Genomic DNA, 72089 nt, shown 5'->3' with positions numbered 1-72089 from the left:
ATCTTCCAATCCTACTCCATACATCCTACACCCTACCTTAGCTAGCCTACATCCTACTATATATCATACACCATAGTACCCCATACACCATAGCATCCTATACACTTAGTTATTATATACCTTACCCAATCCCATACATCCTAGTTTCTATACACCATACCTCAACCCAACCGACCTAAGGTAGACACCTAGACCCTTGAACCCAAACCTTGACCCAAGGCTTAAGCCTCTCTCTCTCTCTCTCTCTCTCATGTGCATGCAAAGGGATTGATAAAGGTGAACCTAGGCTGAAGCCCATTTTAAGTCCACTCTCTCTCCTCTATTTTATTTTTTCTTTCTCTATCTTCTTTTCTCCCTCTTCTTCTTCTTTTCTTTTCTCTCTCTTATTTCTCTCTCTTCCTTTTCCCTCTTCTTTCTCTTTCTCTCTATCTCTCTCTCTTCTTTCTCAGATCCAGGGTGGGTTCGAGCCCTCCCCCTTCTCTCTCTCTCTCTTTCTCTTTTTTTTTCTCTCTCTCTTGTCCAAGACCCAGACCCGCACCTAAGGCGGGCCCGGCCACTTCTCCTCTCCTACTCTCTTCGCCCCTCTCTCTACCCTATTCGCCCCTCCCTCTTTACATGCCCTATCCGCCGGTTTCTCTCTTTTCCCTCTCTCGCCCTCTCATATCTCCACCCTATCCGCCCCTCTCTCTCTACACACCCTATCCGACCCTCTTATCTCTCTACCCTATCCGGCCCTCTCTCTCTACATATCTTATCCCTCCCTCTCTCTCTACATGTCCTATCCACCCCTCTCTCGACACCCTATTTGCCCCTCTCTCTCGCTCACACCTTATCCTCCCCTCTCTCTCTCACACCCTATCTGCCCCTCTCTCTCTCACACATGCCTTATCCGCCCCTCTCTTTATCACACCCTATCCGCCCCTCTCATCACTCTACCTATCCGTCGTTCTCTCTAATGCATGCCCTATCTGCTCCTCTCTCTCTCTCTCTCACCCTATCCGCCCCTCTCTCTCACACTCTCCATATCTGCCCCTTTGTCATTATCTGTTGTGAGCCCGGACTCGCACCTTAAGCGGGTCCATGCCATTCACTCTCCACTCTCTCACCCTCTCCCACTCTCTCATCTCCCCCTAGAGTTCGGACCCGGTGGGTCCATCATCCCTTGACCCCATTCACCCATTTTCCCTCATTTTTAAACACTTTCTTCTCTCCCTAAGTCATGTATTGATCGTTTTGTTTATTTCATTTTATTCCTATTCTTATCATTTCGTTATTCTCTCTTCTACTCATTGGTTCTTTCACTCTCGAGCACTCAATTCGAGGTATTCCTGAGATAGTGCCTTAGGGTTCTAACTCTTGGATTGCTACTCTAACTATCAGCTCGTACAGTATAGCTGAATCATAAGAGACTCTGATTCTCTTACACTTGGTCACTCGGGTCGGGGTCATCTTGAGTCAGCTTTCTTTAGAGTCTAACCATTTCACTACTCTAACCATCGAGTCACACAGTGTTCGGGTTATTAGGGGCTTTCTCTCTCATTTTCTTCTCTCTTTTGATCGCTTTTAGGGGCCTCTTTGGGTTAGTGACATAGTTATAGGCTCAGTCCTATAACTCCACTCTCCAATTCCTCTTAGTACTAAGCCTTCAAGCTTGGTGTTTTTCCTTCTCTTAGGCAATACCTCTTAGGAGAGGTTACGTTGAGAGGCTGCCCAATTTTCTTTGGGTCATCCCTTCACTTTTTTTACTCTATCTTCTTCTTCCTCTCACTTTTAAACCAAGTTCTCATCAACTCATTCTTATTCTCTTCTTGCTTCTCTTTCTTACCTATTGCTCATACCACTCTACCCCCAAAACTAGAACCATTAACCCATAAAGCACATTTAACATTAAGTGGATTCCATTAGCATCTTTTCAGTGGGAGTTCAGGTTAGGTGTTGAGTTTAGAGAGGGGGTCAAATTCAAACTGTGTTGCTGGACAGCCGGAGGGCTTTTCATTCATTGATCTAAGAGGGTAGCAGCCCAGCTTATCCCACAAACTCAATCACAGTGAGGTAGGTGTTTGAGTCCACCTCTTCATCATTTTAAAGTCCTCTCATAATTGGACATACCTATATGCACATGACACAAGTTGCACACGCACTCGTGAGGTCACACAGTTGTTCAAGAGGGGGTCAATCGAACCCGGGTTCCCGAGGGAGCCCAAGCGAGGTAGATCCAGGCCCGAAGGATCTATCATTCAGAGCAGTGGAACTTACATGATCTTGTCATTATGCGTTGACAAGGTCTATTGGCAAATGATGACAAGGAGATAACTGATACCACTAAGGAGAGGTTGTCCTCTAATTTTGATGTGTAGGACAAGAGCAAGGTACATCATATGCTCAATGTTGAGATCTGTTGTATTTTTGAAGCACTTCTTTCCCCATGCGAATAGAAGAGGAGGCGGTCACAAACATAACCCATGGATGCCATATATACCTAGGGACTATGAAAGACCGCGCAAAATAAGCCCAATTTTGAAGAGCCATTGTAAGAGTATCTTCTTGGCCCAAGAAGGTGTATGAGAGTTGCCTTTGACTCCCAAAGTCCTTTCCAAAATTTCGCCTCAAGCGGGCAAAGTCGCTAAGAGACATGAAGAAGATACTATTTGGAGTACTATGCTCTATATGTGTACAACCTACACCATAGCCAAAACTCATTGAAGGTCAAATGGTCTCTAGATCATCGCAGATGGCTTCAGAAGGCCGCAAAACCCTCAATTGGCCAATTTCATGCCAAACATGCCTTTATAGGTCCCACTTTCCTAAAATGGGTAGGCCGCAAGCAAAACTAATTACCTAAAATAGTAAAACCATGATACACCTTCCTAAAATTGGGACAACCTTGCAACACTTATATCACATCACCCATAAAGCGGATTGTGCCCAAATTTTGATATGTTGTGCTCCTCAACGAGAGAAAACTTTTGACATACACGATGGATGAAGAGGACAACCAAGTTGAGAGAAATGTTAGAGAGAAAGTCGCACAACATGCATTATGCAAAAAATTTGTGTGCATGATGTACCCTCACTCCGACGATTGTAACTCGAAGCCCCAAGGTTGGATCGACCAAAAACCAGAGGCATTTCGATTGTAACACAAAGAGCTTAGATATGAGGTAAAATACACTATGAATGAGGTTCGAGAAGATACCCATCCAAGGCTCGCAAATAAGCACACTTTTTTGGTTGCCGAAAATTGAGTTTCCGATGACTCTCCAAAAACACAAAATGGTCATTCGGATGCCAAATCACATGATTATTGATGCAAAATGAAAATAAAGACTTCCCCTTTGATTTGCCAACAAAAAGAAGACCATAAAAGTGACAGTTTAGACAATATCGAGCAACAAAAGAAACACAATTTTGCATGTTGACCAAAAAAGTAAAGGTTTACAAGAGCACGATCAAAACTCCACAACACCGGGAAAACCTTATATCATAATGATCCTCTTAGTGAGATCTATGTTTTCAAAGCAATAGATCACTCGAAATGTCTCCAGAATGTCAGAAAAGAAGGCCCCATGTCATGTGGATGGGAAGATGCTCGTTTTTGGAGGCCTAAATATCATTTGCATGTTTTTTTTGGTGTTTTTTAGTCCTTTTTTTATTAGTTTGGGATTACTTTTTATTTATTTTTATTTTATTTTCCTTCAATTTTTTAGTGTACACCTATGTTTCAAGGGTTACCTCTATATAAAGCCCCCACTTGGTAAAGTTTGAGGGGCTTTTGAAAATATTGAAACTGTGCTTAACCTAAAAGAGAGAGTATAGTTTTCTTTGAGCTTTCTTAAAAATCTACTACCTTGAGTGAGGAGAGAAAACATTGTGCCTAAGGGACAATACCCCCTCCCACAATACTCCCTGGTTGGGCTACACTTACAACCTTACCAACCCATACACTATACCAACCCATACGCCACCAACCCATACAACACATTAGCCCATACACCAAACCAACCCGTACTCCACCCTAGCCGCCAACTTATCTTTCTCTCTCAACCCTCTAGCTGCCATCTCTCATTCTCTCTCCACCCTCTAACCATCATCCTCTATTTCTCTCTCCACCTTCTGGCCACCAGCCTCTCTATCACTCTCGTCCCTGTCCCTCTTCTCTCTCTCTCTCATACCCCCTTAATTAGACTACTCTCTAGGAGTACTCTAAAGCATCCTTTGGTCGGGTTCAACCCGTCAGTGTCGCTCTCTCTACCATACCCCTTTACTTAGACTACTCTTTAGGATTACTCTAAAGCATCCTTTGGTTGGGTTCGACCCGTCAGTGTCGCGACTTTAAGAGTCTTCCAAGGTACTTAGGCTTCGTGCATATTACCTCTTCTGCAATTGACCCGATATTGCATCGTAGGTGATTTGACGCCGAAGTACTTTCAGATTATTTAGGGGTCCTCTAACCCCTTAGTCTAGCCTAGACTACCCAGCCTAACCTAGCCTAGCACACCCTAACTCCTTTAACCCTTTAGTCCAGTCTAGCCTATCAAACCTAGTTTATCTCACCCCAACCCACTTTACCTAGCCCCAACCTAGCATGCCCCAACCTAAAACCACCTAGCCAACCAACCCAGCTCAATCCAACCCACTTAACCCACCTCGCCTAACACACCCCAACCTAGCCTAGCACACCCCAACCTTCACGCACCTAGTCAACCCACCTCATCCAAGTCATCAAGCCTCGGACGACCCGTACCATACTAGTGCTCATAGCTCCCAAGGAAGCACCAAGCCAAGTAGTGTGAAGAGGTCGATTCAAAACTGTGCCGAACAAAGGCTGGGGCACTTTTCGCGGGCACTTTAAGGTTCCAGAATCTAAGAGGGGCACTTGCCCGGGTGCATCCGACCCCATCCTTGCGAGGTAAGCCTTTTGTCACGCATTTCTTTTGTTGGTTCGAACTGCTTCACCACACTGCTCACCCTTATCTTAACGGGCACCAGGGTTACCCATGTGCGCACACGTGCATGCACCTTAGGGGCGCGACACACACCTCTCTATTTTTCTAAAAATGAAAAAAATATCTCACAGTTTTCAAAAGGGATTTTCGAGAAAATCCATCGCTGACCAACTGGCAACTCTACTGGGGATGTGCAACCCCAAAGGTGGTTCATCTTGTTAACAAAAGCACTTCGTTAATCGAGCGCACATTATGGTCATGGAATCTTCGCACTCCTATTCTTGGATAAGGGATTTTACGATTCTCGCATCTGCATCCTAGGGCTTGTCTTTAGGGAGCTGGGTCTCAAGCTAACCCGTTTCTCCTGCCTTCCTTTTATGTGGTGGTTCAATCACCCGCACCTAGGCTCATGCCCCATTTGGACCGAGAAGGGACCCTAAGGCCCCGTACTCCCCACTTGTTGATCATACTGGTGCCCTAGCCACTACTGCCATTTGCATAGGTGGCTCAAAGGCCACCACCATATTCATGTACCCTACCACTGGTGGCATAGCCACCAATCACTGCTAAAAGGGTTGCTACAAGGGTGGCTACAAGGCCACCCCTCACCTCCCTCTTCATGCCATTGGCGATATAGCCGCCAGGGCGTTTGTGGGTGGCCACAAGGCCACCCCCCATCTCTCACACACTCACACTAGCGGCCTAGCTACCAGTGTCTCCACAACAATGCATACTGACAGCCTAGCTACTAGCCCCTCACTTTGGAGTGGTCATAGGGCCACTCTCACTCACTCTCACCCTCACACTGGCGGCCTAGCTACCAATGTCTCATCACACACTTACACTAGAGGCTAGGTGTACGTAGAGGGGTTTCGGTGGGGTAAATGGTTTAAATTATTGGGACAGTTTGCCTGAGACATTTCAACCTATCAATGATTGCTCCCATCGAGATCGGGGTGTCTACACCTAGCTTTATTATAGTCATCATAATCAAGCTTTCCATCATCCAATTCACAGTGGATTATAGTTGCACCTGAGGAGACATAAAAGTGCTCACATACATGGCTCATCTTGAGGTACATGTGCACTAGCTCTTCTTAGTAGGATCATACATTAGAAGTATGGTTTCTCATGCGAATGTTAGTACATATGCTATAGGAGAGTCTCATATCAAGGTACAGACTCATGTCCTGTGAGTCATGACTATTCTATACAAGGTTATTACTCTAAAGTTACTTGGGCTCTATATTATATTTTTAGTTGTTCTAGCCCTGGCCAAACACACCAACCATGATGCACACTCATAAATATAGCCCTGACTCAGAGGTGACTCTCACACCTTTGTAAGACCTCTCTCTTCTCCACTGAAGACACTCATTGCATCGTGTACTTAAGGTATATGATTTTGGGCCCCAGTGCACTAATCAACTAAAATTATCTTCTCTCACTTACTCCCATTGAGTGAGAGAATATTAGCTTTAAGGCCTTGAGAGGCCATAAATCCAACAATAATGGAAAGTTGAGGCCTGATGTCCCTATTTTAGCATGCCATCCCCATGGTCATGTATGATCAGTTGTCTGGAAGTAGAGCTAGGAAAGTAGTTAGGTTACAGCTAAATCGTACAACCAGATGAAGACCATTGGCATCAAAACATGACTAGTGCTTTGATAACTACTGGACAACATGAAACTTATCAGCTGTGTAATAAAATTAAAGTGGACAACATGAAACCCATTAGTTGTGCAATAAAATTAATCTCTTTGAATCTTCTTTTGCATTTTTTTTTTTTTGAGAAACTATAATATAGTGTATTATTGTAAATGAATTTCTTAAGTTCCTTGAGAACAATGTTTTAATAGATGAGTAGAGGATGTGTTCGCAAAGGGTTGAGTAGTCTCTTGAGCATAGATAGCTTGTGAGGGATTAGCTAGGATGCTCAATCCGGTGTAGCCAATTGTGTCTGGGGTAAGATGGAGCATTTTGAATAAAAGAGATGAGATGTTCCATTTTAGTTTGATAGAGACTTAATGTGATTATCTATGCAAAGATGCATTGCTCCTTAAGGTTTCACGGTGTATTTTTTGATAGAACATGGCAAAGTTCATGTACATGATGTATCACTAGATGATAATGATGGGGACTAGTATCTTTTTATGCACTCACTGTAGGACGAGTGGCAGATGAGTTAGGATTAAAATAACCCTTAGTCAAGAATAGGGACTTAACCAAGGTTGGTTATGGTTGTCTTAAGGTAACTAGGGAATAAATAATCTAGGGTTAGGTTTAGGGTAAGGGCAAGAACTCTTTTGCACAAAATTTTTCTCTCTCCTTTCCAAGGTGATCGAATTTCATTAATTTTAAAGCAAAAAGAACTCCGTTTTAGTTACATGACTGATGGAGTTTGTATAGAGCTCCCCCTTCAACAATGGTGGATGCTCAATTCAAAATTCAAGTAAATGAAAAATTAACAAAAAGGAACATGAACAATGAACCAAATTGACGATTACGTTCCTCAAAGGGGGCATCTTCTTAACCACGTGGTATGGGGCCTTCTTTTTGGCTTCTTGAACATTGGGATGGGGTTATTATCACCGAAAAACTGTAAATCACTCCGCCATGATCGTTCTAATATATATTTTGCATGAAACCATGAATATTTGATGGAGTTTTGGTTGTTTTAGGTTTTATGATTTTCATACAAATCTTCTTCCACACTCTTCGATCGATTGCTTTGGGAATACTGAGTTTATTGGGATTTTTCAGTGGAATATCAAAGGGGATCTCGTCATGATCAATTTGCACCAAAGAATGCGACGAAATACGTCCAATCGGCTAAGTTATGGTTCCGACAACTTTCTGGAAACCCAAAATTTTGCTACACATAAGCTTGTGTCTACTTGCGAGCCTAGGATGTCCATTGATCCGGACCCGATTGTGATTTTTCTTATGACATTTAGAATTTATTCAAGCCACGATCAAATTGCACTAACTTTGATATTGGGATAACGGTCAGAGGTTAAGTTATGATCGAAAAATTGCGAGGTCACACAAATTGGTCTTTGTATGAGCTTCAAAACTTGCATACTTCTCTTGAAGATTTCTTCCAATCCGAGCATGATCACGTGCGAGACCTATACCAAAAGAATGTGCCCATTGAGGAGTATGACATATCCAAATTTTAGCTCGATTCAACTTGCGGATCATGAGATTCCAGAGCATGAAGTTGCCCAATTTTGAGGAATTTTAATACTTTTTTATAAATGGTATAAGATTTATATCCTGAATAGTATAAAAACATCAATTTTTTATAAAGTAGGGCCTAGGGAGGTTTGTTTGGCGCAAAACTCTAGGGTTACAGATTTCCTGGCCTTCTGAATTCATCAATGACAGTCCCGAGAGCATATGATGTCAAATTTTAGGTATTCTACTGTGTTATTTCTCTTATCCACCCATACATTTGTGTTGTATGATACTCATTTATCTCATATTCCTTGTTTCCCCTTGTTGCAATGCCCGATTAGGCTAAATTTAGGGATTATCTTTAAGGTAATAATGCCCTCCTTTGTGCTCTTTTTTTTCGGCCAAAATGAGGTCATACAACGACACTTTAAGATGCATGCTTTATTACATGCTCCATGGCGGCCTGTGGTCAGAGAGGCTCTGGGGCACCATGGTTTTTTTTTGGCGAGTACCCGGCCATTAAACATGGAGGCCTTGTGGTTGGGCCTAGGTCGGATTGGATCAGACCCCCTCTCAAACAACCTCGTGACCACGACGCAGGTCGCTTGCACTGCTTGGGCGTCACTTTGCAGATAGGTATGTCCAACTGTGAGAAGATTTTAAAAGCGATGAAGAGTAGGTTGTGAGCACGAATGAGTAAAAGGCTGACAAGACGCGAGCAGGAGGTTGTGGACGTGAGTGAGTGAAGGGTAGACAAGAGGGTGGAGGAAGAAGGAGGCCGTGAGAATTAGGGAAGGGAAGCCCGTCTGTGACTTCGGACAAGAGAGAGTGAGGGAAGAAAAGGAGAAGAAAGAGGGAAAGAAGCGAGGGGCTTGGGCCTGCCCTGAGCTCATGCAAGGAAGAGAGAGAATGGGAGAAGAGAAAGAAGAGTGAGAATGAAGAAAGGAGAGAAAAAGAAGAGAAGTAGAGGAGAGAGAGTAGACCTAGGGTGAGCTTGAGCCTAGGTGCACATCTATTGGTCTCATTGTATGCACATTAGAGAGAGAGGCTTAGGTTTGATGGGTCAAGGTTAGATTCTAAATGGGTTAGGCTAGTTGGGTTTAGGTGTGGTGTATAGAACTTTAAGGTGTATGGAATAGGGTAAGATGTAGGGAATAGACTATGGTTTATAGTGGTCTAGGGGTATTTTCTCTCTACGAAATGTTTCTCTCTCCTCTCTTTTTGATTTTGAATTTGAAAGCAAAGCACAAATACAAGCAAGAACTTGATAACAAATGACTTAACTTTTAAGAATCATCTAAACTTATTACAAGTGACTTGAGTTTCTTTATATAGAGCATCCACTAAACAAGGGAGGAATGCTAAAAAACACCCAAAATTGTCCAAAAATACACATTTAATGAATTAAAATAATCATCCCGTATTTGGACCAAATGACCAAAATGCCTCTAAGCACTTTTTAATAAATGACAAAACCATCCCTCCATGAGGGGCCTCTTGCCATTGCTAGTCTTCGGGAGCTTTTTCGGATATCTATGATGGTAATTCAGGCGATCAATCATCGTAGAATCGATACTTGAACTTTTGTGAATGTTTTGATACCATTTGATCGTCTTGAAACATATTTTTTAGAAAGAACAAAAAATCCGGCCAAGTCCATAAACTTTACAATTCTTCAACCATTAATGTGGTATGATTTATGACGTTCCAATCCTTCATTTTTATCGCAAATCAAAGAGGACACTGTCACAGTCATTTTACAGTAAATTTCGTCCGTTTTGATATCCATTTAAGCATATTCTAAATTTGGAAAGTCACCAGAAAATGAGATTCCGAAGATTGGAAAAGTGTGTCATTTTTTACCTCGAAACTAATGTCATCCGGCCTTTGATCACACGTAAAATCCATACCAAACTGTAGCTCTTCGAAGAACAGTCACAACGGACACGTACTTGTGTCGATCCGACAACGGGATCTTGAGTTATGATCTCTCCAAGAATCAGATGTTCTCTAGTATATTATCTGAATTTTCATATTTTTGAACCCATATTCCCTACAGGAATTCTCTCGTTTCGGGCCACACCATGATGCGTGCTTTATATCAAAATGATCGGGTCGTCAAGATCTAGCTCGTATCCAAATTTAAGCCTAATTGGACTCAAAACTAGCAATTTATGATCTTTTAAAAATCATCCCGAAATGAGAGAATACAGTTTCCATAACTGGAAACTGGTTCATTGAGGCTGCATCGCAACAGTGTAAAACCCACCTTTTTACGATAAGTTAGACCCAGAATAGTCATGGAAGGTTCGATTGAGCCCAATTTTTGCTCCTGATGATTTTTCAATGTTTCGGATCTAATGGAGGTAATCTGGTACTATTTTGATACCCAAAAAATATGGTTGTAGTTGTAGGGTCTATTTTTAGCATGATAGTAACTAGATTTGAAAACTAAGTTTTGTCTTGATCATATCAAAACTTATCAAAATGCAACGAAACTTTATTGGTCTCCCTAGGGTATGCCAAACTACCCTCTCAAGCAATTTGAGGCCAATCTAACACTTTTTTAGAGGTCGCCCAATTTTAGGCTTATTGCTGCAGTGTTCGTATGGTCTGTGGTGTCTTGGGTACAGACAGGATCAAGTTACTATTGGCTCTCTCCTTATTCGTCTTGAGGATACAAGTACATCAAAAATGGTATATAACATCCTGGTGTTTTGGGAGCCCGAATGGGCTTTAAAGGGGGCTAGTATGTTGTGGAAAATATGTACAAACAAGTACCTCAAGATTGGATTTGTGGGTATTGAAAAAGTAAGGAGTTTCTACTCTATATCAACATAGTGAGAGATATATGCAAATGAGTGCTACCTAGTGTGCGATCAACTAATGAAAGGATGAGTGAGTTTTTAGTAACAATAACTCTACATCAGTGGTCAGCATTGAGCCCACACTTCTTTGTCTTAGTTATGAATGACTTAACTAAGCACCAACATAATGAGGTATCGTGATGTATGTTGTTCATGGATGAAATAATTCTGATCAATGAGACCCGAAATGACGTCAACACAAAGTTAAAACTTTAGAGGGATGCTCTGAAATCTAAATGTTTTAAAATTAGTCGGACTAAGACAAAGTATATGTAATGAAAGCTTATTAATAATAGGAGTAGAGACGAGAAAATAGTTAAGATTGCCGTCCAAAAAATGCCAAAAAGAGCGCACTTTCAATATCTTGGATCGATAGTCTAGAAAAATTGAGAGATTGAGGAAGATATCTCACATAGAATTAGAGTTGGGTGGGCAAAGTGGAGATGTGCAACTGGAGTGTTATGCAATGAAGCTGAAGAAAAAGTTCTACATAATAATTGTGAGACTAGCTTTACTGTGTGACAGAATGTTGGGCAGTTAAGAAATAACATACTCATAAAATGAGTGTAGTTGAGATAATGATATTGAGATGAGTGAGTAGCAAGACAAGAAATGATAGAATTCAAAATGAATACATTCTGGAGAATTTACGTGTGGCACTAATAGACGATAAGATGAGAAAGTAGATTTAAGGGGCTGGGCATGTACAGTGCAAACTCATTATAGCACATGTTAGGATGTGCGAATTAGTTCAAGTAGAAGGCTCGAAATGACAAGGGATAGATCCAAAAGGATAGTTGGAAGTAGTGAGAAAATATATGGGAACTTATGGTCTCACTGATATGACCCTTGATAGAAAAGAATAGTGGACCAGAATTCTGGAAGTCTATCCCAATTAATTAGAAAAAAGATCTGATGATGATGATAATGACAACTTATTTGAGTGATTCACTTTGCTTAGTTTTAGGCTTGAAGCCAAAGACTCTGGCCTTTTCAATTGAAAAGAAGAGAAGAGAATCTGGTAACCTTTATCTGAACATGGAAAAATGATACTATACATTCTCACACAAGATACAGCTTTGCCAGCGTCCTATAATATTCGTGGATAGGAACATTATCCACCAATTAGCGAAATCATACATTGATGTGTCCGTGTGATAAATCAATGTGTGACCTAAATATTCATTATTAGCCCATTGGAAAGCTAGTTTGTTTGTCAATTAGGTGGTGTGTGGTTTTGGCATTCGGTGGTTCAGTCAAGCAGTATTGCTTGACCATAGACTTCTGCTTTTCCTTCTTTTGAAATGATTGGTTTATTAACTTTGGACATCCCAAAAACAGGAATCATGCACTCATGGTCTTGTATTAATTCATTGACATTTTAACCATAGGCCACACATAAAGCTTAATTGTATTAGTGGCGGGCAAATCTCTTTTATTTCTGACTTTCGAATTTCTTTCCAGTAGAAAATTATGATAGTGCTATTGATCCATGCAGAAAATTTCAACCTGAAATCATCCAAGATTATTATTTTTTCATAAGAAACTTTTAATGGTTTGTTTCCTTGATATTTTGACCAGAGGAGCAAATAATGCCCAAAGTAATGATTATTCAAGGACATTAATCCAGTTTGGGTCCTTTTATCCCTTTAAACCGTATTTGTACACAGGAATAATATTGTTTTTCCTTTTTATTTTTGGCATGATTGTATGATATTGTATTGGATAATATGTTCATCTAAACATATTAAATTTTAATACATCGATCTTCATTATATTCAGTTTCTAATACAAAATCCCTACTTATTAAACAAACAAGAGAAAGTTTGTTCCAAGTCATGATATTATCAATTACTCGTAAGAGCAACACGAAAGACAATATCACTGTTAAGTAATTCGGCAAACATGGCAGAATATAGGGGTGTAAACAGGTTGGGTGTAAACAGGTTGGGTTGAAGTCGATCTCAACCTGGACCTTAGTTGGCTCCAAGTCATCGGATCCAGACCCAACACGGTTTGGGTCTAAATTAAAAATATATAAATTTCGTATGATATATCTTTTGTAATACATAAAAACCAGTAGTATCATGCGTGCGCTTGTGGGCACACACATTGGGTCGCGTCAACAACAAACTAGACCCAAACCGACCGAAAAGATCTTGGTTGGTTCCGGATTTTGATTCCAGATCCAATTTTTGGGTCTAGACCTCGACACGGCTCTATGTGTCCCGTCTACGACTCGATTGCCACCCCTAGTGGAGTAACTACAATAATGGCAACTTAACTAGTCCAAGCATCCTGTGTGACTCATCAATAGCTCATGTGATGTTGAACATTTGCTTGATGACCATTGGTCAAGTAGTGTGCATATTCAACCTCTGATATCCTATATGAAAGATAATTTGTGATAAGTTGCAGTACTTCCTTTCACTTTGGAAGCAATGACTTTCTCGTTCTAATTAATAATTATTGAAGCCATTACAGCTCACTTTAATAAGAAAAATGACCCTCTTTTTCTGCTTTCCTTGCTTCAAAGCACTTATCATTGTTACAAGAAAAGAGATTCCCAAAAAAAAAGAAAAAGAAGGAGATTTCAATCTCAAAGCTTGTAAAGATTCAACCGGCAAGGGAAAAGTATTTTGATGCATTAGGGGAAGAGAGTTCTTGGACTATGTCCTCTCTGTAGTCCATATGTAATAAAAAGGCGCAATTTTTTTTTAAATATATTATTTTTAAACTCCAGATTTTATTTATCTTTTTCAAATGCTTAACAACTATGGTCTAGATTACCAAGCCCAAAAATTTCATATCCAAAAACCATTTCTAAAATTTATTGTGGAGTGTGGATGCATATACAAGAGGCATGGGCTACTGAAGTATCAAAGTCAGACCTTTCAATAGAAATAACTCTAAAGGACCCGGTTTTTATGAGTCCCCGACTCATACTATTTTCATGTGGGCTACGTTGAATATCCAATATTTGTATCGTTCTTCGATCCAAATTTGTAGTGATCCATGTATCTACACTATGATGATCATGAACGCTGAAATAAAATGCAATAAAATAAAATTATAAAACATTTTTATTAGAATATTTTTCTATCCATTGGATAGGGATCTTTAGTTGTGGATGTTCATCTTAAAGATGGGCGTTTGTGTTGTGTGGGCTAGTCAATCCGCTAACTCACAAAACACTTTTTCAAAACTAAAAGATTCTCTCTCTTTCTTTTCTTCCCCTTTCATTTACAACATTAATCATTGTTATAAATGCAAAGAGACTTCAATATCAAATCCTGAAAACCATTCAAATGCATAATAATGGCGTTTCAAGAGAAAGGGCACCTCATGATGAGATTTCTGCACTCAATTTCAACAATCAACACCCCACAATTTATATGATGTTACATCATATGACAGAATAGACATGCGCCAACTTTTGATTATTTGCCGATCCACCTTTTATGCGTCCCTTATGCCTTCTAGAACTTTTTTTTCTTAAACAGAGCAACATAAAATATTTGATTAACATTAACTTGTGCTACTAAATCCACCAAATTCAATATTTGGACCGATATTTTGTTCGGTATATGTGGCCATTAAATGCTGCTAGTAATTGAATTTTTGATATAATGGAATATGAATTCAATGGAGGTGTGATCACACGTGGACCATTCTAAGAAAACAAAGTTTGCTGATACTGGACTGAGCTTTATGAGCTAGGCCAGTTGGTTGGAAAAAACTCATGTTACCTGGGCATAGAGATTAAACTGATAAGGGTTATAATGTGTCATCTCTTGATGAAGTCAGAGTATGTCCGGATGTGTGGGCCGAGATACTGTATAGCCTTTGTACGTGAATGAGGCTTTCAGAGATAGGGCTAAAACCTCATCCACGTATCATCACATGGCATGCACATATGATAGTCATTTCGGGAAAGCGAAAAAACTTTCAGGATGAAGCTTGTATATGTGCGAGAGATTAGCCTTATGCACTATAGAGCTTTAGTTGCATCAGGTCTAGGTGACCTTGAGCATTTTACGAGCATTTGCTCATTGGCTAGATTTGGTTACTCACTAATGAGGCCCTACATAGATTGTGGGTCATGGGCAATACTGTGTTGGTTTGATAAAGCAAGTGTGGATTGTAGACCACAATAGAAGGTGGAATGCATTAATTTTTATTTATTTATTCCTAGACCATATGGATCTTTTTCCTATTAAAAGTATTTAATTATGTTTATTTTAACGTTATATTATTTTTATAATTCTTATTTGAATTTTGTTTTAATCTCTTAATATTTTATTTTTGAAATTTAGATTTATAAAATTAGAGATATTGATTTAATTATTCAAATTGGATTTTATGAATATCTAAAAATCATACATTATTTTAAATAATTTTAATATTGTATGGGATGCCCAAATATGTATATAGGCCCACCATGGCAATTTGGTGGGACCATGAAGTGCCACCTAGGTGGCACACCCCACCTTATAGAACATTTCCTTTGTTGTATCAAGCTCATGGCTTGAGGGTGAAGAAAGCTTGTGTTTTAGAAGCTTTGTCTTTAAATGAAGCTTTGAAATTGAATAAAGAAATTATGAGAAGGCTTGTGCATGAAAATGAGAAAGCATAATATTATTATGGATAATTTCTTATTTAAGTTAATTAATGAGAAAATGATTTAGGAAATGGGGGATAAAGGTTCTAGCCCATTCCATATGATCCTAATGACCTATCTATGGAATAGAGGGCTCATATCTCTCACCTAACAAATCACCCAAGATCAATGATGCATATTCAATCTCGTTAGAAGAGGCAAGCCATGAAAAACCCTATGAAATCCTAAACCCCTTAAAGCACTATAAAAAGGGGTGTCCTCTCCCATATCTCTACACATCTCTCTCTCTTCTCTCTAATATATATATCTCTCTAAGCCCATAGAGGGGCATGCCCCAACTAATAGAGTCTCTCTCTCTCTCTCTCTCTCTCTAGATCATAAGCGGGGCCTACCCCACCTCTTGAATCTCTCTCTCTCATAGTTAAGGTAAGGGGATCACTCCACATGTAGAAACATCTCTCTCTCTCTCTCATATTGCTATCTTATGGCCTAAAAGATTAAGGCTTAGTAAAGAGATACTATACCTCTCAACTATGTTATGAAGGGGTAAGCTTTAGTTTGAGATCTTGATTCTTTTATTATGAGTTTTTGTTCCATTGGAGGGTTTGACCTAATTGTTTTCCCAATGTTGAGATTAAAGGTTGACCATTGATCTCACACCATTGGAAGAAGGTGACTCGGTGTGAAATGTAATAAGCTCGGTTGACTCTCTTTTTTGTTTCTTGCCATATTTATTTCATGTATCTTTTGTTATTCTCAAGCATAACATTGTGATTTTCTTTGGTTATTAAAAAAATATTTTAAGTAGCATCAAGTTTTAGATCCTATATTTGTTTTCTTTATTTCCTTTCAAGTCAATTATATTGTAATGGACTACTTGTGAGTAATATAAGCTTGAAAAAAGAAAGAGAAGAAAATAATAATAATGATAATAATAACAAACAACAACAACAACAACAACAACAACAACAACGACAATAACAATAATAATAATAATAATAATAATAATAATAATAATAATAATAATAATAATAATAATAATAATAATAATAATAATATACACAGGCTAGATTACATAAGTCCAGCTTTCATATTCCTCATTAGATGCAATCTTTATGGGACGTGTTTCATAATCTTATTTGGTATTTTGCCCTATCTTATAATGGATTGTATGTTAAACGATATTTACCTTTAGTGCTTGTTTGATAACTAGAAGGCAAATGTCCCTTCAAAATTGGAAGTTCATATTTTATGGGAAGAAAAAAATTATTCATGGAAGTTTTGAGCGTATATGTTAGATAATTTGCTGGAATGTTAAAGAAGTTCTAGGTACTTGTGCTTGACAACCCGATGAACTATAAACATATTTAAATATCATTCATTAAATACTATTTTTATATTAGACATAAAACAATATATAATATATATTGAATTGTAAATATCTATTACATACATAAAATATATTATACAACAAAATATATTATATTTTATATTGTGTAAAATATTTTATTACATTAAATAAATATATATATTATATAATTGTATAAAACAAATATATGATAATAATTTAAATAGAAATATATGATGTTTTTAACATACTATAATATTATTAATAGAGTGTTATATATATATATATATATATATAAAATATAATATAATATAATATAATATACTATAATACAAATATGAGTTATATTATGAAGCTCTGACAAATAGTCATTGAGCAACGATTAATGTATGAAATGAGTGTATCTGAAAACTAATTAGGTTTTATACCAGGAAGGTCAACAGCTGAGGCCATTTTCCTACGTAGGCAATTGATTGAGAAGTTTAGGGTGAAAGGAAAAGACTTCGATATGGTCTTTATTGATTTAGAGAAAGCTTATGATAGATTACCACAAGATTGATTTGGTGGGTGTTAGAAAGAAAGATGTCTCTAGACACTACATCGACTTGGTGAGAGATATGTACGATGGAGCAGTTACTAGTGTACGATAGAGTAGTTACTAGTGGAGAGATGAGTGAGTTTCAGTGACAATAGGTCTATATTAATGGTCAGCATTGAGCCCGTACCTCTTTGTCTTAGTTATGGACAGCTTAACTAAGTACTTACAGGATGAGGTACCATGGTACATGTTGTTCACAGATGACATAGTTTTGATTGATGAGACCCAAAACGACGTCAACACAAAGTTAGAATTTTGGAGGGATGCTCTAGAATTCAAATATTTTAAAATTAGTGGGACTAAGATAGATTATATGGAGTGCAAATTTAGTAATAATAGGAGTAGAGAAGAGGAAGTCGTTAAGATTGACAGTCAACAAGTACAAAAAAGACCATACTTTCGATATCTTGGGTCGCTAATCCATGAAAATGAAGAGATCGAGGAAGACGTCACACACAAAATTAGAATTAGGTGGGCGAAGTAGAGATGTGCAGCTAGAATTTTATGTGATCGTCGCATACTAATAAGGCTGAAGGGCAAGTTCTATAAGGCAACAGTGAGACCAACTTTGCTATGCCCATAAAATGAGTGTAGCGCAGATGAGGATGTTGGGATAGCGATAAAAAAACAAGGGATAGAATTCACAATGAATCTATTCAAGAGAATTTAGGCGTGGCACCAATAGGCCATAAAATGAGAGAGTGTGGACTTAGATGGGCTGGCCGTGTGTGGCGCAGACCAAGTACAACACCTGTTAGGAAGTGCAAATTAGTTCAAGTGGAAGGACTGAAAATGACAAGGGGTAGGCTCAAAAGGACATGGTTGGAAGTAGTCCGAAAAGATACGGGGACTTATGACCTCACGGAAGATATGACATTTAATAGAGCAGAATGGAGAACCATGATTTATGTAGCTCCCCCAATTAATTGAGAAAAAGCTAAAATGATAATGATGAAATACAAATATAAAATATATAACATATTATATTGTATTATATATATGAAAAATGATGAGATTAGCCCACTAGCTCATATAAACATATGAACTCAATGGCCCAAATTGAATCTAGGCCGATCTGATGATCATAACCTCATTTCATGCTTAAATTTTAATATTTCTTTTACAAATTCAAATAACTAGAAATTTTAGATGTTCATTTTTCTCATCAAGGTGCACCTAATAAAAATATTTAAAAAATAATTCACAAAAAATAAATTGATCAAAATACCCCCGAAACACTTCAGAGGTATTTTTGTCAATTTATTTATTGTAAATTATTTTTTTGACATTTTTATTAGATTTTCTATCTTCGAAGAACACACGCCTAGAATTTCAAGTTATTTAGATTTGTATAAAAAAATTAAAATTCAAACATGAAATAAAGTGGTGATCGTCAGATCGGCCCAGATTCCATCTAGGTCGTTGGGCTCATATGTTCATATGAGCTAGTGGCTAATCTCAGTATTTTCCTATATATATTGTATGTTATATTTATTATATTAATATATATTTTTATTATATATAATATTATAAATATCTATTTTATATATAAAATAAAATATATTATTATACAGTAAAATGTAAAATATATATTATATTGAACTTTTTTTTCTTAAGCACAAAGGAATAAGGAAGTTCTAGGTAGAACTTCTTTACTGTATAAGTTTCGTGCAACAAACACCGAACTTGTACAGTAATGGGGAAGTTCCTTCTTCCTCTCCTAACTTCCTATTATCAAACATGTCGTTTCGGGTGTTTTGGAAAGTTAAAATTTTATATAAACTTTAAGTCTGGTCAATAACAACATTATTCATAGCTTCTTGATCTCAAAATCTTAGTGGTCAAGAATGTTTGTGACCTTATAATTTTGTTGTAGACTTTTTTATTTTACCAATAATCTATTTCTTTTTCTTTTAATAAAAATTTCTAAAAATATTCACTTTCTTTTACACTAAAGAATATAAAAGGGAAACTGCTTTTTAAAATTTGAGAATATAAAAATAATTATATATCTACTTTTGAGAATATAAATAGGGAGACCTCCCCCCAGCCCAAAGCCATATTCTCCTCCGTGCTGAAATGGTGTAGGATATGCAAACCGCACCTTTCACTCAAAAGCCAAAAGCCCCTACATTATAGTCATTGGAAGCAAATATCCTTTTAGCACTTCACTTTCAATTGTAAAGGAATTTGTTTCAATAAGTATTTTAGTACTTCACTTTTAATTGTGAAAGATTTTGTTTCAATAAGTATTTTAAATACTGCCAGTCTACTAAGTTCTGGGGATCAGTCTAGGTTAGAGACCAACTGCCCCCACTCACGCAAATTTTGCCCCCTTCATACCAATTTTTAAGAGTTCCTTTTTAAATGGACCATGTGATATAGGTATGTAAATGCGGTTTAAAATTTTTCTTTCATTTCTTTATTTTCACTGCTTATATCACCTATAAGTGTCTAAGTTACAACTTTTAATTCAATAAAAGAATAAAATAAGACCAAAGACTCTCATTTGCATGCCACTCACAAAATTACATTCAATTCATAAACAATAAATTACGTAACACATGATAGAGAGCAAGAAAGTATGAAATGATAGAATACCAGATACCTTGCCAAGGATTATGCCCAAGGATTATGTGTGTAGAACTCGTTATAGTGCAAAACAAGGGTTTTGGGGTCTAAGGTTTGCCATCATTATAGAGACTCAATCTTGACCGTAGATCTTTGAGACCTGTGGGGTGAAGAGATATTTGCCTTACCTTCCTTAGATAAGCCATCACGACTAAAAGAATGTGTTAGAACCAGTGTAGAAAAAATTGAATCCGAACGGTTAACCAAATATGGGCCCCGAAGTGGTTCAACTGGCCTAACACGTAAACCTGCCGATACAACCGTTTTAATCGGGCAACTCTGGGGGTGGTAAAAAAAAGTGTTAAAAAAATAAAAAAAATACAAAAAGAAATCTACTAAAATATGAAAAATATATTTAAAGAATTATTAAACAGAGCACATCCAAATGAAATTGAAAATTAGTGAAAATAGATTTTAAAGAATTGATTTGTACCCAGGGGTACTTTTGAAATTCTCTAAAAAAAGTATTAATGGCCAAACCAATTTTCAATATTTGTCATAATGATTAAATATATTAAAAAATACATAAAAACAAAATTCCTTAATTTTTTGGGATTTTATATAATTTTTTTAAAAAATACCCGACCGGTCAACAAACCGACGGAAACTGGAACCAACTAGTGGCTGGTTCCGGTCTAACCGGGTGGTTACCGGATAGACCACCTGATTTTTCCTTCATTGGCTAGAACCTTATCCTTGGGTTTTCCCCTCAGCTTTCTTAACCACATTCCCATCAAATATTTAAGTATGAAAATTTGAGTAATATTTCAACCAATTCGAAAACTTCCCCTTTAGAAATCCATCAAATCAATTTAATTTATTCCATAATCTCGACACCGCTCTAGAAGCCTTGCTCCACTAGTCAAAGAGAGAAAGAAAGAGGTAGGGTGTGCCACCTATGTGGCCACCAAGTGGGCGCCGAGGTAGGGTGTGCCACCTATGTGGCCACCAAGTGGGCGCCACGCCGTTATCTGGATGGACCCGATATTGTGGCCCCATGTCTTCTTGTTAATTTAGACAATAATAAAATAATTTTTATAGCCTATCAAGTATTTTTAATTTCTCTTTGAAATAATTAAATCTAGATAATTTAAGTTTAGCCAATTTAAAATTCTTTTTTCTCAAATAAAATTTCAAAGGGCGTTAAAAATTCATTTTAATATTCTAAAGTTTAGACAAAATATATTTAAACATATTAAAATGAATTTGATGGGAATTGGACCCAAAAAATCAAAGATAACACAAACATACTGAGAACTCCATCTTTTGTAGAAACCATTTCCCACTATCATCTTATCAAATTGACTCAAGAGAGCCCATGCCCATCATAGAGGTTCATGTTTGATCCATTAAAGTCAACAAATAAATGAAAGGAACATGATCCTAGTTTATGAATTACAAGTTTCTCTCTGAGAACAAGTCCATGTCCCATTTATCACACTATCGCATAGGACTTCCAACACCCGTGTTATAATGAGTCAGCTCTTCTGCACATCTACAAGTCACACCTAATAGCTGCTTTTTGGATGAATATCTAGTGTACATATATCGTGTGTTAGCAATAATGATGATTTTGGCCATTGTCCTCTTTGACCAACCATCACATACATGAGTCACACCCAATCCCCTGGTCAATCACTTGAAGCATCTCTCCAGCCTCATCAAGGGATGACCCTTACTTATCAATTTTGCCATGTCCCCAAGGCTAAGGGTTTTAGATATCAACTCGATCCTAGCTTGTCGCAACTCCGGTGAGTCACGGCATCCGAAATGCCTCACAGTCCATTTGGAACCCTCCCACTGAAGGCACCATATTGCTAATATATAATATATTTTTTCAATACACTCTTATAGGCCTTTAAATGACCACACAACCGCCACAAGAAAACCTCAATAAGCTAGCAGGGCTACTTGGAAGTAGGGTAACATGAGTCTGCTTTTTAGAACATGTGGATAAAGTTGGATGCTTTGAAAATACGACTCCAAACAAATAACCAGAGGACATCACACTCGGAGCTAAATTCACCTGTACATTCCAGATCATAGATACACAGATTTTATATATATTATTGGGAATGGAATAATTCTATATGTTTAATCTTCTGTTACAATTTACATCAGTCAAAGAAAAAGAAAATAGGTTGAATACCCTTAATTCAAGCCTTGAAACCTATATATTCATTTCTAAGGGAGAAAATATACATAGACATAAAAAAGAGGACATAATATTAAAAGGCATATCGGCCCATATACCTATGATTAAATGTAGGGATACTAATCCTCAGGTCTAGTCTTCTTTCGAGAAGATGCTTCACGTGGATCACAGAAAATAATGTGAACCGAATGTCTTAACTGAAAATTTGCGGACCCCTCTCTAATCGAGAGATGGGTCTTTATAGTTTCCACAAGTTGCTTTAATCTTTTGCTGATAATCATGATTTCAAGATCTTTAATCTATACCCTTCATCTTCATCTTATACTTATCTACATCTTTGTGATCTTTATTCATATGCTGATTATCTTTTTTTGTCTTTATCTTTTCAAAGCCATGGAACTGTCATCTCGGTTTATCTATGGATTATGCACCTTTATCTCACCATTTCAAATTTCGAGATGATATCCATATATTCCTGATATCTAAGTAACCACTTGATAAACCTGCGGATCATGCATCTCGGCTTAGGAGCTTTACCAAAGTAACTATCTGATAAACCTAGTTTTCTAGGTGTGTGATCTTTTTCTCTCTTGTATTTCTTTTTTCTTTATTGTCTTATTTTTTTGGTTATTTCTGTGTTTCTTAATTTTAGTTATGTTTTAATCGTTTTAAGGTCTTATAAATGGATTTTAGATGTGGCACTACTAGTAGGTTTAGAGGAGAACCAAATATGTAAAGATCTGCAAGTCCTATAAACCTATATTTTGATCGACCCCACTGTCTCTATTGATCTAACAAAATTTAACTCATTTCGCAAGAGTGTTGAGTCGATCTCGCTAAGAGACAGGCACAAATTCGAGCGTAAATAGTTTGGCCCCTACGGTGGGGTCCTTGAGCTTCATATCTGCCTATTTAGATTGTAAAGAGCCCTCTCTAAATCTACAGTAGTTATTTTCTAGAAAAACAAAAGAAATAGAAGCCTATAAATACCAAAAAACCATCGAAAAAGACCTCGAAATCCAGTCCGCAGCCTTCTGGATTGCACGAATTAGATAGTGTTATGCATCATGACTTGAATTGAGTAGTGCATACCAACACGACTCAAAACAAGTCGTTTCCTACAAAAACTGCTAAATATTTTTTTCAAGAAGTCGCTTCCAGCCCTGTTTTGGCCCCGGTGTTTTCAATGTCCTCTGTGTTTTTTTTTGTCTCCTATATTCTAAAATTCCATAAAATAAAAAAATAACAAATATAAAAATTAATAATATAAAATGATATTGGGATAGATTTTGATTGATCTTATAGATTAAGATTAATGTTTATATTCTTCATCTATTTAGATTAGGTTTAGATATTTTAATTTGCTCTTATTTGATTAGATTTACATATATTGATTCTTATATTTTTCATGTCTCATCTTTATCTCTTGCAATAGTACATTAGACTGATTGCATGTGCCTACTTGATCACACCACTTGCACGCATCACTTGTGTGTTGATTTTCCACACATTTATCACATACTTATCCAACAAAAGTTTTCAAATAATTTTTGAATCCCCCTATACCAATATTGAAGCCATGCAAGCACCTAGGTTTGTGGCGGGGCCAAGAAGGAAGTGAGTACCCCTATGGAAATTATGACCACAAAACAAACCCGCAATAATAAAGCTTAGCCTTTCGTGGGCACCCATTAAACCTAGCCCAGTTTTCAATTTTTGCTTCAGTTAGGTAACCTTGACCAGACCTAGCCTGCTTAAAGTTCTAGGTCAAATTTTTTTCAAATTGTTTTCTGTATCATTGCTTTGATTCAGGTTCAAGTCTAGGACTATGCTAGGTTTGACTCTAAGTCTAGTCAAACCCAAGTTTATGTCTAGCCCAGTATAAGGCTTGATCCATCCAAGTTCAAGTCTAGGTCTACCTAGGTCTGAGTCCAAGTTTAACCAGGTCAAAGTCTTACTAGGTTCGAACATAAGGCTAGTTAGGTTTATGTCCAACTTGGCTCGGTTCTAAGCTTAGTTAAGTCCAAGTCTTGGTTTAAGTCTAGGTCTCTAGCCTTACGTCTAGGTCAAAGCCCAAGTATAAAGGTCTGAACTTGGACCCACACCTACGTCCACATTTATGGCTCAATCCCAAATCCAGAGTCTAGGCCCAAAACTAATCTCTATTAAGGCTCGAGTTCTAGAGCCAAGCCGGTGTCCAACTATAGGTCTAGGTTCAATCTAAGTCTAGTTCCAACCCAAGTTAGGTCTTGTAGACACCCCAATCTCAATTGGAGAAATTATGGATAGGTTGAAATGTCCCAAGCAAACCACTCGGATATTTTAAACCATTCACCCACTGAAACCCCTTCTTCGTAAACCTAGCCTCTACCAAATCTTCATTGCCTCAATACGATCACAGGTACCAAGAGACAAGACAAGGAAAAACTGACTCAAAATGATCAGACCATTAAGAATTTCATAAAGGAAGGCTCTGATGTCACCTCAACCGGCACCAAAGTCTTACAAAAAATTCGACAGCAACATTCCTAAGGCACCTATGTCATCAAACAGGTGGCCTAGAAGACCAACGCCAGTCTCACTAGCGCCCAGATCTAGGCCTCCCATAAGCTTCCAGATGGTGGGAAACAACCTGGCCAACATGACTGAAATGACGCTTTGACATGTCAGTCACACGCACCAACATGGCAGACCCTTACTGACATGTTAAACGTCATTACGACTCAAGGTTGTCGAATTTCTGTTGACCGAAGAACTGACGAAAGTACAACTGAGATGAAATGCCCGCTAGTATCTACTGCCATTCCAAATGGCGCCGGCACTAGTTGAAATAGCTTCAAGCTGTGATTGGTCCATCAGATCCATATCAGAGTCACCAAAATGTGACACGTGTCCGAAAAGAGATTTGAAGGTAGTCAGAATGTCGTTGATGCTGATGCTGACACTGACAGGGCATACCAGGCCGCATTAATGAGCAATTTATATTTGTTGATCATTATTATTGAAGCATTAATGACATAACGTTATTCCAACTAACGCCAATCCATGTGTGGCAAAAGTTCTGATAGTCCGAAAACTGCACAAAACTGACCTACAGGCTATAATGAGTCCATTTTGCTCCTTTTTATCTCTTTCTAAAGGTCTAAACTCTCAAGGATTTTGACTCTAGGTTATGCTCAAATTCCCTTAGTCTTAATCCTAAATTTGAGCTTGAGAGAAAAGCCCGAAGGTGAGCCCACTAGAGCAATCTCCATTTCATCCAAACCCTTCAATCCAAAACTAATACTACTAACTCCTTCAAGCTACACTTTCAAACTGAAAGCGGTCCGGATAATCATAACTTCTTCCTATTTCTACTTGCCCCGTTAAAAATCAAGAAAATTCGAGATTGACTGTCCAACAATACTATCTAAATCAACGCCGACTCTGAGCGTCAGGTTAGGGTCCCGACCTAAATCATATTTTTCTTTAGTTCTCTTGTTTTCTATTTAATATAGTATTTATTATCCATTGATTAGCTATATTTAATCCTCTCTCTCCCCCCTTAGATTCCTTTTATTTTAAGGTACTTTCTCTTTTTTCATGGAATTTATTTCTCTTCGTTTGTTACATTTCTTACTCTTTTTACATTTTGTAGTTAGGTTCTTTACCCATGTTTATTCATATCTGCCTAGCTTAGTTGTTTATTTGTGGTTCTCCTCTCTTGTTCTCTTTCTAAATCACTTCTTTTAAAATCTTCTTTTTATCTCAAACTCCTAACCATTTCATAAGGGGCTCCTATAGAATTAGAAACGTCCAACCCACAAAACGAGCATAGTACTTCTGCAACAAAAATTGGTGTGGAGATCTTCTAGAATTCAAAACCTAATCATGTTGGCCACTCAAAGAAAAAAGCAGCTCCAATTGTTCTAGTAAAAGTTATGAATGTGAAGATACAAATGGACCAAATCATCCACCTCATAGAAAAATACCAGATGAATATGCGCTCACTCAAAACCCTATGGCTAGGGCATTTCAAAAACAAAATGCCATAGATTGCCTTAGCTTGGGATCCAAAACCAAAGAAGAAAAAGATGAGCAAACTTCCCAAAACTCAAAAAAAGGTGGAAACAAAAAGCCATTCATAGTGAGCCTCAATTCTAGTTGAAGATACATGCTTACAGAAGATCCAGGACATCCCTACAATACATGTCATTACAAAAGCAAAAGGCCTAATCAGCCCAATCATTAAAATACGTATAGTGGGTGACCAACATAAGGCTCAAGTCATCCATAAGCTCAACTGAGATCCTGAGGTTAGGGTTTCCCAAGATCACAGTAATGGGGAATTGCCTAATCTTGAAACTCCAATTCTTGAATGAGGAAATTAACTAGCAGTCCCATACAAAGCCAAAAACACTAATAGGAGAAAACAAAGGGGAAGAATATTCAAGTTCATAAGAAAACTTATCCCCTTAAAGGTTGGTGGAAGATATTGAACCTCTGTAAATCTTAAAAGGCCCACCGGGATCACCTTCACATGACTTCTTGTCAAATCCACATATTTGGGATGAGGAGTTGAGCCTACAGGAGTCAATAATAAGGAGGATCCAATAGTCAATACAGAAGAAGTGAAAGACCTAGATTTGACCATTCCCAAGGATTCAAGATCTCTACAAGAGTTAGAAGAAATCGAACCCTAAAAGTTCTAAGGGGATGACCTGGGTCACTTTCACAGGATTTTCTAAATGACCCGCCTATCTAGGACGAAGAACTCTAAGAAGAAGACATGGGCATGAGAATGACTCCGCTCACTCGGATACCACATGTTCGAGAAGATCTACCCCAGGGAATATAAAGTGTCGATAAAAATCCAATAGAAGCAATCACATCCACTAGTTTGATTGGGATCATCCAATTCGATGAAAATGCTATAGAAGTTATCCCATCCAACATACCGATAGGGACGGTCTCATCTAATGAAAAATACTTTATAGGATCGGTCCTACCAAACTACTTGATAAGCATACCCTTATTTTATAATGATATTGGGCAATTGCCAGGGCCTATACCTTATTTGACGAATCTCAAACTGCCACAAGGCCGTGAACTCTGGTAGAGCAACATGGAAGTTGCAAAATGAAAAAGACTACTGAAAAGGAGTAGGGTGATGCTCTTCCCTCTCAAATAAGCGAAGTAGAGCATCCATGCTCTGCTCAGGTACCCTACTGCATGACATTGACAACCTCAGGAGTCGAAAAAAAAAAAAAAAAAATGATGAGCTTGGTCAACCCAAATTAGGCTCACATGTTAAGGCCCTCTCGCATGAATGTGAATGCGTGCAGTTGAACCCAAATTTATGGGACACAAAAATATTCTTAAAACCGATGTGTGCGTGTATGAGTGGAAAAAACAAGCAATAAAGCAAATAACTTACTGGCACTGAGATTTACGTAGTTCACCTTTTAAGGCTGTCTATGAGAGATAGTGATCAAATCCACTATTATAAGTAATGGTTACATAGTTTTTCCAAGAAGCAGGCTTTGCTTCCTGATTTCTCCTAGAGCCTTTCTCCCTTTGAGGTTCTTCTCTCTCTCTGAAGCTTTCTTTCTATCTAGGTTTATCTCTCTCCTAGGCTTTTTTCTCTTTAGGAGGCATTATGATAAACTCACATAAATATTCTCTCTCTTTTTTTTCTCTTCGCACTTTTTGAGCTATCTACAAAAAAAAGACTTAAGAAGATGATCACAGGCTCTCACGTTTATCTCTTTTTTCTATTATTCTATTCTTCTTCTCTCTAAGAGAATGTTAAGTTTCTCTCTCTTCTTCTTCTTCTCTCTCAAAGAAGGCTCTCTTTATTTTTTAATACACCAAGAAGAGGCACCTCACAAGAAGAGGCCCACCCAAAGTCGGGAGAGACAACCAGCTAAGAGAGCATATTTGGTTAAACACCTCACGGTTTTACCTTTGTGTGAGCCAATGGGATAAGACCATTATAGAAAGAATATCCCATAACCTCCTAAAAAAAGATGATTCAACTCAATCCCTTTTTAAGTAGAAGATAAAAGAAAATATCTAGCCATAACAATCACATGAGAATTCCCATTTTCATGGGATGATGACTTGGGCAACAAATCATCTTTTCCACTTTCCAAAACTACCCTTGTAATAAAAGAGCATGTTCCAAGACACTCCTTGAGTCACAGACTCTCCTAATAATAAAGATACTCTTAGTTTTATGAATATTTATAATTATAATATTAATTATTAATTTTTATAATAATTAGAGTAATGATCCTTGAGTCCAAGACATATGGGAGTGCATAGAATCCTACTTATCTACAGTTATATCTATAGCCAATCTTGATATTAAGATTGAGTTATCCGTTAAATAAGTCAACTGGCAAACCCTTGGACATGTTACCCTAGTGTGGAATAAAAAAACAACAACCATCAAGTGCCATTAATGCCACCCTGTGTTTCTAGTGGCCTGCACACATGGAGAGAGAGAGAAGAACAGAGATGGCTCCATGCTTGAAAACTAGAGGAACAAACTTATTTAGCCACATATTCTCTCTCTCTCTCTCTCTCTCATCCATTATAAACATCACAAAACAAAATCCATTATAAACATCACAAAACAAAAGCTTTCTCATCATGCTAGTGAAAGTTGGACTATGTGATCAAGCACGGTGTATTTAAATTAAAAATTTTCTTATTTGTCTTATTCTTACACCGACAAAGCCACTCACAGTGTCCAATTACTAACAAATAACTATTGAAACAAATAAATAAAAGAAAAAAACACGGTTCTCACTTGCTACCACTATTGAATACAATTCCTTTAAATTAAAATCTTAACTCATTGTTTTATGGGAAGATATGATCAAATCACAAATAAATATTTAAAGAAGTAAAATTGTTGGAGATTACCTCAATCGGGCTTAGTACACCTTACACCGAGTCTCATCCTTCCGATGGTGCTCGGGATCTATAATCGGTCTCTTGATTTTCCTACATAAGGCAAAACCCTCTCAATGACATATGGATCTCGATCTAAAACCAACTACCTAAGGCCTCAATGCTTTAGTCTTGCTCAAACCCCTTTGGCTTGATGTTTGTAGAGATGAGGTATACATCAAAGACCTAAGGCCTCAATGCCTTAGTCCTGCTCATGCCCCTTTGGCTTGATCTTTTGAGAGATGAGAAATAAATCAAAGGAAGAGTGAGAGTTCTACTAGTAAGGGGATCCTCCCTTTTACTATCCAAAAATCAAACCACCACAAGTTAATATTAGCTTCGGCATGCCACCTAGAAACGAAAGAGAGAGAGAGAGATTACTTGGGCGTGCCCTCCTTAAAAAAACTTGGGAGAGATCTTGAAGCCTACCTATAGAGAGATCTTTGAGAGAGAGAGATAAACCCTTAGAGAGATAAGAGAAAATAGGTGTCGAGATTTTATGAGGTGGGAGAACCTCTTTTTATAGATTTTCTATGCCTTGGGGTTTGCCTCAATTTGTAGGGTCAAATCTTAACTGTTGATCTAAGGAGACTTTGTGGGGTAAGAGACTTGAGTCATCCATCTCTTTGATCCACCATCAAGATTCAAAGAGATGAGCTAGAGTTTTATCCTCCATTTTCTAGATCTATTCCCATCAAATCTTTAAATAAAGAAAATATATATCTTATTTTCTATTTTAGTATATCCAATCATTATTTCTTGGATCAAGCAATCTTGATTCAGAGATTTATTAAATATTTTAAATATTCAACCTTATATTGGTTATACTCAAAAGATAAGCCAACAAACAAGGGGATAACTATCACTCAATCTTGGAGAACAAGTTAATCCTTATGGGTGGGCATACCATCCTTTGATGGCCACACGCGGGCCCCACCCAATCCCACATATTCTAAATTAGGCCCTCATATTTATGGAGGGTCTCATATAATTTTAAAAAATATTTTATTTTATATTTAAAATTTTTAAATCTTATATTTTATTTAAAAAAAATTAGAAAATTAATTTCTTTTGATTTATAAATCTAAATGAAGAAAGTAAAATATCAAAAAATTCACAAAAAATTCAAATAAATATTTTAAAAATAATATATTATAAAATTAATTAAAATTAATGAATTTTGATGGGAATCAGATCCGTTAGATCTAGGAATTTATCAATATACGGGAGCAATCCACCTTCAACTGCGTACCACGATCCACCTAGCTTTCTCAAACTGACCAAGTAGTTCCCATAACCCACAGTCTACTGTAGGAGCTCATGATTGGATTATCAAAGTCAGTTAATAAACTAAGAGATTCAATCTCACTTTATGGATTTCGGGTTCTTCCCTAGAGACAAAAAAATCATATACCTCCAGACCGTGATGCAACCATGACTCTATAGTGTATATGTGTAATCTCTCGTACATGTACACGTTTCACCCTCGTTCACGAATATCAAAATGACAATCTATGTATATGCCATGTAATGGTATAATGATGAGGTTTTAGCCCTGTCTCTAAAGGCTGTTCATTACACACAATGGCCACACATTCCCTCGGCTCTCATCTGGGTGTACTCCGATTTCATCAAAGGTTAACCCACTAAACCCTTTTCGGTTAGATCCTATCCCTAGGTATCTTGGGATTTTCCAAACTCGGCTAGCCTGGCACGTCTAGTATAGTATGAGTATTAGCAAATCGCATTTGCCTAGTATAGTCTACAAGTGGATCACACGCCTACTGAGTTTTATGTTTCACTATATAAAATGTTCATACAAGTTCTCATAATGTGTTTAAAATCCACATAAACGCAGCAGCTAGCATGTCATAGTATTTATCATTTCTCTCTTTTGATTATTGACAATCATTTCTCTCTTTATTATTGACCATTATTGACAAGAAGCACTAATCTATGCCAACAAAAGGAAAATATAAAAAGGAACATTGAGACACAGAGAACTCATCAAGCATCCGCCTCATGGAATCAATGGAACAATGCGAAGTCACATATTAAACCTCCAAATGGATGGTCACAAATCATAATTTATAATTTTATACAATTAAATATACTCTCAAAAGTCTATCTCAACTGTCCAAGATTTAACAATGGAAAGTAGTCTTATTAATTCAACTTTTATCAATGGAACTTATCTTCTTATTTTTTGAAAAAGTGACTCTAGATATTGCTATAAAACATCAGCCATAACAGGCAGCTTCAATTATCTGAAATCATAGTCCTCTCACCATGAAAGAATGACTAGTAAGGGAGAATAGAACACGACATAAAAAGAAAATTCACGCATCCCAAAAGAGAGCACTGTCATCTTATAGATTAAAACGAAATCAACCAAAAAACCTCTTTCATGTACCTATGAGCCTCATATGAGCAAGTCAATACATTTAAGAGCACTATTCAAAGTATCATCAACTAGTTTTGACTCAGGCTTTGGTTCCACCAAGAATTGTTTCTGCTACCCTTTCACAAAAATATGAGAGAGGGAGTTTATATTCTGATTAATTTCCTAATATGAGTGGAAAGTGAGAAAAACCAAGAGAGATATCAAGCTCTAGAGAAACCCACCCAATGAGAGAGAAATATAAAGTTTTTAATTTTCATAAAGAAAGATAGTACAAAGATTATTGTTTAGCTTGAAGCTACAAAGAACCCAAAAGCCAGAAGCTTCGCATTACATAATGAAGAGGGGGATGAAAAATGTGATGCAAGGTGTTGTAGTTGATGCGAACGGAAAACAAATTTAAAGTACTTCTTATTTACCTCGTTCCATTCATTTTAATGAGGTTTGTCAAGCCACTAGAGTACTAGCAGTGCATGCTTCAGAAAGTGTAGAATTTCATACATTGTAATTGAGATGTTATTGCAAACTAAGATAATTAAAATCCGAAAAGTGTGACTTCAGATCATGAATTGTAATAACTACATAGCTCCCATTTTTAGAGATACCCCACTGAGCGAGAGAGGCATGCACTGTAGCTTTTTATGGTAACAAGCGTTTTATGGTAACAATTTTGCTACATAACTTAAAGGGTGTCCTTAAACAAACCAATTAAGGCGAACCTCCAAATTTTATCATAACATGTAATGTTCATGTAACAGATCATTAGGATTATATCAAAATATATTTTTATATTTAATTATAAAATTTTAAACTTCATAAATGGTTAAAATAGGGAAATTATCGCAAATATACCTAAATTTAAGCTTAATTGGAAAAAAAAATTCAAACTTTCATTTACTTCGTCTATACCCTTTTCCTCATTTTCGACTTTTTCTTTTACCAAAATGACCTTCACGGTACTCTTACTACCGTAATACATATCATTTTATACGGTATTTTAAATACCGTAGCAACTTCAAGTAATATCACGGTACTTTAGGTACTGTAAAACTCTGGCCATGACCGTGAAGCCAATTACGATACTTTAAGTACCGTAAAAGCTAAAACCCATTATACGACATTATAAATACCCTAAAAACTAACTCATCTTATACGACACTTAAAATGCCATAAATCTTTTTCTCATTATGTTTATCTATTTCATCTCTAATTCTTTTTATATTTATTTATTCTTTCTCTCTATAATTCTTTTTCATATTTATTTATTCTTTCTCTTTTTAATATTATCTCTTTTTTCTCTCTCTAATTCTTTTTTATCTCTTCTTTCTCTCTCTAATTCTTTTTTTATCTTTTTTTACTCTCTAAAATCTTATTATCGTTTCTTTAGATAGATCATGCCCTCTATTTTGCATTGTCGAAGTTAGTGTTTGAATACTTTCTCTAAAGAAACAATGATGAGATTGTAGAGAGATAAAAACAAATTAGAGAGACAAAGATGATATCAATATTAAAAAAAATTAGAGAGATAAAGAATATATAAACATAAAAATAATTAAAGATGAAAGAGATAAACAGAATCAAGTTTACGGCATTTTAAGTGTCGTATAATATGGGTTAGTATTTACGGTACTTAAAATGCTGTATAAAAGTTAGTGTACGTTTATGGTACTTAAAATACCATATAAAATGCCTTTAGTATTATGGTACTCAAAGTACCGTATAAAATTCCCTAAGTATTACAATAATACGACAACTGTGGATGGCATTTTGGTAAAAAAAAAAATCGAAAATGAGAAAAAAAAGTGCAAACGAGATAAACAAAAGTTTGAGGTTTTTTTTTTTTTTAATTAAGCTTAAATTAAGATATATTTACAATAATTTCCCTAAAATCAAATAGATCTATAATCGTATGAGAATCTTGAAAGTGGATCGTCTAGATAATGTGTTGCAAAATGCACTACTTATGGGACTGAACAGACACACACATATATATATATATATATATATATATATATATATATATATATATATATATATATATATATATATATATATATATATATATATATATATATATATATATATATATATATATATATATATATATATATTTCGTATTCATATACCTCAATCTTAATGTCGATATGATCAATTAGAGGGCTTTTCAATTTTAAAACAACCTTTTCCGATAGATTTGTGAAATGCATCTTTAATTCCACATTTTAAAGTTGTAACCTTGTATAAACTTTTTTCTAACTTAAAATTTTCATTCTTAAAGATACCCACCCATAAGAGGAAGAACGAGAGAGTAATGTACAGTTAGTTTCTAATAACAAGAAACTAAAAAGGACCCAAAAGTTTCAATCTTAAGCCACCCCATGATGAGATACATAGAGAGAATAATGCACCGATTGTATGATGAGTGCAAAAACCACCAGTGTCAGCCTCATCGAATCTGCAGGTCTGAGAGAAGCATTGGGGATTTAAGTACAACCAAAAGGCCAAAGGCAAAAGGGCATTAATGGCCTGTTTGGATACAAGGAAATTAGGAATCTTAATATTTAAAATCTAAAAAAATCTATTGGATTTTCAATATCAAGGATTTTTGTCATGGATTTAAAATTCATAGATTCTTTGCAATCACTTCCATGTCCATTGTTTGGTAACAAAACTTGATCCAATTTCTCTCTCTAAAATATTTATGTACTCTCTCTAAAACTCAAATTTTGGGATAGTGTATCTATAGAAAATTTGAGATAGTTTCTCTATCTAAAATTTTGAAATAGTTTCTCTCTAAATTTTGATATAGTGTCTCTCTAAAATTTGATATCCTTTCTCTCTCTAAAGTTTAAAATTTTAGATATTTTGTCTCTCTAAAACTTAAATTTTGAAATAGTTTCTCTCCAAATTTTTTTGAGATAGTGTCTCTCAAAAACTTTCATGTACTTTCTCTATCTAAAATTTGATATACTTTTCTCTCCAAAATTTTAAAATACTTTCTCTCTAAAATATAAATTTTGCGATAGTTTCTCTCTCCAAAAATTTTAAAGACAAACCAAAATTTTTGAGATAGTTTCTATCTCTAAAATTTTTTAAGTAGTTTCTCTCTCTAAAAATTGATATAATTTTTATTTTTAAAATTTGAATATATTTTCTCTCTCTAAAATTCCAAATTCCATATTGTTTCTCTAAAATTCAAAATTTGAGATAGTTTCTCTCTCTAAAAAACAAGATATTTCTCTCTGTAATTTTTTTTGGCAATTTCTCTTTCTAAAATTTATAATAATTTCTCTTTAAAAGTTTAAGAATACTTTCTCTCTCTACAATTTTAAGAATACTTTCTCCTTTTAAAACTTAAGATTTGATATACTTTCTCTCTTTAAAAATTAAAATATGAGATTGTTTCTCTCTCTAAAAGTTTTGAAATTGTTTCTCTCGCTAAAAAATTGAGATAATTTCTCTCACTAAAAAATTGAGATAGTTTCTCTCTCTAAAAATTTGCATGTACTTTCTCTCTCTAAAATATGATAGTTTACACATAAAACTTAAAATTTGAGATAGTTTCTCTCTCTAAAATTTTGAGATAGTTTATCGTTCTAAAAAAAATTGGCACTTTCGCTCTCTAAAATTTTATCATACTTTCTCTATCTAAAAGTTAAATTTTGAGATAGTTAATCTCTTTAAAACAATTGGTACTTTTTCTCACTAAAATTTTAACATACTTTCTCTCTCTAAAATTTTAACATACTTTATCTCTCTAATAGTTAAAAATTGAGATAGTTTCTTTCTCTAAAATTTTGAGATAGTTCATCTTGTTAAAAAAATTTGGTACTTTCTCTCTCTAAAATTTTAACCTACTTTCTATCTCTAAAATTTTAACATACTTTCTCTCTCTCTAAAATTTTAACATACTTTATCTCTCTAAAATTTTAACATACTTTCTCTCTCTAAAATTTTAACATACTTTATCTCTCTAAAATTACTTTCTCTCTCTAAAAGTTAAAATTTGAGATAGTTTTTCTCTCTAAAAATTTTGAGATAGTTTCTCTCTTTAAAAATTTAGGTACTTTCTCTCTCTAAAATTTTTATACCTACCAAATGCTCTTTATGTTTCGGGTTGAGGAAGCCAATGAGTGAAATCCATGGGCCTTGGAAATGCAAAAAACCTGGTTTTGGGGTGGAAATGAAATCATGGAAAAGTAGGTACTATTTCCATGATTTTGATTTTCTGATTTTAAGTATCCTAGTCATTAAGCAATCAAAACGGTGGATTTTGGCAAAATCCAAGATATTAGGAATCCATGTCTTAAAATCCATGTATCCAAACAGGCCTTAAGAAAAGTTGCAGATAAAAGAACCTTTTATTTAGTTATGCTCAAACCTCTATTCCCAAACCCACCAAGACTCGCTATTTAGATTTCAATGTATATAGTCTCTCTCATCATTTTTCACTTTTTTTTATTTGAGTAATGATCTTATGAGACCCTCTCATACTTATGTGTGTAGGATCTCAAATGATCATCATTAAATTTGGCATAGATCTTTGGAAAAGTTATCGCATGGGTGTGAGACTTGACTTATCTAGTTATCCATGCCAAATTTAATAATGATCCTTTAAGGTCCTACACACATGGGTGTGGGAGGGTCTCACAAAGTCATTTCCCTTTTTATTTTAACTTTATAGTTTAAAAAATAAAGAGAGAAAAAGCTTTTCTAAGTAACTCCACTAGGGAGTTGTTTATCAAGTCACGTGACCCATATCTCAAGAGGGCCCTAATCCAAAATATTTATTTTGTGGCACAAGGCCATCTATGTTGGAGGGTCTCACACGATCATTTCCCTTATAATTATAATATAATTACTGAATTAAGAAGTTGCATTATTAATTATAAGAGTAATAACACTATGAGACCCGCCCATACCCATGTGAGTAGGACCCAAAGGATCGCCAGTAAAATTTGACACATATCTCTAGAATTTTTATGACATGGGTGTGGGACTTGGGTGAATAGGTTTATTGATAACTTTCCTAGATATCTGTGTCAAAATTTAATGGTGATCATTTGGGGTTCTACTCACATAGATGTGAGAAGGTCTTATACTAATTATACTTGTCATATTGTAATTTTATATTAATCACTTGAAAATTGTAACAACATAATCATCTATAATTATAATCACGTTATAAAAATACTTTAACATAATAATCACATTATGATAATGTAATTACACACACATAATTAAGTCATATCTACTACATTATTAAGTTACAGTTAGAGGGTGGATACATTGCGCAAGGATAAAAGGACCATATCTCTAAAGAGGATAGGCACGAGACCTTCAAATAAATAAGTTTAGCGCATGACGTAGGCTCTCTTTTTATTTTCCAAAAAAAAAAGCAAATTCTTTCTTTTTTTTTAATAGAGAGATATTTTAAGATAGGATAGAGAAAATATATGTATTTTGAGATATTCTAGGAAAGAAATATATCGGATATGAAATATATATTACTAAAAAGGTATGAAAGTAAAATAAACATATTTTAATGTATATTAGGTCATTTTCATTAGATATGTAACTTCTAAAAAAAAATAGTAAATTATGAGTAATATATGAGCAACAAAATATATTCCACTCATAAAATTATTAGTTATAATAAATGTTTATTTAGTTAAATATTAATTTATTGTTAATATTTATTTAAATAAACAATAACGATAAATATATTATAATTATAAAATAAATCATTATTATAATAATATGATAATATTATTCCAGTTTAATATGAATATGAATATTATATTATAAAATAATAAAATATTATATTAAAAAGAAAATAAGTTAGTATTGATACAATGTTATATTAATATATAAAGATAATAATACAATACTACAATAGTAATATAGTGATACTAATTCGAATGATGACGATGATATTGTATAATAAATATTGATTTAAGTGAAAATTTAAATGATCACCATTTCAATATAGATATTTCTAACATAAATAAATAATGAATAACATTTATAAATATTAAATATGAACATTATAAATATTAAATATGAATATTATAAATATATATAACTATTTTAATAATTATAGAAGGGTGGCGTTTTGTACAAGATGTCAACCTTAAATAATCACCGTAAAGTGCACCTCAAAATCTCATTAAAAGAAATTTTTTTGGTGCCAAAACTCTTATCATGGTCTAAAAGTCTACACCTCTATAATGAAATTGAAAGCTCTAAAATAGTGCAAATCTAGCCATCTATGAGCGCTTGAAAATCTCGAAAGTGGACGGCCTAGATAATGTGTTACAAGATGCACTATTTTTAGGACTTGAAGTTCATTTTTTTTTTCATATCCATATGTATCGTGGTCAAGATGATCAATTGGAAAATTTTCTAGTGGTGAAACAACTTTTTTCAATAGTTTTAGTTCAAGGTTTACCCCTTATATAAACCTTTCCCATTATAGAATTTATATTATCATAACATCAATGCTAATATAATATTATAACATTGATATAAAGATAGAGTTTTATGAGTCCTAGGACTCACATATTGATATGTGTCATCTCTTCATGATCCATCTTTTAGATGGATTTTGGATTTAATTTTTTAGGTATACATAATCTCTAACATGGGGATCATGTAAAAATAATCATTCTAAAAACTAAAAAAATAGGTTTTGAAAAAATGCTAGACCGTTGGTTTTTGTCTCTTTTTGGTTGGACAATCACTCCACATCCATTTTTAAGATGGATGTGAGATGCCTCAAGGGACACAAGTATAGTTGTCTCCCAAGCCATAAAGTACTTGTCCTTAACATGATACTATAATAAAAGTATTTCATATACCAAACTTTTTCCTTTTATTTCCTAAAAGATGATAAAGAAAAATGTGACTAAGGAGAACCTACATCTGTTATCAAACAAACAATCTTAGGGGAGAACAAAACACAAGATAGTTTAATATCATTGTATAATTCGACATACACTTGTGTGTTCACACACTTACATGTCAATTAAATACTTAAATATTAGTGATAAAATAATTGTATTCGTATTAATATTCTAATTATATAACTGTTGTTATAGTATGAATTACATTGTTACAGTTAAATTAAATTATAATAATATTTTAATTTTTTTTGCTATTATATAATATTTGTATAATGACATAATAACGATACAATATATAATAATATATGAATTCTGACCATATAATATTAAGAAATTGTAAAATTATAGTAAACTACAACTAAAAGTTATATAATTATAATTTTATTAGTTTGCTATAAATTATATAATAATATAATTATTAAATAATTATATGTAAATTATCTAACATAATATTTGTATATGAAAACATTATGTCTTTTTCTTGTTATCGATGCAAAATGCCTCTAGAAGCTTGCTAGATCAGGGATGATTTTGGTATTTTTTTTTTGTTAAATTTGTCATTTTGGGATTTGCGCATGACACCTGTATTTTTTTTCTTAAGGGACTTTCTTGGATTTAGCATTAAAGTCGAGGTTTTACGAGTTTGGTATAGAGACAAGTAATTTAATGGGTGAAAGTTTCCATGAGTCCAAAGGCCAAAGATGTGCAAGTTTAATTTATGGGAAATAGGGCATAGGGGTGGTCTAGTTATTTTCACATTTTGTTATATTTTGGTCATTGTCTAGTCTAGCAAATGGGCTTTTACATACTGAAGATTGTTTTAATGGTTTCTTTGATAATTTGATTATAAATGACATTGAAAATTTCCTCCTACTTGGTGTTTTGAGAGGGAGAGTTTGCCCAACTTGAAAGTTGGAAGGCCTCCACCACCTTCTCTAATACGAATATGAAGATATCTATTTCCCAAATCTATCTTCGAGAACTATGAACAAACATGTCTTCAAGTTTGGTATTGAAAACCGGTATTTAATTATGATCTTGTTGATGACTCGACTATTAACACACATGTGCCAGATCCATCTTTCATTAGGGTGAGCAATGCCGAAACTACCCAAATCAGTCCCTTAGACCACTCATTAGCTTGGTACTGCAACTCTTTATGTTCTTTTGGGCTCATTCAATAGGCTAGTAAATTAAGCAAAGTAGACCTCAAAATGAGGTCAATACAATGCTGCACATTCCTCATTAGTGGGTAATTATTTCGATAAAAGCTTTGCAAATTCCTCCATCAAAGGTTTAGAGGCTTTGTGTACCATGGAGCACTGCTTAAATCCTTTCCAACTTTGTTGAAAACCTTCCCCATACCTTCTCTTTGCCTCTGCAAATTGTCGATAGTGAAAAAGTAAAGTCACACCCACCTCCTTAATAAAGTTAAGTGGGGCTTCATCTCGTAGTGACGATAAAACAATATTTTGTCTATCATTTAGAAAAGGTATAATGTTGTACTCACCATTATGAAATGTCTTGTGATCATATTACCATAGCAACCAAGCAATGTGCGGGAGGCATCCATGGACACAACATCACACCACACCTTAACTCGATAAAAATTTCCAATAGAAAGCTTAACGAGACAGCGAGGATTAACCAGTACTTCGACTCCTCTGTCAATCCAGGCAATCTTATAAGGTTGTGGGTATTCTACCTCCTTCAATCTTATTTCGTTAACAACCTCCTTTTTCATCATGTTCTCGAAACCACCATTATTGATAATCAAGTGATACACTCCGTCCATCACGTGCATCGTGTATGAAATATATTAGCTATCATCTTGTAGGACTTTCAGACTAGAAAGAACCCTTCGGATCAACAACATCTCTCTTTGGTTCAGAGGCACCTCCTCACTTTGTTCAACTTGACCAACCTCCTCATCATACACTAATTCTCCCAAATCAACAACTGGTATCTCTTTTATCTCACTACCTTCTCAGCAAGATCATCATATGCCATTGGGCAGCAGTCGATGGCACTCTGCTGCCCAATGACCCATTTCATTAAATCGAAAACACCAAGCACTTGATTGTTCATTTGTTGGGGCACGAAATCGAGCGTTGTATGCCGGTACCCCTGATCGATCACTAAAAGCTTGCTCATTGGGCCAGCAACTCGCCAAGTTGGAGGCCTCATCCTGTTGTGCTGTGATGTCCTCACAACTAGCCTCTGACTAACACCCCTTCTTTTTTCCCCCTCGGTTCATAGGCAACTTGATACCCTCATCCACGTAGGTTAGGTGCTGTAAGGAGGGTTCATCTTGGAATTGAAGCCGCAAATTGATATATACCTCTCCACTTGCTGGTCTTCTATCTCAGCCCCTACACTAGGGAAAGTGATGGAAGTGCTCCTTTTACTCACGGATAAACCTCGAACCTTGCTGGATCAAATTACTTGCGCCAAGTTTGAAGGAAGAAATTGCTCTCACAACTTACTTTGCCCTAATTTTCACCTAAAATTCGAATCTTATCTCTCCCCTTTCACAGCCTCGCCTCTTGCCGAACAAATACAAGTTACCAAAGCTTGATTGTAACTAGCTTTACTTTCTTTGATTCCAACAACTCCTTTTCAAGGAATCTTTCCACCATTACTCGACCAATCCAAGAACACTTATGGGGATAAGCTACTAAAAAATGGAAAAAATTTATACAAGGATGCAACCTTATATTGTAGAACTACCGATGCACCTCAAAAATCCATCAGAAAAGGTAGTTTTAATGTTGAAAAACCCTTTGATTGATCATCTCGACATCAAGATGTATGACCATGAAAAATAAAAAGATTTTAAGTCTAAAAAATAATGCATTTTACAACATATTATCTACACCATACATTTTCAAGATTTTCATATGTTTATAGATCTACTTGATTTTAACTATTTTTTAAATTTAAAATTTTATAATTAGATATAAAAGTAGATTTTTAGATAATCCTAAAAACATTTTACATCAAAATGATATACCATGATAAAATTTGAAGGTGCACCTTACCTCTACACCTAGGGATGCATCCGTATGCCAACTGCACCCCTAAAAAATTTAGGTAAATCAACTTTTATGTGATACGCTTAGCTGGGGTCTAGGACTTGAGTTAGGGCGGTGCCAAGCTTGGCCGAGCCTAGGCCATGGTTTTAACCGAATTAGGGCATGGCCGGGCTAGAGCTACCCCTTTAGAGATAAGGGCCGGGCTAGGCCTAGTTGGCCAGGGCTGGGCCGCCCCAAAGCCCGCCCCGTCGTTAGCCCTAGGTGCATCTTACCCGTCTATTTTCGGATCTACGAGGATATTATGATGGCTGAGATGGAGAATATTGGCGGGAAGACGGGTATTATGGTAACGGTGATGGAGAATATTGGCGGGAACATTTTCCTCTTTTCTCTATAAATGCATCCGCTTTCAGGAGTAGGGTTTGATTCGGGGCTTCAATCTTTAGAGAGGGAATACAGAGAGAGAGAGAGAGGGAGATTTAATTTGAGACTCCAGTTTTGAGAGAGAGAGAGTGTGTGAGCGAGATGTTTCAAAGTCAGTTCGATGGCGCTTCACTCTTTTCAGGAGGCGGCTTCATGCCGCCATCGGATTCTACTCAATCCTCTGAACCTTCTCCCTCTTCATCCAGGGTAATTTTCTCTCAGATCGTTTATCATCACGTTATTATTATTATTTTTTATTCGTCATTTCTCTTCCCTCCTCTCCCTCTCTTTCTCTCTGTATACCTTTCTATGGATGAATAAAATGACCAAACGAAAATTTTGATGAATTTATTATTTTTGTTTTTTATTTCATCATAATTGATGCAGAATCGTGGTAATAGCACCTTGATTCCCATGACGGTGAAGCAGATAAGCCAAGTATTATCAGATGATAATTCTAGCGCTGGCGTTGAAGCTCTGGAATCAAACAATGTGAGTTTCAATGCTTTTCATTGTCATGTTCATGGATGCGAATATTTGATTAATTGGAAACCCTTACGACCTGGCACTGCGACTGATTATCAGCTGGCTGGACATTTTAGGGGAAGTGCGAGTGGCATCTAGTGAGAGAAGAGATTCTTACCAAAAAAGGAAAAAAAAAGATAGTGAGAGAAAAGCTTAGGTACAATGACAAAGAGCGTAGCGCTAATAGTACTGTATATGTTCTCTTGTAATACCCATGTTTTACTGACATGTTTTGTATTTTGTCTAATTCAAAGGGTTTCCTCACCTTTGAAAGAGGTGGTTGGCAAGGAAATCAATGACAAAAATTCTCTTGACAGATGATTTATTAATTATTTGAAGATGGGTATCACGTAGACAAAAAAAAATTATTTTTCATACATCTTCAAAAACTGTGATTCAGCCAAAACTCTGCCTCAATCGATGCTCTAGTTCTATCATTATTCCTTGTTATGCTTTTGTTCTATTCTATTACATTCTATTTTATAGTTTGTTGTTTTCTTCATTAATAAAAATCTGAAATGAAACTAGTCGAAATATGTCAAAAGAACTTGCTCTGCTCTTGTGAAAGATCACAGGGCATAACCTTTGATGAAATAATTTCAGTGGAAAATGACAGGCTATACCGTTCTATTATGCAACTTATGGATTGTGGACACATATAATCCCCCTCCTTAAAGGCAACTGCTTTGTTATTTTTTTGCTAAGAAAAATCTTCATTTTATCCATTAGAAATAATTTTGCCTCATGGGTTGAAGCATGTTAAGTGTATTGATGCTAGTGTAATTGTTCAAGTTTGAATTTTATTCAACCTATATGTCCCTGGCTTTGTTTCTGTGTTATACATATCGGTTTGGGTGAGGGAGGTCAAGGGTTTGATTCCTTGAAGTTTTTCCCAAAGGGCCGAACAAGCTAACCTAGCCTTTTCTTTTTGAGGCAACTGCTTTTATAGAGATGACACCATTGACAATGGATGCAATGCTTAATCTTAATGAGCTCCTTATACTGTATTCCAAAAATGTGTTTCTTTTGCCAGGTTAGGTTGGTTGGAATGGTGGCTAATAAAGTGGAAAGGGTCACAGATGTGCAATTCATCCTCGATGATGGTACTGGAAGAATTGATGTACATAGATGGTAAAGCTTGCATCATTGTGCATTTAGTTTAGTTGTTCAAGGTTAAAAAATGAATTCAATAACAAAGGTCATGACCTAAGTATGACATGCTATTATCATCATGCATCTCTGATGTTTTCAATGCATTTCCAGGGTCAATGATGCTACAGATAGTAATGAGATGGCCATAGTGAAGTAAGTAAAAAACTAATGCTGTCATCAGGTTTGCTTTAGTTAAGAGCTTTTATCTAGCTTCCCTAGGAAAATCAGAGGAAATATAATCATTTAACTAAATGGTCTTCCAGATGTATATCCATTTTTTTATTCTGTTGCCAAATTATTCTGGAAACTGCAGTATCATTTAAAGTTTCAATAATGTTTTTGTAATTTGAGTTGCCCTTAGTTTTGAAAAATGTTATCAAAATGATTGTATATACCATTTTCAGTTTGCTTGTGAACGGCTGAAATCTGTGATCAGTGATTTACTTGTCCAATTGCTCTTTGCAAATCCATTGCTGATTAGAAAATATGAGTACTTAATTTTGTCTTTAAACTGTTATTGTAGTCCTGAAATTGAATCAATGTTTGATATTTCTTATGTGAAATTGATAGATACACAGAAGCATTTGATTAACTTATCCGAATTGCAGCTCATTATTTTTGTGAAAAATATTAATAGACCTGAAATTTTTTGCTGATGTTACTTAGTTATACCTTAGGTTTTGTACTATAGTTTATTCGTAATAGTTATATGTGCGATGGGATGGTTGTTGTTTCTGACATTATCATAATATTTGTTTGGACTATTAACAATTTGGGTTGATATTAAAAGCTAATTGGTTGTATTAATTCCCTATTACCCCTGTATATTTTTAGGTTATTTCATTCTTTTTTTATTTCCATGTCTTATTGGATTATATCATTTGCAGCTATAGATTGTTCTGTCGATCATTAGAAATAACTATTATGAATACAGTTTTGGTGATTCTTTCAGATGGTTTGGGTTATAGGACTACATTACATTTTCTCTTGCAGGAATGGAATATATGTTCGTGTCATTGGTCACTTGAAAAGTTTTCAGGGTAAAAAGCATGCTACAGCTTTCTCTGTTAGGTACATCCTGTGCTTTTTTATCTTTTACAAGTATTGGGTGTGTGCAAAGTGCCATTCCTTTTACTTCTTTTTTTATTTATTCCTAATTTTCAATTCTTTACATGATCATGTTGCTATAGTATCATACTACTTTAAGCTTGGAATGCTTTTTATATCTTCAAGTATTTTTTTACAGAAAATGATGAATTGAAATAGATGGAATGGCTTGATAGGTAGGGTTGATTTGATGAGAGCATGTTAGCAGTTCATCTCTTTGTTCTACTTCTTCAATTGCTTATGTACAAGCAAATTTTGGGTTTATACTCAAAAACACATGTTATTCTTAGGTAGCTTGTGAAGCTGGCCTATTAATGTTCCATTTCGACTTGCATGGTTGCTATTGTTCAATAATACGATCTGAATTTTGTATGTACCTCACACTGTATAGTTGTTGTTATTGAGGGAATTCTAATAATGCTAAGCTGTATTCTGAAATTCCAGTAATTGCGTAATATTGAAGTATTAAAATATTATCGAACATGATATTTTAAAATGTCAGTTTTCTCAATTTTGCTAATTTTACTAAACTGGTGAAAGAATTGTTCATCCACACCCTTTCTTGCTTGCATTTCTGATGCTTTCTCAGTCGTTACTCTTTCATGGTTATGGTTTGTTATCAGCAAAGAAGTTTTTTTGACGAAAAATTTTAAACTATCCTTTCATGGCTAAAATCCGCTCATGTGATCTACCTAGTTTTCTTGTTTTTTTTGGAAGATGGTTTAACATGATGCAATTGTTAGAATCTTGTGGGTTTTCCTTTGGCTATTCCAATGTAGGGTCACTAGTTGTACTTACCTTGGCCAAGTTGAGTTTTTGAACACTGGCTTGAACCAACTCGTCTATGATGATAAGTTGCTAATTATGCATTATTAGTCTATATTATTATGATTGTTAGGTTGGTGTTATATCCTTAAGGGTTGTTTCATACCCCATAAAAAGATTATTATCTTTTTATTGATTTATATTTGTGAAATGGTCTTTGGAGTTAATTGAGGATGTTATTCACTTGCCTAGCTACTTCCTGGTTTGGTCCGAGGATCATTACACTTTTGATACTTGGATATAATTCTTGTAGCAGCCTTCTTGTGTTTGTTTTTGTACATTTAGTTGAACACTTCTCTGGATGCTTCTAAATTAAGTTACTTAACCACTTTTGTGGATGCTTACAAGTTATAATTCATCATCGTCATGGTCAAAGCCTTTTCCTAACTAGTTGGGGTCGGTTACATGAATCTAGGTCCGCCATTCTGCTCTATTAAGGGTCATACATATCTTTTTTCACTACTTCCAATCATGTCCTTTTAGGCCTATACATTGTCTTTTTTTGTGCCTTCCTTCTGAACTAATTCACACCTCCTAATAGGTGCTGTATTGGGTCTGCGCCGCACATAGTCAACCCACGTAAGTCTACTTTATTATCCAATCTTATCCCCCATTGGTGCTACACAAAGTTTTTCAAATGCATTTATTTCAAATTCTATCCCTTGTTGTCTTGCCACTTATCCATCTTGACATCCTCATCGCCACTACACTCCTTCTATGGGTACATTATTTTTTGACTGCCCAACATTATGCCACATAGACTAACCTGGTCTCTCAACTGTCTTATAGAACGTGCCTTTCAACTTCATTGGTATGTGGCAGTTACATAAAATTCCAGTTGCACATCTCCACTACGTCCAAGCAGCTCTAATTCTATGTGTTATATCTTTCCCAATCTCTCCATTTTTCTTGATTATCGATTCAAGATAGCTCTAATTCTATATGTGACATCTTTCCCAATCTTTCCATTTTCTTGGATTATCGACCCAATATATGGAATCCTTCAGCACCGTTTAAGTGTACATGGTTGCATATATGATAATTACTTATGTTTGTATAATTTGATGAACGGAGAAATGTTTGAGCCGAACTAAGATATTGAGTTATGTTTCCCTTGATCTTGATGATAATGTTAATTTGTTGGAAAATTCCATTCCATTGTTGGTTGAAATAACAATGCAAAATGATACGAGTTGGTAGAACTTTTCCAGCAACCATGTTTGCATGCATGATGTGCACATTTCAGAAGTTCCTTTATTGTCATTAATAAAGACAATGGTTAGAATCGTTTTTGTATGAGGCAAACACAGGGATGCTATGAACTTCCCCAACTATGATTAAATTTGATTGTGGGGCAATTTTTAATTATTGTTCAGTTGGAGAATGCGTAAGCGTATATACAGAAGTAACTATTTAAAAGTATACCATATATTGCAGTGCATACTGTATAACAAATTTCATTGAGGGAAGAACATGCAAGATTACAAGTTCTAACATGCCCACTCCTTGACCCAATTCCTACTGATCATTTACTTGAGGGAATTTGTATTACAAGTTCTGACATTGCCACTTTTTAACCCAATCCCTATTCAGCATTTGGTATTTTGATCATGCAGAGAAATTTGATCAGGATGGTCTTGTGTGAAGGCCTTGGCAACTATATTGTCAATATACTACTGGTCAGTGCATATCTATATGAGTTGGAAAATTGGCACTTATCGTATTGAAGGTAGCTTGATGGTGTAAGCTATGCACTGGTTTTTGGTTTTGTGGTGTTAGACATAAGACCAATCATGTAAGAAGACTACAATTAATTCTGGAATTCTTAGTTTCCCTTTGTACAGGGATTTGATAATAATATGTAGGGCATATTTTTGTGAACTGGGATCTGATAATAATATGGAGGGAATACGTCTGTTGAGGTACAACTGGTTATTATAATCTTAAGAAATATTATTCTCAAGAAATACTAGAAATTCCCCTGAAACCCTTGAGAATTTTATATGCAGATGGCCCTATCATCAAAGATAGCTATACTGTTAGTTGTGTAAGTATTAAACTGACATTAAGAGAAATGTTTGACATGGAAGATTTGGATGCTCCAAATAAGTTTTGGCATTGAAGGTGAGAAATCAAGAGAGAATTGGAGCCAAGTTATAGGTGGTGACTTCCTTATTAAATGTGTAATTTTTGAGTGTCTGATAATATTCACCAGCTATGGAGTTGAGTAGAAAATTAAAGCACGAATTACTACTATTACAATTGATTTAGTCCCTTGTATTGTGTTTTTTTTTTTAGTTTTGAAATCTGTCTTGTATATCGTGTTAATGTTGATTAAATTATTCTCATACATTAGATGTTCAAATTTGCAGTTGGTTGGAGATTGTTAACTCTCTCTCTCTCCCTCTCTCCGTGGTACGATGTATCCGCTTCGTATTGCAGAATTTGAGATGTCAGCATTTTTTTATTTTATACATGTGGCTTACTTGATTTCTTTCACCAGGCCTATTACGGACTTCAATGAAATTACGTGCCACTTCTTGGAATGCATATATGTACATCTAAGCAACACTAAGCAGATGGTACATTTTTTTTTTTTTGGTGCTTCATTTTTGTTACACTTTCCATAATTCCCTCTCTCACTACACACCTTTGGGATTTTTCTTTCTCAAAAGTTTGTGATCGTCTTTATTCTTCCCGTGAGTCAACTCCCACATACCATGGTTTTTGCAGACTAGATCACCTAATTCGGTGGTTGGACTGGACCATATAATATTTTCCCACATGCAAGCGCACTACAAACATACTTATTGGAATGCTTGTGGAAATGTAGGGTGGGTCTCCTCAGCCTCAAAAAAGTTCAGTGACCACAGCTCTTGGGAATGGACCCATGGGAAATAGCACTCCTGCTAAGCATATCCAAGTAAGGAATTAAGAACCCTCACTTTTCCTTGTCAATAAGAAAAACAGAAAAATATACATTTAAGATCAGTTACTTTTGGTAAAAGAAGGTTAAAATCCCTCTCAGTCGTTAGATTGACTAAGAATTTTGTCAAACTTTGCGACACTCATAGCAGCGTGATTTCAGAACTGATGGCTAGGAGCGGTTTTGACCTTCCTGTATCAAATATATGTGATCTTGCAAATATATAATCCCATGGCCTTTTTATAATGTGATCTTTATGTATGTGAAAAACCACTGTACTCGTACAAATAAATAACTTCCTTTGATTTATGCAGTTTACTGGACATCCGGCCCTAGTTGGATCTGAAGACGATATCAACACCAGGGTTAAGAAGGTCTTCATGGAACCTGATGCCCTGTAAGTTCCCTAAAGCTTCTGTGAGCCACTTGCCCATTAAAAAAGGGAAAAAATAACTCAGCCTTGGGTTTCATCAGAAAAATTATTTAATATAGTGGAATCTTCCGGCACAAATAATGGTCATAGATGGTTCTCTTGCATATTATTAGTGTAGTAGCATACAAGATTGTTTGGTTTCTTGTACATGGCTTTGTTTGGTTTATTTATTTTTATGTAAAATATTTGGTTCCTTTCTTGTTAATTGCTATCATTCACTCTTTATCTCAAGTAAAAATGATGAGGGGTTGCATGTGGATGAAGTTGCACAAAGACTGCCTGGAATATCTAAGCAAAGAATCATGTGAGTTTTATTAGAGAACACATAATTCTCTCTCTCTCTCTCTCTCTCTCTCTCTCTCTCTCTCTAACATGTTTATATTTTGGGGTGGACAGGAAGGCCATTGACTTCTTGGTTGGTGAAGGAGAAATCTACTCCACCATCAATGATTATTACTACAAGGCTGCTGCCACTATGTGATGTACAGTGCAGATAGGGTATTGGGAAAGTGCAAGGAATAGGAAATGTTGTCTAAATGGAAGTTGGTTGAAGTAGTTGCTGTTTTTAAGCCTAGATAGAAAGTTTTAAGCATTTCTAAGATACTCTCTCTCTCTGCTGTGCTTGGATTAATGAAAACATACAACTTGACCCAAGTCTTATTAAACTCAACCCATTTGGTTCCTCATCAAATCCTTGATTCCGAAGAAAAAAGATAAAGAGTTCAAAATTTTCTGATTGAATTAGCAGTATGATAATTAGATAAAAGCAATTGATGTCTACCGAACAATGAGAAAGGAAATGTAATGGATATCATAGGGAAATTAGAAAGCAACCATATAGCTGCTGTTATCATAGTTTCAAACATGGAGACTTTCGTGCTGGTTTCAACTTCAGACGCTACTGGATTGTGTTGAGCTTTTCGTAAATAAACTAGTTACTCAAGAAAAAGTCAGAACTTAGAACTTTGGACTCCATTTAAATCGCATTAGTGGCTAGTTTTCAAATTTCTAACTTCTAATCTGAGATTCACCCCAACTAAGATAGTGACCAAAACAACAAAACTCAAGCCGTCATTGGCTGAAATATTCAATGGAACATCTGCAATGAGAGTTGGTAGCTAGAAGGCCGTGAATCGGCCACTCTTCATTTTGGTTAACTAGCTTCAACTCAGTTTATAAACCTCTTTTTTTTTTTGGTTTTATTTTGGGTAATTCAGTGGGGAAGATAGTCCCTTCCCGGTTGTTCAAATAGTTTAGGATTTAGGTTTTTGAAGGTGTTAGTGAGGTGGTATCAATGGAAAAGATAGGGATCCCATTTTTTATTCGGCTTAATTAATTTAATTGCTATTGGGGGAACAAATGGGAATAACTAGATTACAAGATATCCATTGTTTTGAATTCGAATTTGATCTCCTTCTATACCTCACAAGCAATAGAAACCATGGTAAATAGGGTGTGGGGGTGTTACCACCACACCTCAGCCTGTTTATCGAGTTTATGAACTTAAAAGTGGGTTATAAAGCTAAAAACATGGGTTTTATTTTCTCATTTGACTAGTGCATTTATGTCAAGTTGCCATAGTTTAATTCCAGCTGGATGTAGCCTCATGTCAACTCTGCATTGTGCATGACAATATAGACTTGTATATGTATATATATCTTAGACACTGTGCACTTTGTGGGCCTCTTCAATTATCAGTCCGTACATGAAATAGTTGACCAAGCAAACCAAAGATGCCAGTGGGCTTCAAAGATAATTGAGAGCCTCACATATCCACCCAAGCATCTTGGTCCTTCCCCTGTTGCCTGCTACATATTTATTGTCTTGTCATAATGATGGGCCTTCCTTAATATTATTATTTCTCGTCTTTAGAATAATCAATGGCACCCTCCCCATTTTTTTCATTTCAATTCACAACCTTCAATACATAATATCACCAAATGAAAAAAAATTGGAGGCTACTACTTTTCTTCAAAAGGGCCCTCTTGTTACAAGAAAAATAAGAAGAAATTTGTTAAAATACCCATAAAATTTTTAATATTCAATATTTTACCCTATATGGGAAAGTATATAAAGAGACTGTTTGCTTTTAATAAAGGAGTTCATAATGATAGTTGTCTATCAGTTTTAAATCAGACGGTTGTGAGTGTGTCATTAACTATGAGATTCATGACCATGTGTTTTTTTGATGAGTACTACCAAATTAAGTCAAAAAATATGGTTAAAATATTAAGTAGTTCATTTATATTTCAATACATTTCCACAAAAAAAAAAAAACACACCCTACCAAGTGGAGAGTGGAGAGAAATTAAAAGGGCAAAGTGCAATCTACATTCTTTATAACACAAAAATCCATAGTCCTGAGAGTCATCACTATTCAATCAACGCTTAAGGGGTGATGGAGAGTGGACATTGAAATGGAAATTAAAGTCAAGTGATATCCTAACTGTCTTCCCATCCCATCTAACCATTGATTTGATCAAGATGACCCTTTGTGATTGGGGTTTCTCTACAATCAGCTTGTACCACATAATACTTTTCCAAATACGAAGTGGAAAATTATGCAATAAGACCATTTACTTTTGAAAGGATAACACAATATTGTTTTTGGAATTGGGTGGCTGAGGGTAATGCTATTAAATAGGCACAAACTGCAAAATAAATTTTGTTTTGAACTGTGTGATACACGTCAAGCCATTGATTTTTTCATCCAATGACCAAGAATAGTTGTGACATTCTTTTATCATAAGTGAATGGCCTTATATTGTACAATCCCATAAAAATCCCTTGAAGAGAATGCCCAAGGTTAGTTGCATGAGCATGGACTTGAAGCATCCATTCTTGTCCATTGAAGATGGGGAACATTTCACTATAGAGTATGTACAAGGGCTTTTTATGGAGTATAAATGCTCCAGCCCTGACTTCACTTGTTGTTCATATGTGCCAATTCTTGGGGGGGTGGGGGGACAAATGACTAATGTACACCCCATTTCATCTGCCGACTTCAATTAGTTGAGAAAACGCTCTATGACACGAACGTTCTGTCTACGTGCAGCCGACATCAAGTTGCATAGAAGTCTAGGAACGTTGCAAGGTGAGGACCATACAAAATGAGTAGCATAAACTAGGTATTATATATGGGAAACAAAATCCAATATATGATCATGTTTTTAACTCTTTATTATTTTGTGTGATTTTTGTAAAAGATATTTTATTTTCTTGATTCGATCCTGTAAGTCCCAAATGGTTTGTTTGAATCTTCTTTCCCTTCCTCCAAAAGTCATGTCCTTGTTTACAGCTATCATATGGACCACACCATCTTAAGAAATTTCCAAAACAAACAAGGTAACAAGTGGGTGCGAGTCAAAAGAACGTGTCCTCGAAGGCAGGCCCTCCCCCTCTCTCTCTCTCTCTCTCTACCCACTTTATCTTTAAGGAAGGAATCACTTGATCTTAGGAAGGCAATGATAATCATCACGTTTTGCCCACGATCCAATAAACTACAACTAGAGAGAGAGAGCGAGTCAGGGGTCACCTGGACCAAGAGAAAGTGAATGGACTATGCAGTTAGAGAGAGAAAGATAGAGAGAGGGGGGTCACCTATAGGGAAATAGAGATAAAGAGGGGGGTCACCTATAGGGAAATAGAGATAAAGAGGGGGGTCACCTATAGGGAAATAGAGATAGAGAGGGGGGTCACCTATAGAGAGAGAGGGTCACCAAGAGAGAGAGATAGAGAGAGGGGCTCACCTATAGAGAGAGAGGGTCACCAAGAGAGAGAGAGATAGAGGGAGGGTCACCTAGAAGAGAGAGATAGAGAGGGAGTCACCTATAGAGAGAGGGTCACCTAGAGAGATAGAGAGGGGGTCACTTAGAGAGAGATAGAGAGAGGCGATTACCTAGAGAGAGAGATAGAGAGAGGTGGTTACCTATAGAGAGAGATAGAGAGAGAGTCACCTAGAGAGAGATAGAGATAGGGGGTCACTTATAGTGAGAGATAGAGAGAGAGGGTCACCTAGAGAGAGAGCGAGAGAGTCAGGGATCACCTGGACCAAGTGAAAGTGAATGGACCATGCATTTAAAAGACTATTTGTGGGTCATGGCAAGAGTTTCATGGGATATGGATGCAAATTGTATAATGGTGAAAGCTCCATATTTCTCATAATTTTCAACGAAACAATCTTACAAGAGATTTTCAAATTATTCGTTATAAAGTATTCCGATTTAAAAAGGAACATTTTTTAAAGACCTTAAAAAGGAAGTTTCTATTGACTTTCACTTTTTATATCTGTCTCAAAAAAAAAAGACTTTCAAAAATTAAAATAAAAAATGGAAAGAAAAAGAAATTTAGAGCAAAAATATTATCTTTCTATTTTCAGAAATTTAAGTTCAGAAAGACTTATTTGCACATTACTCTTATCTTGTTAATTAGCATAAATCATACTCTCCAAATCTTAGGTATTTAATCCCCCAACTTTCCCAAATGGATAGGGGTGGGTTACAATGGGCCGGGTAGAGGGCATGGGCCACAAAATGTGGCCCGAGGGCTGGGCCAGGGCTAGGTAACCATGGCCCGAGGGTAGGGTTGGGCCTAGGCTAAGGCTGGCCTTGTTTGGCCCAACTCGGCCCTCTTTTTTTTTGTTTTCTCTTTTGAGCTTTTTTTCTATTTTTATTTTGCGACCTAGCCCTGATAAGGCTATGGTTGGATTGGACGAGGGCCTTTTTGACCTGATCAAGGTTGGACCACGCTTGAGCCGGTGGGCTAGGGCCTAGGGGTCTGGGCCTGGCCCCTTGGCGCCCCTACAAATGGAGGTAGGGTCATGTAGAAAACAAAAGGAAAATTATAAAGTAATCACACACTTGGAAAAATTTATAAATTTAATACTTTGAAAAATTAAAAAAGAAACATAAAACCATTTGCCCAACCCATCAAATTAAGTTTTGTTGTTACAGTTTGCTAGGCTCAATTTGGGTGAGACACATTGACTCATATAAAGTCAGTCATGATACTCCTCAATAGTTTTTAATTGCTTTTGAATAACCAAATTCAAGTGGTCCATACCCACAAGTTGTCTTGGTATTGGACACCATTTTTTGCCTAGGCTTTATGAAAACAAAATATAGCCTTATCTCGAATCTTTGTTTAAAACTTGTTTTGGCGGTTCTAAAATCAATTTCCAACACCTGCTATAAAATTTGAAGTTAAAAAAATGGTCGAAATCTTATGGATCCATGAATATTTATTTTTAAACCGCAATGGAAAATTTAAATAATGCATTATAATATACACTGTTTTTAGAATTTGAATCTTACTTTTCTTCACAACTATAAAGATCAAAGTCGAGGAGACGACGGATTCAAAAGTTTTTGAACATCAGAACTATAATTTTCGAAAAGTTTTGAGGTGCAGCTTTAATTATTCGATAGACCTTCATCCCTATCAAAACATCTTCCTTCTCGTGGAATACTAATAAGTAATAACAATAACAATGCTACTAGTACTAACGAACAAGAACACCACCAACCATTCAGAATGAGAATAATAATTCGAAATATTAATCACATGGGCCTTCCGATAAGGATATAAACAAATTTAATAAACTCAACATTGGTTATAAAATTCCCTTTTTGATTTAAAATGGTTAATATAAAAAAAGATCAGACGAAAAGCACTTAATCTTTTCCTCTTTTCATCTTTGTGTTGGGGAAAGAGTAAACATGGGGCTAAAAGCTTCCCAATCATGGCTTCTCCATAAACCAGTGAGGGATACAGAAGTTGAAATCATCAGCGTCCAAGTCTTATCTCAATTATTCGATTACATAAATTTTATTCATCCATTTTTTTATAGATTCAGGTTATTTGATTACAGGAATCTTGTTCTTCTCTTTTTCTATAGATTCAGAATTCATGATAAAACGTTCTTCTACAAATTCCAGATTCACAAGAAAATGTATCAAAGTTTTATGTTGATTGTTTGCCAAATACAACCTACCTATATTATTAAGAAGTTTAATGACCATAGACCTAAGATGGTAAGGATCAATTATTCTTCCTGACTACTTTTTGCAGGTGATAACATTTTCAGTGGGTACATTTGAAGCCAAAGGACTAAAAGACAGAGAGAGAGAGAGAGAGAGAGAGCATACTTAAATGTTCAAGAAATTTGAACACAGAGGGACCAAACTTTTTTGCAAAGAAATTAAATTTGAAGAGAATCCATTATGGTGTAACACTGGTTACAAAGAAGTACAGAACACTTGGTGCATCATTTCACAGAACCCCCTCTATGCCTCAAAAATGGGTCTGGTACCCCACGCTTTGGGGGCACCTATCCGTTCCTTTTTGGGAAATGTGAATCAAAATAAACCTGTAGGACTTCTTCTCTCTCTAACGCCAAACAACAAAATTTCATCACTGTAAACATATATACATTCTCTCTCTACAAGTGGTTTGGCAGCACCACCACTTCTCTCTTTCGCTCTCTAGAAGTGGGTGTTTCTCTCTCTACAAGTGGGGGAAAACACCGAGCACTTCGTGTCTGGTGGGTTCCTACGACTCCACATCGAGCAAATGGAAACATAGAGAGAGAAAGAGTGTAAAATCTAGAGAGAGTGAGTGTGCCAAGGAGGAAAGTCCAGAGGGTATCAGAAGAGGTGCCTACAAGGTGCCTATGCATTGCTTCTTAGCATCACAGGTGAAGAACTCCATTTCCCTCCCCCTCTTCATCAGACAAAACCCCACCTGTTGTGGTGGTGCCGCCACCGGCGGGGTCATGAGGTTCACGCCGAACAGCCGCACCACGTTCGGTTGATGCACCACAGCGGCGAGGGGGGATGGTGCGGCAGCTGCTGGCTGCCACACTATAAATTGTGGTGGCAAAAGTGGTGCTGCTGCCGGTCTTGGCCTCCAATCTATGTACAACTGCTGCTCGCCCCCCACCCCGCGCTCGAACCGCACCATATCGCCCGCCTTCAGCCCCTTCTCTTTGACGAAGCGGCTCCATCCCTTTGTGAGGACGTAGCTCTGGCTGCTGTTCCAGTACGAGTAGCGAAACCTCCACACCTTCCCGGTGCTGTCCTCGAAGCTGAGCAACACCCCCTTGCACCCAGCGCCACCAGCAGCAGATGATGCAATGTCAAGCGGGAAGTGGCGTTCGGCGTGTTGCTTTGGGATGACGAGACGATTGAGCTTCCCGACATCGCTCGGTGTCACCGCCTTCTCAAACAGCTGCTCCCTCGCGGCCGCTACTGCCCTCCCCTCTGCCGGCATGGTGGCTGAGGCGCGCGACACTGGCATTGCTCGGCAGTAGCGTTTGCTCTGACGGAGCTCGTCGTGGTAAGTGTGCTTCCGCAGCATGTCCACTATCTCACCCTTGGAGTGGGTGGCCAAGAACAGCGCCTCCGCCTCTTCATCATCGCCGATATTGCCATGGCTGTGGTTTGAGGTGCGGGGGCTTTTGAAGTTGGTGACAGCATCACGGCCGCGGAACTTGAGGGCGGCAGTGTCATAGGCGCGGGCGGCCTCAGCCTCCTCATTGAAGGTGCCAAGCCACACACGCTGGTGCTTCTCATAGATCTGAGCCCCCCACCGCCCATTAGGCTGCGGCACCACCCCCTTGTACCGTGACGAAGGCAGCTTGCGGGACTCCGCCTCAACGATGCAGCCCAAGCCAGCCTCGCAGTCAACCACCGTGCTCATTCCGCTTCCCATTCGCTGTAACCCAGAGGCCCCATCGTCTGGTGGGGGGCTTTTGGAGGCATCATCACTGTCAATTACAATCCCGGCCAGTTGCTCGGTCGAATTCGCGGAGCTCTCAGCCATGTCAATGCAACTACTGCTCATCCTTTCTTCTTACAAATTCGAAATTTAGAGAGAGAGAGAGAGGGTGGGGATATGCATACAGAGAGAGGAGTGGAGAAGATGATAAAGAGAGTGGAGAAGAGAGAGGAGTATATATAGAAGAAGATGGGTTAGAGAGAGAGAGGTGGGTCAACTCGTAGAGCTGAGAAGGTGGGAAGATTCATGCGAAGACTTTGGCAGCAGGAGCAGGGTGCAGAGGCAGCTTCCTTTGTGGTGGGCCCAATGTGGGTGCGGGGATGGCATTCACATGACTGTGGACCTGGGCTTCCTGTGGATGCATTCCCCCTGAGCCCATCATCACCCTGACTCTGGGCATGGGCCTATATACCCCTCATTTTCCATCCCATCTTTTTCTTTCTCTCTCTCTAAATCCTAAATCTGTTTTTTTCCCCTCTCTCTACCTTATCTAAGGTTGGAAATGGGCTGGCCCAGGATCATGTTCTCTTTAGGCCTGGCCCAACCCCGTCCTGGCCTTAACAGGTCCGGCCTGAACAAACGAAGAAAGAATAAAAAAAAAAAAAGACAAAAAAAAAGCTTGGGCGGGCTTATTTGGGCTCGCCTTATCCGTAACTTGGTTGTTATGTGGCTTAGGTTACGGCCAAGGCCTATTGCCAACCCTGATGCTATAAGATCGGGCCATGCGAGCCGGCTCATTGCCAGCCTTAGGCCGGCTTTGGCCCAAGCTCGCTTATCACGCTATGGCCAAGGTCCGGGCGTATCGGGCATGCCCTGACCCTAATAAGGTTAGGGTAGGAAACAAATAAAGAACTAATAGAAGAACGAACAAAACAAAAAAAAAAAAAAAAAAAATTACAAAGATGGGCCAGACCGGATTGGTCTTGGTCCTTGCTCGCCCGTCGAGATATGACCCAAGCCCTACCTTTTATTACGGCCCTGTGGATCGGGCCCCGGCCATTGCTAGCAGTAGCAATATGTTGTTTCTCTCTATTTTCTTTCCCCTTATTTAATCCTTTTTGTCATTTCCTTGCATTATTATTTTGATGGGGTTCAATGCTTCTTCAGATAGGCTCAAGTGGGCAGTCTCTACTTGTGTGTGCATGGGTTGGGGATGGGGGTGGTGGGCCCAACAGAGAGATTAGGGAGGTGGGCCCCATACCACCCTCTATCCAACAAGAAACTGAATTGGCCTCCCACTGGTTGCCTATTGCTGAGTCGGCACTCATTAAAGTGGGGGCCACGCGACACACGTATCCAAAGCTCCTCCGATTCCAAGTGGCTTAACCTTCACGTGTCTTTTTATTAGATGCAATAAAATATTCTTGGCATGTGGTCGGTGCTGTATTTAAATGGAACTATACTGTAGTTAATGGACTCTCTGTTCTGCTTAGAAACAAATTGTTTTGCTTCTTCCATTGAAGAGGGGCCACAAATGAAGTTAGAACGGCCACGGAATGGAGTGGAATAAAACAAAGAAAATGTTCATACAAGTCCTCAGCCTTACCATAAAAAGCACGGCTGCAACTCAAAACCCTTGGATAATGATGCAACGGAAAACAGATTTTTGAGCTTTTGGATAGTGTATGTCGTAACACATTGTCTAGGTCGTTCTATTTTCAAGTGTTTGTCAAGATGCTAGATATGCACTATATTTGGAGCTTCAAATTTCGTACTCATAATAGTTTTTTTAATTATCTCAGGGTTTCAATGCCGGAACTGTCAATATTTGGGTTGTGAGTTTATTCTCTACCTTAAAGTCTAGGCCTTATGCTAACCACATTTTTTAAGATAAACCAACTATGTAAAGGTTGGATGAGACATGAAGGATGCACCCTCCACCATTTTGGTCATCTCATCTTTTCTCCTAATGATAAAAGCTTGAGGTGAAATATTTCCCCACCTTTTTGGCACTAACGTGCTCATATTCATTTTTATTTACAGTGAAGAAAGGGAGCACTGCCATGCTTTGGTGAAAAGAATATTATCCCATAAAAAACAACCTTATCTTGTACTATATTTATCATTATTTTTTATGTGATTCCCTTTTCTCATCCAAGTGTTCTTTTGGTGTGTTGCTTTTGGGGATTTAACCTCCTCAGCCTCTTTTTGGTGTGGGTGAGTTCGACGTCCTTGTCAAGCCCTACAACCCCACGAGTCCGGAAAAAGTTGGAATTATTTATACATCTTCCACAAGTATAATAACCATTTATCTCATTTATCATTACCTTATTAGTGGAGCATACCATGATACGTGTAGCATATACGAAATTCATTAGTAGCCCTCTCAAGGCCCGGACGGGCCAGGCCAAAAATAAATAAATAAATAAATAAAAAAAGCAACAGGGCCAGGTTGGGCCAAATTGGTTTGGCATTAATCCTAACAGGCCCTTGAGCCATAATTTGTGGTTCATGCCTTAATTTTTTAGGCTGAATAGAGGAAAATAGATGGCTGAATACAAAAAGGAAGACAGACCCTACTTGTTTTTTCAAATAGATTGGTTTCTCAAGTAAAGTAGGAGTTAGTTTTTTGAAAATATTAATAAGGTGGTGGTAGTGGTGAGAATGAATGACGGAATACAAAAAAAAAAAACAATTTCTTTTTTTAACCATTCATTTCATTATAAACTCCATCATCAAAAGGCAAGATATTCCCTACTTGCTACGACCGCGATCTCAACCCCTTTGCCGATATTATTTCTATGCTATATGAATCATTATGCATTTTATAATACTACTATTTTAAAGAATAAAATAAAAATCATTAGGCATTTTGTGTTACACATTAATTATATATTATATTGCCTTCTTCCATGTTGCGAACCACGTAAGAGCGGGAGTGTGCAGGCCACGTGTCAGTCGCAGGAACGCACGTGATTAATACTGGAGTTGACCGAGCAATCTGAACTGTTCGATCTGGCACAAAGTTAGTACAGATCTGGCCGTTGGAAATCTGATCCGACGGGCCCCGCTCGCAGCGGAAAAAACTCGTACTCCGCCGACTTCTTCTTCTCGCGTTCACACTGTTATTAGACTGAAACTTATATTAAATAAATAAATCATTATTTTAGTAATTTATTTGGCGATTTTGTGGTATTATTTTATTAATCGGCCACGTGGCAGCTATTGACTTTCTTTTGGAGTAAAAAACGGTGCCGAAAATACGCGTGAATGTCACAAATGACAATTATACCCTCATGGATTTCTGTTGGTAAATGATGAAGATGCTTTTCTTGAAAGGGAAAAACACTTCCACATTACTAACATCCATTTGACTAATTGCTCTTTCTCCATATCTTTTTTTATTTATTTATTATTATTATTTTTTTTTTTAATTTTTTTTTTGAATGTTGGTTTTATTAAGACGTGAAAATTATTTATTTATTTATATATATATATTTTTTCTTTATTATTATTTTTTGTGAATATTAGTTTCATTAAGATGTGAAAGTTAGATGTATACAAAGCCTCAATAGTCTGTACAGTTTTGAAGTTCCATCAATGAACAAAACTCTTTGGATGACAGATCCTTGTTTGGCTAGGAGTTATACTTACAACCTATTGGTAGCTTTTTTTTATCCTTACTTTTCCTGTAGTAGTGGGTGAATTCCTTATCAAAATACTGTGTATGTATTTCTCTTGAATGTTGCCCTCTCCTTTCTCTCAGCAACTTTAAGTCGAGAGAGAGATAGACGAGAGAGAATATGGGAAATTATAATCTCATTAAAAATATGATTCTTGATAGAGCAAAGTGGTAGATTAAAATTTGTATAGCCGACTCCAAATAATTGTGAAAAAGATCCGAAGAAGATGATGATGAATGAAAAAAATAGTAAAAGAATAATAGTCACAACCAATAACCTTCGAAACAAAGATAGTCAAACGAAAATCACACCAAAAACCAGAAAAAAAACAAAAAAGCAAAAAACAAAAAACAAAAAGACTATTATGATTTTCATTTATTTGGTTTCTCTCTTTAGGGCTACGGCTAAGATTAGTCCATTGGTCATTTTTGTAAAAAAGAAATGCATGAGTAGCACGTGACTACAACTAATCGTTAGTGGCTGTGTCGATGCTTTGGACCGTCAAACCAAACCAAACCAAAATATACCATCTCTCATTTTATAATATATATTCTGCACATAAAGCTTGGAGCCTTTCATGGTGGGATCCTTAATGAAGAGATCATTGACACTCAAAAGGGCAAAAAAAAATAAAAGGAGAGAGAGAAATCATTTGGATGTTTTTGTTTAATCATTTAAAAATTTCAAAAATACCTTTTTAGTATAACTCCATTCATTCCATTAATTTTCAACTTCGGATGTGTTTTGTTTAATCACGCTTTAAACTTTTCGTATTTTATTAGATTGTTTTTATATTTTTTTTAATATTTTTATGACCTCATAAAATTCGTTCAGTTAATTCGTTCAGTTAGGTTGATTGAACTGGCCGGTTTATCAGTAAGTATCGAGTAACCCCTTCCGGCCCCATATCTGGTTAATCTTTCCGGTTTAATTTTTCCTAGTGGCTTTAAGTCGGCAGTGAAAATCTAAGTTTGGTGATAGTATAAATTTGCCGAGGTTCAAATTTTAGTTGTGTTTCGAGACTATTGGTCGGTAGATGATTTTGTCTCTACATCTTTGTATGTAATGTAATTTGGAATTTACAGTCGAGATTTCTTGAGAGAGAGAAGGTTGCTTGTTTCCATTTAGTTTTGGATGCAACACATGTGTACGTGGAAGGGATTTGGAGGCATACTTCTAAGTGGGCCCCAACCACTTGCCTTGATTGTACTTACACCGATTGTGATGTGGATAACTACTAATTCCTAATTTAATATGTACGATTTTTTCGGTTAATTATTGGTTTGAATAATCTTCACTTCATGATTCTTAGACTTTACATTGCGAAGCAATGAGCTCCCTCAAATAAAGTAACAAAACAAATTTTGTTGATAGCACATATGGCTAGGGATGAGAATGGATCGGATTAGATCTGGGTCTGGTTTAAGTTAGACCCAGACCTAGTCCTAACTTGGATAGGTCTAAGTCAGTTGGACTTGGGCCCGACGTGCTGGGCTTGGATCTAGAAATAAAAATATGAAAAGTCATGTTCATAGTACATAGCTATTATATATTTATATGTCCCTTACAAATATAAATACCGAGTTGGGTTGATCCCGAACTGGACTGGTCCCACCCGATTTGGGTAGGATCTCAGTCAAGTAGACCTAGTCTATTATCTAGATCCAGTCCCTGACGCGATCGGGTCTATCCAACCTGTTTCTCACCTCTACATATGGCATCCTTCTATGTCGGGATATATCAAAAAATTGCTTAAGCGGATTTCTTTTTTTTATCTAAAATTTTAGAGATCCATCCAAAACCCTTCGATGACTATTTCTAAAAATAAAAATTGAAAGTTATTTTTGAAACCCTTAGATTTGACTGCTTAAAAATTAAACAGCCCTTGTTCAACTTATGACGTTCTTTTTTCTCAGCCATATGGTTGTATTATTTTTTATGTTCTTTTTCTTTTTTCTTCCGAGGCTGGTCGTTAGGGTGAAGAAGTTACATCCCAAAACTCTAATCCTAAAGTTATTGCTTAATTGGGTTTTACTCAGGGAAGTGAATGGAGTTAGTGCTCCCGTTTGAGAATAAAAAAAAAGCATTTTGACTTCATTAAGTAATGTTAAAAAACAAGTCATCTCATTTAGGTTCAACAAGAAAATAATTTCTGGCTTGGTGCTTTTGTTGGGAATAAAAATTGAATAAAAATTAGGGCAATTCACTCGTTTTCGAGGTCAATGGAGTCAAGCACCAATGTCACTTTATTTTAATGGCATCGTGTTATATGGTGTGATAAATAAGATATGTCATTTTATTTTATTATAATAACTCATGATTTGATTCTTTATTTTTCATTGCACAAGTTGATGTCCAAGGTCTCGAGGTCCAAGATTAGGGGTTTTTTTTTTCTTGGTGCATGGTGGTGCCCAACGTCATGCCCTTACGCCATCTTTAAAGTTTGTTCTTTTTATTTCTATTTTTATTTCTATTTTATTTTATTTTATTTTTTGAATGATGGAAATTTAGGGTTACTTCTGGGTTGGAAAAACAATATTTCAATATTCTGTTGTCTGTTTAAATTTACATCGGATTCTATCATCGTGATTAACAAGAGTTTAATCCCTTGGATTACGCGTGCAATATTTAGGGAGGATGCGTCTCTCTTGAGATATTAAGGGGGTACGTGTGAAAATATACTTTTGTGGAAGTATGTTCATATGAAAAACTCATCATTTGATTAGGTGTGAGAATTTTTTGCAATATTTAATGTCAGCTTATTTTTTCATACTAAATGGTAGCCAGCTTATACGAAAAATTCTTATACCTATTCACATGAGGGAGTTTTTTCACGTGAGAATATTTTCACATAAATATTTTTACAGGTACCAAATATGTTTTAAGGGAAAGCGTTGTGATTTTTGGATGTTTACTATACATCACCTCAATTAGTGTAAATATAGAAACACCTCTCAAATTTATGGCTAAGGGAATTCCTAAAACCCTGATTATGCGCTTAAAAGACCACATAAACCCTAATGAACCCTAATACACCTCGATCTAGTTAAATTATCCCAAAATTATCCAAAACCTATTCCAAGCTGTAGTATACTCCGAAAGCTTTCCAACGGTCTGAGATCCATTCAAATCAGACCTAGAGATTGAAAGTTGGAGATGGGTAAATTACTATAATACCCCTTGCCTAGGCCACATGATGCACGAAGCATCGAGCCATACGAGGCAGCTCGTCTCGCACATAGATGCATGAGGCACCACACTTTGGGCTGCGCCTCGTGCGACCGATGGGCCCGAGGCGATGGTTTCCTTGCCCAAGATTTGAGATAAACATATTTTAAGTTGGTTTTCATCTGAATATTCCAGAAATTCTAAAATTTCAAGACTTTTTTTATTGAATATGGATCCTTGGATTAAATTGATCTATTTTCAACCATAACCCTAGTGAAAACCTATAAATACCCCTTTGAAAATCCCATAAAATCTTATAATAAATACTGGAAAGTCCTTAAAAAACCCATAGAAAATTCCCATATAATTAGAAAATTCTTAGAAAATTTTAAATAAATAGGAAAATCCTCTAGAAAATTAGGATAAATCGTTGAAAATTAGGATAAACCCTAAGAAGCCTAGAAAAATATAAAATTCATCAAAAAAATCCTAAAAAAGGGAAAAATCCCTAAGTCCCTAGAAAAATAAGAAAACTTTTAGAAAAATAGCGGAAAACCCTAGAAAGCCTTAGGCTAGAGACATTAAGTCAAGATCCTTCCAAAATTCCTCCAAAATCAAGATTAAACCCGAGGAACAAGTTCTGCTAGATCTAAAACCTTAGGCTATGCTTCAAGAAGGTAAGAGAAGGCATCAAAAGGTATAAATCAACAGACGGTCCTGATATGATGGGTTTCTTAGGCATTCTTTCTTTCTCTTTTATTTTTTTTTATTTTATTTCTTCTTTTAATTTTTTATTTTACTTTAATTTTTTAGATATTCCTTTATAAATTTATTTAAATTTTAGAAAGCATTTAAGGTCTAATATGTGGATTTGGAGTTGACACTACCAGTGGACTCTAAAAAGGACCACAGCTGTATAGATTTATAATGTTTACGAGTCCATAATTTGAGTGACCCCACCCTCTCTACTGATCTTTACAATTAAATCATACCACATAAAACTTGGGTTGATATCGTTCAGAGATCGGTATAAATCCGAGCATAAAGAATAAAATATTGGAGATTTATTTATTTTTTAACTTAAAAACAATTCAACCATGTAATCTCTATTTTTTCTCTACCAATCTTTGCCTTAACTGGTAACCAATCAACTTCATAATTCCTCTCCCTCTACTCTTTTTCACCTTAAAATTGTAGAACTTCATCATCTCCCTCCTCCTCATCTCTCTCAATCCCTCCCTCTCTCCCTATTATTTATCATATATATCTCTCTCTCTCTCCATCTAGAGGCCTCTGAACCCCAAAATACCTACGCACCACCATGAACTAGGAATTGGAAAGAGAAACTAGCGTCTCTCCATCTAAAGGCCTCTTAACCCCAAAATACCTACTCACCACCATGAACTAGGAATTGGAAAGAGAATGTAGCGTTTCATAGATATTGAGACACATATCAGATACTTAGTATGTGTCAGACTGTGTAGTACGTGATGCTAAAATACCAGTACTTTCCATATCACTAATATTTTAACATAATATAATTTTAGTTATAATATAACTACTTGCATTTTTGCATCTAACTCAAAAACTAAGGGTGGTGGAGTTGGTGGCCTTGTTTAAATAGCCTCCTCATAAGACATCACATGTTCAAACCACATCACTAGTTACTTCTTCAATTTTGCATAAGATAAGGTTATATAAAATAATTCTTGATGTAATATAATTACATCAAAAGCCTCAGGTTCACAGAAATTATACTAAAAAATTGATTATACTAAAAACTTGATTGCATAAACAGACATGTACAGCCAAGTGTCTACGTGTGTCGGTCGTGTCTAAATGTCAACATGAGACACCAAACAAAATGCAAAGTTTCAACTTTCAATAGTTTGGGAGAGAGGGTTGAGAAAAATGAAGGCAAAGATAATCTAATTTTTAAATACGATTAATATTCTAGTAGCCTACAATGGTTTGATACTTAATATACGTGCACTAGTGTATTTCATGAAATTTGTAAACTATATATTTGTTGGGATCACAGTAATCGAGCCCTCTCACAACTATGCATATACGTGTATTGGAGCCTTAATCTTTGGGACAAAATACCAAACATTTCGTATGTGTAGGAGTGATAAACAAATAAAAGCAAGTGACAAGCAAATAAATTCACTTGAACATAGGATTTTACATTGTTCAATCTTTTGGGCTATATCAATGGGAGAGAGGTAAGTAATTCACTAAAAACAATAAGGCAACAAGGATTTGATGAAACTATTGGATTTTTGGCCTTTCAAGGCACAAACACCTTTTTTTTTATTATGATAGTTATTCAGTGGGAGTGCGGATCTTATTAAACCCAAGTGATTCAGAAATGGTATCTATAGAGTCACAAACCCCAGATCACAAGGAATAAGTGCATGGGGAATTAAGTAAAAAAGGGTTGAGGGTAATCCCTAGTCAAGGTCAGCAACTATACGTCATAATCGTGATATAGCCTAGGTCTATTTTGAAGTATCATTATGTGATTGCGTTATGGATCGGAGAATAACTGTTGCTCGAGTATCATTATGATAATTATCTAGGATTACCAAGCCTTATGTGAAAAGAATAGGCTTTAAAAATATATAAACCAAATCCTTGATCGATCCATTTCACAACACGTGCATAAAATGCATATTGGGAAGCCCCTCTTTTCTAATTGATCTATCGAAAAGAGTCATGCACATGTGCTGAAGAGACGACCCTCGCATCCACAATAGTGCATATCGTTGGGGATGTACATGCAATCCGCTATAATTCTGAAATAACGTAATTTATTGGGTTGACTTTGATGGGTAAAGTATGAGCCTCTCTGCTTAAGATTGTAGGTCATGAGTCTCATTGGGTTAATTCGAAAAAATGACATCGGGTTTTAGGACAAACCAGGTGGAGTGACCGACTAATTCACGTTTCATTTACTTAATGTAGCTAATTTCCTTCTGAATATTTTTTAGGAGTTTAAATAATTCAAAGTGGTGAATATTGTTTAAGCCATATCTGAACTATTAGGAGTTGGATATTTCAAAGCCTTATCCCAACTTTTTTTAGCGAGTAATGATCCTATAGGACCCTCCCTCACCCATGTGCGTAGGACCTTAAAGGATCACCATTAAAATTGGCACGGATCTCTAGAAAAGTTATCACATGGGTGTGGAACTTGACTTTTCTATAGATCCGTACCAAATTTAATGGTGATCCTTCGGAGTCCTACACACATGGGTGGGGGAGGGTCCTATAGGATCATTTCTCTTTTTTAGCCTTATCCCATGTTTATTTCAAAATGGTGAAAGAAATTGGGTAATTTTTTAGAAATTTGGAGCAAAAAAGTAAACTAAAATTTTTTATTTAAGAAGATAACAAATAAGGACACATCAATGAGGTTAATCTCATATGGGGGCTAAATGGCCATTGGGTCCCACATAAAACATCCAAAGGATTGCACATAGGCCCCAAGGCCACACATATGAAGACATCATAATGATGACATTTGCATGAGGGTGTAGCCAAGAAGTCCTTGTTTGGTGTGTGGACTTATTTTTCATATGCATGATGCGTTTTAACTTCAAAGCAATTTTATCACATGGTAAAATTTACACATGGGTTGCAATGGGCACATATGTGAACCTCCTAAAAGGGATAGAAGTTTTGAAATTTTGATTGAAACCCTTAAGATATAAGTTAAAATGAAAATATCCTCTTATATGTGTCACTTTTTTAATAGAAACTCATGAAAATTAGTTTTTAATCTCTCTCTTTATGAGCATGTGTTTGTGTTATTTACCATAACTAGCTTTATACTCACTATCTTCTACATATGTACTTGATGCCTTTCAAACTCCAAAATTCCTACTCGTCACTACAAATCAGGAGTGGGAAAGAAAAACTAGTTTTACTTAGATACCAACACATGTAACATGCAAAGCTAAAATGCCAGTACCTCTCAACATATCCATATAACCAATTTTTTGAATAATAATTACATATATTATAAATTCTTGCATCTAATTCAAAATGCAGGGACCCTACTAGTTACTTCTTCCATCTTGAAAATGAGGTTAATATATGAAATAATGCCGATATAACACAATAACATCACAATAGATTTATAGTAGCACCATGGTTTCGTGTAAGTGGTCCTAGATTCAAGCACCTGTGATCGTGTTGTATTTTTTTATAATACAAAAGTTCAAAAAAGTTATTAAAAAAATTAACAAGATTCAAACTCCCAATCTCAATAGGTTAAACCTGTGTTTGAAAAGTCGCTGAGTGTCGAGAACTGGCACGGGGAGTCTCGGGAATCGGCACCCCCGTACCAGTTCTAGAAAAATATACAGAACCGCCGGTGTCTAGAGAGAACTGGGTGATTTTGAACAGTGAACAGCCTGATGACATCATAAACCGGCGGTTCTGACATCACCAATCTTCGGGTTCTACACGTGACACAATCTCCCGTGGTGTCACGATCACATGTGGTACCTCACACATTGGGCTGCCTCAGCGGCTTCACACGTTATTACATTGTCATTTATAGAGGAAAGTTCAATACTGATCCTTCGATGTGTGATAATTCCCACAAATGAAGACCGAATTTGAATATGTACTATTAATAGGAAACATGATATCACATGCGGTGAGGTGGTGTTGACGGTTATCATGTTCAATTTTTTCCTTGACCTCCCAAGGTTGAATCCTTCTGCCTTGGGCGCTATGTATTTCTTTTGTTGTAATTTCTTCCTTGATGTCCCAAGCGCTATAAATTATTTTTGTTGTAAATAATATAAAAGGCATAAAAATAATGAAAAATAAAAAGTTTATTCTATTTGAAATCTCTCCCTTTCTCTTAACAATCTCTTTCACTAAATGTATTCTAGAAACCTAAAAAATTAAATACTTTATCATCAATTTAGTCTACTCTTTATTGTAATCCATATATAATTATATACTTTATCCATGATAATTCTATGATTTTTCTTTTATGTGATGTAAATTTAATGGTTAACATAAGTTTATACAGGGAAATAACATTTCAATATTCACAAATTGATGAAAAAAATGAAAGTTAATAATGTAGTACCCACATTTCTTATTGGATTCCTAAAAGACAATATTTATAATGAATTTTAATAATTTTTGTGGATGTTTTTTTAAAGCTCAATCCGATCGATTCGGCTGATTTTCAATCCGGATCATCGATTTACTGATCCGGATGGGTTTTTGGAGTGCTCGATCAAGGGCACCGATCCGTTTGTTAAACCATTGGGTTAAACATTAACTCTACCACCTAAACCTTCCTAAGCTTTTAAGAATGGGTAAAGTTGGCATACGGATGCATCCGTAGCTGTAGAGGTAAGATGCACCTTCAAATTTTATCATGGTATATAATTTTGATGTAAAATATTTTTAGGATTATATCAAAATCTATTTTATATCTAATTATAAAATTTTAAATTTAAAAAATAGTTAAAATCAAGTAGATATATAAACATATGAAAATCTTGAAAATGGACGGTGTAGATAGTATGTTGTAAAATGCACTATTTTTGAGACTTAAAATCTTTTTAATTTTCATGGTCATACATCTCCATATCGAGATGATCAATCAAAGGGTTTTCCAACATTAAAACTACCTTTTCCGATGGATTTTTTAGGTGCATCTGTAGTTATACATTATAAGGTTGCATCCTTGTATAAACTTTTGCATCTTTGTATAAACTTTTTCCTTGAACAATAATTGTTCAATATGTGCTAAAAAATTGATGATGTTAACAGACACATATAATCAAATTTCGATGACATGCCTATGCATGTTGACTGGCGTAAGTGTCAACATGTATCAATATGAGACAGTGAGCAAATTGCGAAGTGCTTAGGTAACACTGAATGAAAATTGCTTCAAACCCCCTACTTTCAAGTTTCAATAGTTTGAGAGAGAGAGAGAGAGAGAGAGAGAGAGAGGATTGAGTAAATAGAATGCAAATATAGCCTTGTTTTTAAATGTTATGACGGCAAAATATACTCTTACATATATTTTCTCTATCTAATACAATCTAGTTACCAACAATGACTAGATACTTAATACACGTACCACTAGCCTAAGAACAATTTATTCCATGAGAGTTATAAAACAAATTCATGTAGGACTCACACAAATCAAGCCTTCTTACAGCTATGCAGATGAGCGAATGGACCTTAATCTTTTGGGGCAAAATAGCAAACATTTCCTGTATGTAAGAGTGGGAAACAAATAAATACAAGTAACAAGCAAAAAAAAAATGAACCCAATCATATGATTTTATTTTGTTCAACCTTTTAGGCTATGTCCATAGAAGACAAACAATAATCTATTGAAATAATGAAGTTACAAGGATTTGATGAAACAAACTTCTTTAAAAAAATGTTGGATTTTGAGGGGAAGAAATAAACCCGCCAAAGTCCTAGGAGTTGAAGGTAATATCATAAGACAGTGGATCGCAGAGATCAGGTTTTACTAGAATGATTGAGAACTCTGTATTATCTCTGTGTACATCTCCATAGTCATGAAACCCTTCTTAAAGAGCGATGGGAGAAAGTTGTTCTCCAACGTTCGATTTTTCTTCTGCAATCTCTGAGAAATGTGGCCCTCTTTCTTGAGAGTTGGGTAATTATCTTCTACCCGTTGGATAAAGGAATATTCTCTCTCTATGAAGTCTTTTTTTTTAGTGATAAATATTAAAATGTATGATAAAGATAAAGAGAAAGAAATATGATATGTTTGAGGGACCCATGGCCACCCATACATACCAACATCTTCCACTTGGCTATGAGGGCCAAATATATTGAAATAATGCCACTTAGTGTATTTAACATTTATGAGCATATCCTTGTCATGAGGCATTTCACGCTAGTGCGGTTATGTATCTCATAACAAAAAATATCTAAAGTTATGTCATGAGGTTTTTCACGTTAATGCCGTTTTTCCTCTCATGACCAAGACATCAAAGAAAAATATCCCATTTGGGAGTTCCTAACTTAAATATTTCTAATTCCTATCAAAGCTACATGTTTTGATAATATTTATGCACTCAATCCATTTGTTAAAGGATATGCAATCATATATGAAGATGGAAAATAACTTACAATTATTTCATTCTTTTCAATAATATCATAAATGCAATGATAATTAATTTCAATATGCTTACCCTTAGAGCTATATGTTCTATTTTTAATTGATGAGATGACAGAGTGATTATCACAAAAAAATTTAATTGGTCTGTTGGCTATATGCAGCTTCAAATCATTTATAAAACATTTAATCCAGATGACATATGTTGTAGCAATGCTACAAGCAATATACTCGGCTTTTATAGTATACCGAGCTACACAACCTTATTTTTTGCTAGACCAAGAAACACACCCACCTCCAAAGAGGAATACAAATCCTGTGGTTAATTTTCTATCATCTGGGTCTTTTGCAAAGTTTACATCAGAGTACCCAGTAATCTCTAAATTATCAGCTTGGAAACACAACTTGTAATTTTTAGTTTTCTGAATATATCTAAGTATTATTTTTACGGCTTGCCAATGAGCCATCCCAAGATTACTCTGAAATCTACTCACAATACTATATGCATGACTCAAAATTAGGTCTTGTGTACAACATAACATAATTTGTACATCCTACAGCTTGAGCATATGAAATTCTTTCTATTTCATTTTTATCATTATCATTTAATAGACATATTTTCTTTGATAATTTCAAGCCTTTACAAACGGGTGTATCTATGGGCTTATAATTTTTCATTTTAAATCTCTTTAAGATATTTTTTAAATATCTCTTGTTATTTGAATGCCCAATATATATATATATATATATATATATATATATATATATATATATATATATATATATATATATATATATATATATATATGAGTCTTCTCCCATATCTTTCATCTCAAAATGGGAACTTAGCTATGATTTGGTAGGGTTAATCATGCTAATATCATTACCGGCTATCAAAATATCATCTACATGACATGATAGTATAACAAAATTGCTCCCACTATTCCAAACATATACACAATGATCTAACCTATTGGCTATATAATCAATTTCAGTGATTGCATTATGAAAAGTAAAGTACCACTGCGTAGAAGATTCTTTTAGACCATATAGAGATTTATTAAGTTTGTATACTTTGTCTTCTTGACCTTTAATTATATATCATTCTCGTTGTTTCATGTATATATCTTTTTTTAATTCTCCATTTAAGAAAATTGTTTTGACATCCATCTGAAATAATTCTAGATCATGATGTGCAACTAATGCTAAGATGATCCTAATCGATGAAAATTTGGCTATTGGAAAATAAATTTCTACATAATCTATTACCTCCCTTTGGGTAAATCCTTTAGCTACCAACCTTGCTTTATATTTATCAATGGATCCATTTACATTAAGCTTCTTCTTTAAAACTCATTTGCAA

The 72089-nt window shown here is 36.0% G+C and overlaps 2 protein-coding genes across 5 annotated transcripts; one reads left to right on the top strand and one right to left on the bottom strand.

Annotated features, from left to right (window-relative positions):
• Positions 1-42055: 42055 nt before the first annotated feature.
• LOC18433616 (replication protein A 32 kDa subunit A) lies at positions 42056-49672 on the top strand. Of its 4 annotated transcripts, none has more exons than XR_016045246.1 (11): positions 42056-42257; positions 42438-42542; positions 43609-43706; positions 43839-43880; positions 44721-44798; positions 48032-48074; positions 48163-48241; positions 48493-48582; positions 48900-48982; positions 49251-49322; positions 49415-49672. XR_016045246.1 is itself a non-coding variant. In XM_006843699.4 (10 exons), exons 1-10 carry the CDS (start codon positions 42153-42155, stop codon positions 49497-49499), a joined length of 837 nt encoding a protein of 278 aa, XP_006843762.1. In that variant the 5' UTR covers positions 42056-42152; the 3' UTR covers positions 49500-49672. The 4 variants fall into 4 exon arrangements, 1 of the variants encoding a protein (XP_006843762.1); XR_016045247.1 differs by having other exon boundaries at positions 48393-48582; XR_016045245.1 differs by lacking the exon at positions 48032-48074 and having other exon boundaries at positions 48393-48582.
• Positions 49673-55406: 5734 nt separating this feature from the next.
• TEM1 (AP2/B3 transcription factor family protein) lies at positions 55407-57682 on the bottom strand. Its single transcript, XM_006843700.4, has one exon. It carries the CDS (start codon positions 56858-56860, stop codon positions 55676-55678), a length of 1185 nt encoding a protein of 394 aa, XP_006843763.2. The 5' UTR covers positions 56861-57682; the 3' UTR covers positions 55407-55675.
• Positions 57683-72089: the final 14407 nt, after the last annotated feature.

This window comes from Amborella trichopoda, chromosome 12 (genome assembly GCF_054954075.1).
Source record: "Amborella trichopoda isolate Santa Cruz 75 chromosome 12, AtrichopodaSantaCruz75HAP2 v2.0, whole genome shotgun sequence".
NCBI lineage: Eukaryota > Viridiplantae > Streptophyta > Magnoliopsida > Amborellales > Amborellaceae > Amborella > Amborella trichopoda.
This window is presented reverse-complemented; position numbering and strand designations above follow the sequence as displayed.

What these genes read in the sequence shown, in the direction of transcription:
- TEM1 (XM_006843700.4), bottom strand. Translation starts at nt 56,860, where the DNA reads ATGAGCAGTAGTTGCATTGACATGGCTGAGAGCTCCGCGAATTCGACC.
- LOC18433616 (XM_006843699.4), top strand. Translation starts at nt 42,153, where the DNA reads ATGTTTCAAAGTCAGTTCGATGGCGCTTCACTCTTTTCAGGAGGCGGC. An exon ending in CTTCTCCCTCTTCATCCAGG is followed by an intron (nt 42,258 to 42,437) that starts GTAATTTTCTCT and finishes TAATTGATGCAG; the next exon opens with AATCGTGGTAATAGCACCTT. An exon ending in GCTACAGCTTTCTCTGTTAG is followed by an intron (nt 44,799 to 48,162) that starts GTACATCCTGTG and finishes TTCTTTCACCAG; the next exon opens with GCCTATTACGGACTTCAATG.